Here is a 72,089-nt window from a genome sequence, read left to right on the forward strand (position 1 = left end):
TTGATGTTTGCAGTACAGGGAGTTATGATGACTGTGTAATGACACAAAATGGAGAAGACAGTACCATAATTAATTGATTAAAAGGAATACAACCCTCTTCTTAAAATGGGAAGAGAGTAATTAAAGCATTGCCTGAAGTGACAAGCACCATTTGGGCTACACTTCAGATAAGCTAAATGTCTTGACCTGGCACTGCACTCTGGGAAAAAAAACTTATTCAGAAGGTGAGATTGTGCTCACGATTGGGACATGCCATCATCTCTGGCACGGGAGTCTGAATCTTACAAAAATGTATGAGTTTATCCAATGGGGTTCTGTTTCCTCTCCTCTCCCTTTGCAAATCTGCTTTGGGGGGTTAGGGGGTCTTGTGGGGACAGGAGGAAAAGAGGAGGTTCTGTTCCATGCATGGAAGTCTCTTGTGCCAGTAGTGCTGCAGTGTTGGATACGTCCCTTTGCACAATTTCATGCCACACCATGTTTTCAGCAATTTGCCAATACAGTCATACCTTCTAAGTCAAACGCCTTGTGAGTCGGACGTTTTGGCTCCCGAACGCCGCAGACCGCAAAAGTGAGTGTTCTGGTTTGCAAACATTCTTTTGGAACCCAAACGTTCGATGCAGCTTCCGCGGCTTCCGATTGGCTGCAGGAGCTTCCTTGGTTTCTTAACGACTTCCGAGGTACAACTATACACAAAGGCTTTTTCAGGATTAGAGTTATACCTTTAGTTTCCATTTCCAAACAGCCTGCTGTTGGGTATTAATAAGCTATTAATCAGACGTCGGCATCATTTTATCTTTTCTTATTGCACATTAACCTCTTTTCCATGAAGAACCACTGACCATTTTATAACCATGGAGCAACTTGAGTGAGGTCCTTGACCTAGTAAATTGCTAATCATTGCTAAATTGGCCTCAATCAACTGGAGTATAATTGAAGTAGCATGCATCTGTGCATAGGCAAGCAGTTTATTTACTGCATCTTCCTTACATTTCAGTTTATTAAGTGCTGTAACCAATACATGTAAAGCTCCATAGTTGAACCCAGGAAGAGGAGAGGGGATCTTATAGCCATATACAAATATCTCAGGGGCTGTCACATGGAAGAGGAGACAAGCTTGTTTTCTCCTGCCCTGGGAGGGTAGGAACCAAACCAATGGCTTCAAGTTACAAGAAAGGAGATGCTGACTAAACATCAGGGAGAACTTTCTGACAGTAAAGAGCTGCATGACAGTGGAACGGACTCCCTTGAGAGGTTGTGGACTCTCCTTCCTTGGAGGTTTTTAAGCAGAGGTTGGATGGCCATCTGTCAGGGGTGCTTTCGTTGAGATACCTGCATTGCAAAGGGTTCGACTAAAATTCTATGATTCTGTGAATTAGTCCCAAGGAAAAACAGAAATGATCAGGCTTTGAAGTTACCATGATCCTATCAGGGCGCATTTACTTGGAAGTGAATACCACCATGGCAGAACCCAATCAGCTTTGCTCACTGAGTAAATGTGCTCATGCTGTACAGCTGAAGCAATGGAAATCCTAGCTATGTTCTTAACCTTGGGGCTAAAGTAGGAAATATAAAAACCTCAAGGAGATTGAAAGTTTTTTTGCATAGGCTTCTTTGCCACCTCTTCTCCAACCTGCAAAGGAAAAGGAAAAAAAAAAAGTTGTCTAAATGCTCCCGAAAGAAAGAATGAAAGCATTTCCCCTAAAGACATGGGGGGGGGAGGTAGAACAAAAATGTGTTCACAAATCCCATCCATGTTGGAAAGGAAGGGAGAAAAGGAAACTGTCATGGGGTAAGGAAGAGCATATCCCATCAGACTTTCTCAGCTGAACTCTGAAGTGCCACTTTCATTTCCTCAGTGAAGATAGAACAGCTGCTATGTGTCTACCTAGGAACCTCATATCAACTGCAGCCAATCGAGTGGCTATGTTACCCCAATGCAGCAGCGGAGCAAGCCGATTGGGCGCCTGAGGCAGTGCGCATTCTCTGCACCCGGGGGCGAGGCCAGCCACCTGTGGGGCAGGGCAAGCTGGGGCAGGATGCTCAGTGGGGCCTCCAAGGAGTCTGCCTGCCTCCTCCCACTCAGCCGCCCTACAGCTGAGGGGGAGGTGATGGGCAGACCGTCCGCGGGCACCCAAGCCACTGCATCACTCCCAGGAGAGACACATGGCTTGGGCATGCTGCAGGCCCCGCGGTGAGTGCCGCCCGGCCTTTTATCACCCCCCTCAATGGTGACACCCAGGGCGGCCCACCCCATGCCCCCTTCCTCCACCCCTGCCCCAATGCATCCAAACAGGCAGCTGCATTACCCTAGTGCATTCTCCATGCCTTTTGCTTCCATTTGAATTGCTGGGCTCTGCTGGTGCAGCAACAGCAGCACCTGTTTGCATATGCATTGTATTTGGTTGAGGCCCAGGAGGGGAGGGTGGCCAGTGGGACCCTCAGAAAACTTCAGCTGTGGGTCAGTGCCCAACACATCTTTCCCCCCTCCCAGAGTGGTCATTGTCCTTAGTAACAGCAGCATCTCCATATCTGCCTAATAAACTAAATAATATTACCTCCTCATTTTGCTTTCTAACTTTGTTTGTAGTGTCGGTTTGACTTACTTTTTTTTTTAAGTGAAAGCTAGGAGTCCAGGCCTCCTGCTGGAGAAGGATGGGCCAAATGAATGTGAAGATGATCTAGAAATTGTTCAGAGTTCCACACCAAAAAGAGCTTAATTTACCTTTAGTTCACTCAGCAATTTTGGGAATTACTTTTAAGAGATGGGTCAGATAAATTTTAATGAGTTCAGTGAACTTCATTCAGCTGAACTATGTGATTCCAAGCACTGGTTCTGCCATGTGCCCACAATGCAGTTGCTTTGGAAGCCTGTCCCATTCAGAAGACATCTGATGACAGCCTTATATAGGGAAGCTTTTTAATGTTAAATGTTTTATTATGTTTTTTATATATGTTGGAAGCCACCCAGAGTGGCTGGGGCAACCCAGTCTGATGGGCGGGGCACAAATAATTAAATAATAATTATTGTTTTTGTTGTTGCTGTTGAAAGTAGAATGCAAAAGAATCTGATTTCATATGCCGAGCTATAGGAGAACTTTAGTGCTAGTTGTAATGCGACAAAGTACTATAAACTCAAAAATTTATATTCTGAAACAGATAACTCTGAATTTCCGCAATATCATTACTTTTGTTTCTCCATTTTCCGTATACAGTATCTTATTTTTGGAATGTGCCAACTGTTACCACATACTTAGCAAATACTCAGACATTTGCACTCAGTGGAAACAGCTAAATTTCTTGATTCCCCCCCCCCCCTTCTGCACAAGACATTGCTTGTGCAAATACCTTGATTAGATTCACATTTCTAATGCTAAGCTCTGCAAATTTATTGTTGGGGGGGGGAGTAAATTTACATTTAAATGTACTTCAGCTAGAAGTTAAATCCAAATTTAACTCCTGTCAACAAAAATTAAGCTTATATATACAAAGACCCAGCTTGATAGATTGACAATCATGTATGATGCATATGACTTTGAATGTGACGCTGGCTAATGCTATCTGAATAGGCAGATAATTGTAAGTTATAGACCAAAGCCTTAAGAATTTGAATGCTGTTATTAAAAAAAAAAGTTACTAAATTGAGTTTCCCAGGTTTGAGATGAAAAAGCTGGATTTGATTAGTCAGTGAATAAGGTGATTGGAAGGAATAAACAAAAACAACCCTGAGACTTATATCTACCAGAGCACCAGAAGTAAGTATTTAGCATGGCAACTCTGAAAATCAAACTAACAAATGAGAAAGTACTGTAACTTGTGTCAAAAATATGTATTAGCATTTTAGATTTCATTTTGAGCATCAGGTGAGGCTTGATTATAGGTCACTGAATCAGCATACTAAGTATATCTGAGCAATGTTCTGGACAGTGCAAGCTTAAAAATATGTATCTAATTCTGAGCTTACAAAGAGCAGGAGATGACCCCAGGATTTTGGAAATATGTTGTGTTGTCCCCAGTTACCCTGTGCATGCACACACTTGATAATCAAAGCTTAGGCAGGGCTGGTGGGGGATATATGGGATATCAAGAAGCTATTTGCCCATGCGTCGAGATAAATTGAGGGAAATGGCTGTAGCTCAATGATACGGCATCTGCCTTGCACACAGAATGAACCCCTGGACGACAACTGCTAGTTACAGTGGTGACAATACTGGACTAGATGGACCAGTCATCTGAAGCTGAATAAGGCAGCTTCCTATGTGCTAAATTTACAATCATTCATTCCCGTATAAGCACCAGTGGTTACTATTTGTACCTGTTTACTTCTTAATTGTTGCAATAGTTTCTATTCTAACAAGGAACTGTAGCAAGAGTCTGCAGAAATGTGTAGGTGTGATATACATTCTAGAAATAAACATCACAGAATCACAGAATTGTAAGTTGGAAGGGACCCAGTGGGTCATCTAGTCGTAACCCCAGCAGTGCATGTATCCTGCCCACAACCATCCCTGTGGCTTGAACCACCAACCTTCTGGTTAACAACCAGATGCCCTGATACATTGCACCACCTATCAATTAATAGCATCTTGCAACCTGCTTAAAAGCTGGCATTGAAATGTTATACGCTGAGCGAGAAAAAATTATTTGGGAAAAATTAAAGTATTGGAGATTTAGACAATTTCAGCTTCACAATACTTAGGCTGCAGTCCTATACCTACATATCTGAGACTAATCTCCATTCAGTTCAATGGAACTTACTTCTGAATAGATATGTGTAGAATTGCACTGAGATAGATTAATATGCTCTGGTTATCTCCTGCTTGGACTACTGCAATGAGCTCTACGTGGGGCTACCTTTGAAGGTAACGCGGAAACCATGACTAATCCAGAATGCGGCCGCTAGACTTGTATGAGCTAATTTTTCCCATAATTTAATATTTATTTTGGGTTGGATCAAGAAGTTCATGCTGGATCCTCATGCAGTGGATCCCCTGACTATTCAAAACAGCTTCTGAGGGGCAAAATTTGCTACAGTGGAAAGGAGGAGTGAAAATCAAATCCTGTCCTCCAACCACAGGGGCTGATCATGAGCAGAACTCCACTCATGGTTAGTATGGATCCCATTGTTTACTACAGTAATAGGTACAGTTGTACCTTGGAAATCAAATGGAATCTGTTCCAGAAGACTTTCAACTTTCAAAACGTTCAGAAACCAAAGCACAGCTTCGGATTGGCTGCAGGAAACTCCTGCAGCCAATCGGAAGCCGTGGAAGCCCCATCAGACGTTCAGCTTCCAAAAATAGTTCACAAACCGGAACAGTCACTTCTGGGTTTGCAGCATTCAGGAGACAAAACGTTCGAGAACTAAGCTGTTTGAAAACCAAGGTACAACTGTATAGGTATACAACAGTAGGGGCACTAGTAATAAACTGGTGGAAGCCAACACTGCTGATGGGAAAGTGACACAGTCTGCAATGGTTGACGATTTGCTAGCAAGTCAAATCCAAGGTGCTACTATAGGATATAAAGCCCTTAACTGTTTGGGACCAGTTTATTTGTGGGATCACTTTACTCCCATATATGCCCACTCAACTGCTTCAATCTTTGCAAGTGGCATTGTTACAAGTGCCACATAATACCCATTTTGTACTCGTAAGAAATTAATTTTTAGTGTAGCGGCACCTGCTTCCTGTCTATTGACACCAGGTAAGCAACTTTATTGCGTTCTCTTTGGTGCCTGCTTAAAACATTTTTCTTTGGGTAAGCCTCTACAGACATATAGAAGTATATTTTTTTAGCCATTGCTGATTTCAAACATCTTTTGAATGTTTTTAAATAATTGTTTTAACTGTTTTTATTGATCATTTTTATTTTGTTTGAAAATGCTTAGAGGTTTTCTTACAACTAGGCAGTGCATAAATGTTGTTAAATAAGTTACATAAGATAAACACCTACGAAGAACAACATGTGCTGAAAATATCTGAAAACTATATATCTTGCCTATTAAGACTGCACACAATTTTCAGGAGAAAATATCTGAGGATTGTGCTGTCAGGAAGTATCGATGAACCAGATCTTGTAACAAGTTGTATCCAAACATGACACAAAAATGGGACTGTGCTTGGAGCTTTGCAATTTCCTTGTGGTGGAAGTGACAGAGAGATGCTCCAATAAAATTGTCCATGAGAATATCTTGGCAGTTGGAGGATGTAGTAAGGAAGAAGTACATGCAATTTTCTTACCATCACATTGATCAAACTGCATTGTCAGAGAGATGGTTAAAACATGGTGAAAAATGTTTGTACTTGCTTGCTTTATCTCTCTTGGCAAGCATCAATCTTACTACTGTCAAGTGTGTCTTCTGTTTCAAAAGTCCACTTAGATACATGGATAGCAACAGAACCATGGGAATTTTAAACAAGTATTTACAGTACCCACATGTACCTTTGCATTTTGTTCTTTGAACATTCAGTAGCATTTTTCCTTGATCAGCTTATTGACTTTCAAGATGGACACTAAACTGTCACTTATAAGGAGATTATATCCAAACAATAGATATAGTCAAATTATCGACATCTGAAAACTCACACTTTTTGATTCTAGGGTGAAATAATATAACTATTGGAAAGAGAGCAATATATACACAATAGTTTATTAACATGCACATATACAGGCAATATATATAATTTTAATAATAAAACAAATGTTTTTCATTGAGGGTTTTTCTAAGAGGCAGCCACAGTCTGCTCTAGAATATACACATTTTAAAAGTGTTTTATTTAAATAATCTTTAAAAAGTATTTACACTTTAAAGACTCCTATGAGAAATAACTCAAAGGATCACACATTTGAAGAGGTCCATAGTGAAAACTCCATACCCTCCAACATTTCTCCAATGAAAATAGGGATGTCTCATTCCATAATGATAATTTTGCTATTTATACCCCACACATCTGACTGGGCTACCTCAGCCACTCTGGGCAGCTTCCAACATATATAAAAACACAATAAAACATTAGCCTTTAAATAAAAACAAAAAAAGAGAGAAAACTTTACAGGATTGCTTTCAGACGGCTCGGGGGTTGGATAACTCCATACCCTCCAACATTTATCCAATGAAAATAGGAACATCCTAAGGAAAAGTGGGATGTTCTGAGATCAAATCAGAAACTGGGACGACTTCTATAAATCAGGGACATCCCTGGAAAATAGGGACACTTGGAGGGTCTGAAACTCTGTTGTGTCAGTCCGAAGTTTCATAGATGTACAGGTGTTTGTAGGGATCTGGGATATGGGTCACTGCTTCAGGCATTCCAAAAGAAATCTTGTGTGCATATTTTTATGCATGTTGATCTGCTCTCTTCACTGGATTTCATGGGAAAGATTACAGATCTCTAGAGATGCACCAGAGCTCCTATACCTGAGATTATTGACAAGCAAATATAGTGTGAGGATTTTGCCACATCACAAACATATGGAATTCAATCAGTAGTAGCAGAAATGGAAGCTCAGTTTGAATTAGCGTGAGGAGGTGGTCACTGGCAGTATGAGGGATACAAGTCTGTCAGGGAAGATACACCATGCATGCCAGAAGTAAATCCCATTGTGTTAAATGGATTGAAATTTTACATATTATACCATTCCCCACTGCAGACCTCTTGACCAATCAGAAAAGGAAGTAGAGGCATTGAAAAAAATAATCTATCCCTCCAAACCTGGTTGGTCTCTCCAACTCTTTCTCATGTTTGATAGTAGAAAGCCCAATGTTTGCTCTGTGCTAAACTCTGGTTGAAAGTATATAGCTGTAATATACAGATTAGAACTCAGGTATGAACATCATTTGGAACATTTGAACTGTGTATATAAATATATAGAAGAAGAAAAATGGAATATATTTTCTGCTAGTGTTTGATATGTATTTCCCTCTCTCTTCAACTCCACTCCCCTGTTTTTTATTTTCCTGTTAGCATATATAAACTCAAAAGCAGCTCAACTTCAAATATACCAGTCGGCAAGTTTGTCTGAAAGACAAGCTATAGCCCAAGGTTGATTTTCCCCCCGATGGATCACTGTGTCCCTAAGTATTGCGGAAATGGTAATATACACTGGCAAATAATGATGTTTTCCCATTTGAAGAAAATAAACTTCTCAGTAAAATGATTTAATTCCTAAAACACAAAAAGCTCTAAGGATGGTTTGATATCTTTCATTGCAATGAATGAGAAAATTATTCTATTGTAAATAATATTTGCATTTGCCTATTGTTTTCATGCAAATGAACAGAGGTCCCATGTTGAGATAGGAAAAATAGCTATTGTAGAGATAGAAGTGAATGTGTACTACACAAGCTGCCTGTTGGAGTCTGTTTCCCCCCTCCTTTTTCAAAACTCATATACACTCAGTGCAATATCATTTTCTTTATTTCAGAGAGGGGGAACCTGCAATCCTCTGCAATGTGACCTGCAATGTGACCGCATTCCAACTTCCACCAGCACCAGGTTCCAAGTCAGCAACATCTGGAGGACAATAGGTTTCCCATCCTTAATTTATCGGAATGTGTTTTTCCAAAGTGGGTACTGCTGGGGAACAAATTGGCAGCCTAAAAGATTCAGGGGGTTCAGTGGGGATTTAGCTTGTGCACCACAACCCAGCCCTAGACACAGACGAAACAAGTTGCAGCAAATAAGTTTTCTTCATTCCAATTAGCCAGAAGAAATCAGGTGATACTTCCAACTCCTATATAAAAAAGCCTTTTCTTCAGAGCCGCTCAGGAGTTTGAGTAGCTAGAAGACCCCATTGTGCTTGCCTTTCCTTACTAACTACGGTTTGCTTTTGCCCTGCCCTCTTCCAGAACTGTGACCTCACTAGTATTCCCTCTTACACTTCAAGGCACCCAGGCAGAGCCAGCCCAGCGATTCTATTGAGCAAATAATTTGGATCTTAACATTGAACAAAGAAGAGCCAGACCAAGTGGTTGCAGACACTGTCATCTTCAGTACCATCAATGTTTCTGAGGGGCTCACCCTCCAGATATTGTTGTTCTCTGATACTGTGCTGGGATCCATGAAAAGAGCTTGAGGAAATGAAGGTGGCAACTGCAGCCACCTGGCCTAGCACTTCTCTTCTCTGTGTTGGGTTGAGGGGATTCTGGGTGGCTGGACGTGATGTTCTTTCCAGTGCTGCTCATCACAACTGCTACTCATCCCTATACCATCACCCATACCACCTGTCCCTTCCACCCCATTCCTGATTCTGCTTTATGCTGCCTCAACAAGCTGCTGACACACTTGCCAATTGGTCATTTCATTTTGGGTGAACCACCATGGTTGTATTTAGAGGAATCCAGAGTGCCACCTGAAAACTGGTGCAGGTCCAGTAGCCAACTAAGCCATTCAAAACATTGAAGTGCACTGGTCTTCAACCCTATCTCTATGCTTTCTGGGATTTATGAAGGTGCAAAATGACATTCATACAACTGAAAAGCCTCATGGAATTTCCAAATACAGTGGTACCTCGGGTTACAGACGTGTCAGGTTACAGACGCTTCAGGTTACAGACTCTGCTAACCCAGAAATAGTACCTCAGGTTAAGAACTTTGCTTCAGGATGAAAACAGAAATCGTGCAGTGGTGGGGTGGTGGCAGCGGGAGGCCCCATTAGCTAAAGTGGTACCTCAGGTTAAGAACAGTTTCAGGTTAAGAGCGGACCTCCAGAATGAATTAAGTTCTTAACCCGAAGTACCACTGTAATAATTTCCAAGGAAATACTATTCACAGAGAATATAGGACTGAGTACATTCCCCTCTTTCTTCGAATATTTTTCTCTTTATCAAAGAGACACTAATTCCTAGTTCTTTTTGACTGCATTTGTTAACACCAAATTAAGATGAAGAAATTATTTGAACTCAAAAGGACCTGACAGTCTTTGCTTTGTAATGTTGAATTTTTCATCTGTTAATATCAAGGTTTCCTAAATTAAAAAAATAAAATAAAATCAATAGAGGGCTTTTATATACCCTCTCCCCACACCCTAAATTTCCTTTTCCTTCCCATTTTTAGTTGTTTCCTGAAACTGAACTGGCAAATGTTTCACTTCAGGACAAATGTTTTAGTATGATAATGGGACTTATCATAGAATCATAGAGTTGGAATACACCACAAGGGCCATCGAGTCCAACGCCCTGCCAAGCAGGAAACACCATCAGAGCACTCCTGACATATGGTTGTCAAGCCTCTGCTTAAAGACGTCCAAAGAAGGAGACTCCACCACACTCCTTGGCAGCAAATCCCACTGTCGAACAGCTCTTACTGTCAGGAAGTTCTTCCTAATGTTTAGGTGGAATCTTCTTTCTTGTAGTTTGGATCCATTGCTCTGTGTCCACTTCTCTGGAGCAGCAGAAAACAACCTTTCTCCCTCCTCTATATGACATCCTTTTATATATTTGAACATGGCTATCATATAACCCCTTAACGTCCTCTTCTCCAGGCTAAACATGCCCAGCTCCCTTAGCCGTTCCTCATAAGGCATCGTTTCCAGGCCTTTGACCATTTTGGTTGCCCTCCTCTGGACACGTTCCAGTTTGTCAGTGTCCCTCTTGAACTGTGGTGCCCAGAACTGGACACAGTACTCCAGGTGAGGTCTGACCAGAGCAGAATACAGTGGCACTATTACTTCCCTTGATCTAGGTGCTATACTCCTATTGATGCAGCCCAGAATTGCATTGGCTTTTTTTGCTGCCACGTCACACTGTTGGCTCATGTCAAGTTTTTGGTCAACCAAGACTCCTAGATCCTTTTCACATGTACTGCTCTCAAGCCAGGTGTCACCCATCTTGTATTTGTGCCTCTCATTTTTTTTTGCCCAAGTGCAATACTTTACATTTCTCCTCGTTAAAGTTCATCTTGTTTGTTTTGGCCCAGTTCTCTAATCTGTCAAGGTCGTTTTGAAGTGTGATCCTGTCCTCTGGGGTGTTAGCCACCCCTCCCAGTTTGGTGTTATCTGCAAATTTGATCAGGATGCTCTTGAGTCCATCATCCAAGTCGTTGATAAAGATGTTGAATAAGACCGGGCCCAAGACAGAACCCTGTGGCACCCCACTAGTCACTCTTCTCCAGGATGAAGAGGAACCATTGATGAGCACCCTTTGGGTTTGGTCAGTCAGTCGGGGAGACAGCACACCTCCCAAGACATCTTGTCAGGCCCACAGATCACTGCTTCTGTTCCCCTCAGTAGGGAATCCCCTATCACCACTTCACACCTCCTCTTAGGTTCGGTCGGGGTTCTTCCGTGAGCTGTCCATTCCAAGGTCGTCTGCACATTCCCTGAGGACTGACTTTGCTGCTCGTCTTCATATACTTGATCGACTGTAATGAGGGAGAGATCCTCAAATGGAGTCTGTTCTTCGACTTCCATGCTAGGGGAGAGGACTTGTGTATTTCTAACCAATCAGAGCGAACCCTGGGCCTCCTACTTCTTTGAGTCACGTTTCTCCATATATCTGGCACCTGTGTTGGTAAACTAGCCTCCTTCTCAGGGGTGTCCCCTGTCTCCTCTTTGGTGGAGACGGTGTTCTCTGTTGCTTCCAAGAAGAGCTCCAGCTCTCTAATTCTTTGGAGCGTAGCTACACGTTCCTCCAGTTGCTGGACTTTGTCTTCTAAGAGGGCAATCAACATACAATTCCTGCAGGTAAAGCTGCCTGCAACCTTTGGCAAGATGGCAAACATTGCGCAGGAACCGCAGGCGACTGCAGCTGTTCCCTCCCCCTCCATCTTGAAAACGTGTCGTTGGGGGTGGCTACAGTGGTCCTCCATCTTAAAATGAGTGAAGACAGGACAAATACCCCCCCCAAAAAAGCTAGCTCCCCTAAATCTAAAAGATGGATGAAACTGCGTGCGCCGCTGCCCTGCAAGCTCTGATAAGCTCCTCCCACAGCTAATCACCTGACTCAACAGAAACCCTGCCCCCTCTGACCTTTGCACAGGGAGAGCAGCTAATCAGCCACAAAGAAACACACACACAAGAAAACCCTTTTGCTCCTCCTTCAGCTGCTGCCCTGCAAGCTCAGTAGCATTTGTAACCCTCAACACAAAATTTTAGCAGTTTAGTTTTTATAGGTAAGGGAATATATAAGTATATTTCAACACGAGGAACTCCAACCTTAATAATTAATATGAATCTGCCTCATGGCTAGTGTTTCTAAAGCAGACATTATGATGTAGTTTTGCTTAGCATCTGTTTCTCTAGCAACCCTTTTTATGTATTTTGGGGAAATATGTGACAGTATTAAGGGATCATATAGTCAGGCAATACACAGCTTGGATGTAGTTTTAGTACAGATTTGAAACTAGGTCACTGTATGTGTGTGTTGAATGCTACTGCTCCAAACTAAAATCACTGCAGAGGCTCAGTGCTTTGTGGAAGAATTGTGATCTGAAAAAAAATGGAAATGAGGCTTAAATTGCAAAACGTTACTTAATTAACAAGGTGGTTTGTTGGGACCAAGAGACAGAGCACTGTAGACCACATGCTTTTTCTGTAGAAGGTCACAGTACCTCCTGAGATTTCCAGGTAGGCTAACAGAGACTCCTGTCTGAAACCTAGAAAGCTGCTGCTAGTCTTTGTAGGATCATAACACCATTCCCTGTCTTAAGTCATAAGCGGGGTGACCAAAGCCATTTTCATCCCAACCACAATCCTAGCAATCTCTGATTGCTCCAACCCTTCCTCTTCCCCATGTCATGGCTCCTGGTGGCACCAAACCTCATAAATTGCTGGCCTGGGTCAGTCTGTGGCTCCACCACCCACTCATCTGAACACTGCCTGTCTCTGACAGTTATTGAATTTGTATCCCACCTTTCCTTCATGGAGCTTTCATGGATTTCCTCTGTAAGTTAGGTTGGGTGGAGAATTGGTGACATGGCTGAATGGAGCTCCCAGACCTCAGTCTAACACTACAGTGGTACCTCGCAAGACGAATGCCTCGCAAGACAAAAAACTCGCTAGACGAAAGGTTTTTTCGTTCGCGATTTGCCTCGCAAGATGAATTTCCCTATGGGCTTGCTTCGCAAGACGAAAACGTCTTGCGACTTTGTTAAACCGTTAAAACCGTGCTTCGCAAGACGGAAAATTCGCTAGACGGCAAAAATTGCGGAACGAATTAATTTCATCTTGCGAGGCACCACTGTACATGATTCTGGCTAAAGATGGCTAAACAACATCTTCAAAAAAGAAAGAAAAGCATGCCTATGGGAGGAAATAATGTTGCACTCTTCTGTGTTTCCTGTTTTGCTGGTACTTGAAAATGAATGTGTCTGAATACTCTCACACGTAATTCACATTGTAAGTCATTTCCCCCTATATTAATTATATCTATGCAAATGGTTACTAGTTATTTAGACATTTCTGCTTGCCTAATTCCAAAAGGAGCTGATGCATGGATGACAAACAGGCAGTCCTATGGATTTATGTACTTGAGATATACATTATTTATAGAAGGAAAGGTTTGAAAAAAGAACATATATGATTTACTGCAGTAAGAATAGCAGCAACTTGCAAGCTGACAATTTATACAAGTTTTATACAGTTATTTACTATGCAGCTAGGGCAGTTATTTACAAAATAAGGATTTTTAGGCTGTAATGTAGCAACTGTCATATTACATGGTTCTCATGACATCTTTAGCTATGTGATTATGTAACATGAAAACTGAGCCAATTCTTTTTGCCCAAATGGAAAAGTCTGATAGCGCTAATCCTTTTGGCAGGCTACTAAACATCTAAAACAACTTATTTACAGAGTACTTTAAAGTTGCCCACAAATAAATTTGATCTCAGTGTAAACAAATTATTTCTATACAGCATATTGGGTTGTCAGGGTTAATACTTAATTTTTTTAATTGGCAGTTTTACTTCCCTGTTGCCTAGCACGCATACACACGCACACACACACACAGAGATGTTTCACATTTCCTGGGTGCTCACCAGCGCAAAAGACTGAGGGTGATAGCCAATGTCACAGTCGGAATAGCCCCATTGAAATAAATGTATGTGCCCCCAGCTTTGGGATAAGCCAAGTGCTCACTGAATTCACTGGGGAAATTTGGATACCTTGGGCAGTATCTGCTTGCACAATGAAACCTCACACCTTCCCTACATCTGCTTCAGAGGTTTGGGGACCCCTTAGAACAGATTCAGTGGGTGCATGGGGGAGCAGAGGGGGAAGTCCTGTTGCACAAATATATATCCTTGTGCTAATGGGACCATAACTTAGCAGTACTTTGGATACAAACCCCATCCCTAATCACAGTTCTCATGATGTTACATGGTTTGTCTTTGCACATATTGGACCATCTCCTCTTACCTGGTCCCTGGGTGATTTTAAAGGACTGACACAGATAGTATGGAATATTTGGTCCATCTCATGCATACATGCTGCAACCTACAAGAGATTTCTGTTTATGATATTTTAAATTAATTTTTCATTAATAATAATCCAATATGAGCCACATTGATACAATACCAAATCATAATACAATTAAAAAAGCCAATTATTCCATTCTGAATTAAACATTTTTGGGTGACTTCCCATGTTCTGATTTTGGGAGATGATGTTGTTATTCCTTTTCCTGATTCCATTCTTATTTAATCCAAATAATACAGTTCCGATATTAATCCTTAACTTTAGCAGCCACTGACAGAATGACTTTCGTTCATATTTAACTGTTCCATATCTGTTAATTTGCCAGAGGGGTTTATATCTTGTAACTTTCTGTGTGGAGTATATTTTAACGTCTGTCTCTCCTTTCCTGCTGCAATCCATTATTTCCGATACCCCTCTCCACTCCGAGAACTTAATTCTTATTGCACAATACTCTCCGCCATCTTTCCTTGGCATCTAGCCTCCGCTCTGGGCAGACTTCCAGCATTTCTCTTTAATCTCTTACTGTCCATTAATGAGCTGGTATCTCTCCTGAACCATAATAAATCAAAGTCAGGGTCCTCATTGGGGGGGTTATATAAAACACCCCATATTCCACACAGTTCCGCTCTTTCAATTAATCTGTAAAATTATGACGTTTTTGTTGATTCCCTCTCACATTCCATTAATAGTTGCATTCTGTTGATAATTATATTCTGTTAGAAATTATTTTTCTTTTTTTGGTGAAGGGTTGCCAAACCATAAGACAATGTAGTGTATATATAGAGAAGAAACAAAGGTTTCCCTCTACCCACCTTCCAATCCGGTTACGACGATAGTCCTCTCCAGATCGAAACCTTGGCACTCAGTGGCTGACTCATTTAGCAGGTTATCGTGTCTCCTTCTTCCAGAACATGTCTGTTTCTTAAGTCCAAATTCAGATCTATCTTAAAAAACAGAGGGACCACCACTCATAGTGACTACGTTGTAGAGTTACCAATAAGTGCAGTGCTATGCACTCAGCGTCCCCTGCCCTCACATTCCGTATTCCGTGGAAGCAAGAAGCAGGTATTAGATGATCTGTGAGTGAGAGCTCACCCCCCCCCGGACCCGGGGGTGGGCTTGCAAGGATAATTACTCTCAGATTATCCTTAATTAGTTGCACTCTCAGCCTCCACTGTCGTGGGAGCTGCTGTGTATGGATACTGGCTAAGATCACTGCCATAGTTGGCAAGTAGGAACATCTTGAGAAGCCTGTTACAAGTAGAAACTGAATATGCCAGCAGTTGGGGCTGGGAAAGGGCTGATGGAGCATCTGCTTTGCCTGCATGCTGAAGGCCTCAGAATCAACCCCTGACATCTCTTTTTTGAAACCCTGGAGAGCTTCCAGCCAGTAAAGACAATACTGAGCTAGTTGGATCAATGGTCTGACTTGGTATAAAAGGCAGTTTCCTATGTAACCATGAATAGAATGTCCTTCTGATCAGAGTGAAAATGCAGGATCTTGGAAAATAGAGGGAATAGTTTCTTAATTTGTCCAGAGTAGAGCCAGAGCCTACAGCTGGGATAAGAGATTAGCTTTCCTGTTTCTGCGGCTTATCCATTTGTGCATAAAACATTGTGTGTTCATGTGGTGTGAATATTGTCAAGTGAAAATTAGGGAAACTAACTTTTTCTCAGTCTCTGTTTCACTGTGTAACACATTCTTTAAACACTGAACATTGTTTTTCTGTACTCTGTTTCTCTATTTTTATTTGACTATGGTGACTAATTATTTTGTTAAGATGGCATCATTTTTTGTGAAGTCTCAAAACATTTCACAGAGGGAAGGCGCTGCAGCGAACAAGTTTCCCCAGAGGCCAAATTAGCTATTCAACACTCAGTGTGGGCAGCACCACAGTTTTCAAAGTGAAACTGTACTTAGATCTATTCTACATCTCCCAAATCAATGCAAAAATAGTGGTGAATCAGTTTTTATGTTAACATAGTTCATGTAATGATTAATGAGTGAAATACATATTTCCCAAATCTCAAAGAGCAGAACTTTCCCCATCCACAATTATATTACAGTCACACACACATCTCTGCTTTTCTTATTTGCAAGAATGCAGGGAATTCATTGCAGCAGAAAATCTTTACTTCTGACCTTGAAACCTAGAGTTGATAGCGAAATTCCACCTTAAAACAGGACCAGGTTTCTGCCTAGGAAAAGCATTAGAGGAATTCTGAAGAAAACCAAAGGACACAGGAAGCTGCATTATACCGAACCAGATCATTGGTTCATCTAGCTTAGTGTCATCTACATTGACTGGCTTCAGGAAGGAGACTTTTCAAGTCCCATGGACAAATGCGAGGGATTGATTATGCTGTGCTCCTGAGCTTTGGCTCTTCCCCAGTTTTCAAAATGCATTTTTAAATTTTTATTAAATTTCTATGCTGCCCTTCATCTGGGGATCACAGGGTAGTTTACAATATAAAAACCCAACTGCACAGCTTCCAGGGAGCTCTGTGCTTAATAGGATGGTTGTTTCATGGGCCAGAGAATGCTTTATATAACATATAGGGGCAACTGTTAATCAATAGGTTCTTGGTATTGCTAGGAAGTATTTTAGGAAGTGAATTCCAAGATCATATTGGAGTGTGTGTGTTGCCTTATTTTTAAAAGCCCCCCTTTTAAGCTCTTGTAGGGAGGTCAGAATTGGGGATGGGGGGGGGAAATGTGTTCGCAAATGTCCATGTTAGGTCAGGCAACAGAAATATGAGGTAGATGCCCCTTGACTGAAAACGGGGGCACACAAAGTGGGGTAAGTGGGTTGTCTGGTCAAAATGCTAATGAAATTTCTTTGGGAGATTCCACATACATTGGATTTCACCTAATGGCAAATTCAAAGTCATTTGAAGAAGAATCTTAGGCTTGCTGCGTTCTACTGCTTTCTCCTGCCTTCCTCCAGCCCACTTCGCTATCAAACAAAAAATATATTTCATAGATCATAATTAGAACACCTTACATATTTGTAGCACTGAAAATCTACAGGCATATCTCACTTTATTGCTCCTTACAAGTATGTGAGTGAAGCTGCAGGCAGCCTAGCTGCTTCCAGGGCAACAGAGACCCCTGCCTGCCACCCCTTTTCTGGCCATGGGAGTGGAGCAAGCTTCCTTGCCAAGCCCCCACAGCCAGGGAGCCTGGCTACATAGACTACCCAAGGCATAGGGAAACTCCGGCCCCCCAGATGTTTTGAGACTACAATTCCCATCATCCCTGACCACTGGTCCTGTTAGCTAAGGATGATGGGAATTGTAGTCCCAAACATCTGGAGGGCCGGAGTTTGCCTATGCCTGGACTACACCATAGCGTAAACATAACTTTTATATATGCACTGGGAGACCAAAAAAGTCTGTGTGATTCGCTTTACATCAATATTCATTTTATTGCAGTGGTCTGGAACCGAACCTGCAACACCTCTGAGTTTGAGAGAAAGGGTCATTGTTTTGCCACTTGGAGGTGGAAGATGTGGAATTGTAAATCCTAAAACCATTTACAAAACTCACCGACAACCTATTAAGCCTGGATTGGGTTATTACTACCTTGATTGCATGTGACTAATCCGAGACTACATTAGGGTGCTGATGTACATAAAGCAAGCAGTTCGTGGGTAAAAGATTCATTTTAAAACCAAATTTTACTAATAGAAACCAATTTGCTCATGTGCTGGAAAGAAAGGAGATTGAGCCTGGGCTTGGTTATTGTAAAACTGCTTCCTCTTCCAGAACTGAATTTGAGAAGTTAATATTTTGTGGCAAATGGTATAAAGCTATATTAGATATATGCTTTTACAAAGGCAAGAAATAAAACTTCCTTATAAAGCAGGACCCCCTGTGAAGCAAGAGTTCATTATTCCCAAATTGCCTGTCTCCACACTGAATACGCAGATGTACTGCGTCAGAATTACAGAATTAAAAGAAGTGCAGATGTATTAAAAGAAATGGAATCGTGTTCTTACTGAAGAGTTAAACAAAGGGGCCATTGCAATTGAAAAAAAGAAAGCTGGTGATCATATTCTAATGTCCTCTTCGGGAGGTCTTAAATACGGAAAGCTTAAATCTGTAACACTTGCTATCTTTGTTATATTATCAGTTTCTTTGTGTATGCTTTTGATACATTCACCACAGGCAGTAGTACCTGGATAACATATGCTCCCAAAATCTGTTTTTTTTTAAAGCAAAAACCCTATTTAGGCTGCAATCCTTTTCGCACATACCTCAACATAATTTCTATTAAAACAAGTAAAGTTTTTATTTATTTTTAATAAATCTGCATAGGATATTGTGCTTCCTGTGTTACAGTACATTACCTTTCTGGGCATGTATATGAAATTTCCAGGGCTGGCACTGAGATTCTTCTCATAGCTGCAGCAATAGTGGCTAGAGACCACTGCAGGCTGAAAATGTCATCAGTACAGTTGGTCTAGGCTGAAAACAGTAGACACTATAGCTATTGCTTAACAGCACAATCCTAGTAATGTCTACTCACATCTCAGTCCTGTTGAATTTAACAGGACTTATTCCTAGGTAAACAGGGTTTGGATTGAAGCCTAAGGGTAGTATTCAGTTAAGTTTTAGTCAGAGTAGGCCAGCTGAAATTAATGGACCAAACGGATTATGACTACAATACCTCAAGGACTGCCTCTTTCCATGTGAACCTACCCAGACCCTGAGATCATCTTCTGAGGCCTTTCTTCATGTGCCTCCTCCATGAGAGGTCTGGAGGGTTGCAACAAGAGAATGGGCCTTTTCTGCAGTGACTCCTTGTCTGTGGTATGCTCTCCCCAGGAAGGTTCGCCTGACGCCTTCATTATACACCTTTAGGAGCCAAGCAAAAACGTTCCTCTTTAACCAGGCCTTTGGTTGATTTGATTGACCTCCTATGCCCTTTTAAAATGTGTTGGGGGTATTATTGATTAGTTGTTTTTATTTTTATTATTTACTTTGTGATTTTATATTCTGATTTTGACCTGTGAACTGCCCTGAGACCTGCGGGTATAGGGCAGTATAATAATAACAGCAATAATAACAATAATCGTGCTCATTAATTTCAGTAGGTTGAGTCTTAGTTGAATAGCATTCTAAGAAATTATCAGCACAATGATTGTGGCATTGTTCATCACATTAAGGGCTTATACGGACCTGATTCCCCTTTATGAAATGATTTACTACAGCTGTCTATAGGATAAAAGTAGATTATGGGAGAACTCCTGCCAGTTCTTAGACACTTACTTGCTCCTATGGAGAAGACCCAGGACCATATCCTGCTCACATTTGTCATTTTAAAATTGGATGTAACTCATTAGGGTTTCCGTGATATTAATGAAGCAAGTTACCTTGGTGGAATGACATGGTTGGCAGGAGCAGATTAGGGATGCTTGAGGAATTTTATCTTTGTGAATTTCATTATGAAGGAATCTGATCTTTGCCTCCTAGACTAACCTGTGGATCAGAACTTAGTCATCTACTGGCTTTTGCACTTCCAATTCTTGGCACACACCAAAAGTATTGAAATATATCATAAAATATTTATTTTAGGGATAGCATGTGTTTATAAATGCACATTTAAAGATGTATTTAGTGCAAATTTTCATGCACCTTTTAAAGCATCGCAGATTAATGCAGAAGTGGAACAGAGCAGACTTATGGGTTAATTAATGTGAAAATGGCATGGAAATTGCCCCAAGTATTTCTAGGCCAGTTAAGAAGCAATAAATGCCTTCTAAAAGAAATAATACAACACAAGATATTTCTTCTTTTACAGTACACAGTAGTTTTAGTACTAGGGCTTGCTTCCACAAATGCTTGCATTTTACAATGTCGTGTACAGTGGTACCTCAGGTTAAGAACTTAATTCGTTCTGGAGGTCTGTTCTTAACCTGAAACTGTTCTTAACCTGAGGTACCACTTTAGCTAATGGGGCCTCCTGCTGCCACCGCACTGCTGGAGCACGATTTCTGTTCTCATCCTGAAGCAAAGTTCTTAACCTGAGGTACTATTTCTGGGTTAGCAGTGTCTGTAACCTGACGCATCTGTAACATGAAGCGTCTGTAACTCAAGGTACCACTGGGCGAGAGTTCCAGCCCAATGGAAACTGTGGAAAACAGGATGTCCCTTGGAGATGCAAGGATTTTTGAAAAGGGCTTTCCGGGTTAATGGTCAACTGGCCACCTTATTAGCATTATAAAGGCCATTTGGGATTTTCTTTTTTTTTAAATAATTTTTATTAACAGGCCAATCACATCACATTATCACATTGATTCCAAATTATACAGCCAAATTTTAAATTTTGTTGGGGGTACCCATACATCAAGCTCAGCACAAGTCCAAAACAGCATCACTTATCTTACTGCATTAATTAGACAGTTCTGTCCAGTTTGATCCGGATAGTCCTTTATTACTTCTTTTCTCTTCTTGTTGTTATCATAAATTCCTTTCTTTGCAATCTCTGATGATTTCCACAAGCAGGTTAAAAGCTGGCATTCTATGTGGATTTTGTACTCTTCCAAAAATCATATCGATCGGGACAGCCGCTGTGCAACGCTTCCATAAACAAAATTAATCTCCGATCTGTCCTTTATTTTTCTCAGGCTTACCAAATAAATCAAATGAGTCTGGGGGTTCTGTCAGGTCAAACTTACATTCCAGCATTCCTTCTCATCAAACAATCCTGATTCTCCTCCCTCAGTCCTTCTTCCTCCGGCAAACCTGTCATGGCGAGACGCCATTTTTTAACTGCGTAATAATTTTTTTCCTCTTTTCTCACCGTTCTCCAGTCTTCTTTCCTGTTATACTCCGTCCCACATAGTTCTTAAAATCCTGCCTGTGATTCATAGAAACACGACGATCTTGTTTCTATCTGGGGTGAAGGGTTATTAATGTCACATCATACAGAGAAAAAAAGAGTTTTTTCCTCCACCCCCCCCCCTTCGTTCCAAACATACAGTCTCCTTATGGTGATTCATCAGAAGATTTACTTATCCGTCCGTCACTCCTGGTCGCAGAGATCCATTAATCAGCAGCCTTATCAGTCGAGTTTTACTTGATGTATGTGCTTTCAGCTTCATTTCCAAACGTATGTTTCCAATTATAATTCCAAGCTGCAGCAACCAGCACACGCTAATTGGAATCGGCGTCAGGAAGATCTGACTTCACCGAGGGCCTGTGCCAAGTGTTCAGCACCCCCATCACTCGTTTCAGGGGGTGCATTGTGAACACCGCTGGCAGGACAGTTCTCCCCCACATCCTGGGGGAGTTTAGGAAGGCCGCATACTTCCCATAGCAGCCCCTTAGTACCTCGTATGGGTCAGAGAGATGTTATTGTCGGCCATCTTCCAACGCACCACCTGGTGGCCCCCCGGCCATTTGGGATTTTCAATCTGTATTTTACAAACTAGGTTCAAACACATTCATTTGATTCCATGGCACATTGAAAGATGAGGAAAATCGTGACCTACACCTGGCTGTCATCTACTGCAAGGCACCCTGTTGATGCTACTACAGGTGGTGGCAAGAAGTTGAAGAATGAACAAAATATTAAAAAGTTAAGCACTGCCACCACCCCACAAAAAAAAAAGGTTACTACCTTTCAGTTTTCAGTTACCCCTTTTGGTGACCTAAGCATTCAGGTCAACGTTGCAATTACACCGTCAAATGTCTTTTGCTCAGGCTATATAGTCATCAGTGAGCAGTTTATCAGATTATAAGTATCAAAAAGTATTGAGTAGGGAGAAGCAAGCCAAAGCAAACACACACACACACACACACACACACACACACACACACACACACACTGCTTTTGCTTACTTCTCCCTACTCAATACTTTTTGATACTTATAATCTGATAAACTGCTCACTGATGACAATGTGAAAGGACTATTGTTTAGCAAAGAATGGAGGAGCTAGACTTCTACTACAGAAATCAACTTTTGATTTTCAAAAGCTATCAATCATCTACTTAGAAATCAATGGGAACACTTCCCTAAATAGCAGTGTGCTTCAGAACCTAGGATTACATTCACTTTCTTTTCATCAACTGAACTTTTTATGCATCTGAAACTGCTTTATTCCTCCAGTGGAGAAAAATGTATACTGCGCTGAACTCTGCCAGCACCTGCTCCCAGAGAGTGGCTATTCTGGCAATATGGGAACCTCCTTTATACTAATATCAAATCCGCAGCATTTAGCCTAGCTTGACTGTAATCGCAGTCGAGTGTGTAAGCGGCTGTCATTTTAGTATTTATTCAGCACACATCATTGGAGATGCTGACAATTCTTCCTGACTGCAAAGCCAGTCTGAGCACTGTGAATGGAGAACAACTGACATTTCAAAGGTGAACATTGAGACGTTTCATCTAGATTCTGTTCTGGCCACTGGCTATTGGCTACAGCAGATTCAGATGTCACTTCTTCCAGTGACAGAGACTGGCACATTTCTTGACAGCCTGGGTGATGGGTAAAAACAGAAAACATGAAATCTGCAGGATTTAGCCTTAACTCCTGTGACAAGTTATTATTTAACTGAAAAGAATCAGCAGACTGAAACAAACAAACAGCTAAAACACAAGGAGGGCTAAAGCTTGCTTGTAGGTGTCTTTGGGCACTCATTCACATGTTTATAAACTACATACCAGATGAGCTTTTTTAAAAATATATATGGTGAACAGTGAACTTGTTTACTGGGGAAAAGACCAAGGGGACTACTATCCTACATGGTGAGCTGCATAACCGCAGCTTCTCAGGGAAGGGCCATTGAGATCTGGTCTGGCTTCACTTATCAAGGTTGGCCCTTGGCTCCTTCTGGAGTATATTTTCCTTTCGCAGTTGTGCTTTGCTTGAGCAACAAGGTCTACCTTAGCTCTAGTATATCTTCCATTTCAGGTCTTGCTCCTGGATTCATGAGTGTGGTACAATGGTTGAGAGTTTTGGATCTGGAAGATCAGGATTCCAATCCCCACTTGGCCATGAACCAAGTGATAAAGCCATGGACTGGGAGGTCTTGGGCCAGCACTGCCTCTCAGCCTATCCTATCTCACAAGGTTGTTGTTGGGGATTAAATGAGGAGGAATCAAACCATGCATCCATTTTTCTTCCAAAGCTGGTCACTGCCACTGTAGTCTGCTACTTGCTAGTACTTCAACGCCATTTTACTCTGATTAGGTTTCTTTTTCTAACTTAGAGTAATGCCAGCCCATCAGGTTGATGCACAGTGAAGGTGATAATGTCACAACGCTACTTTGCCCATCTGATTTGGTGGCTTCCATCTAGACATTACTGAGAACACAACAATGTTCATGCAGAGTGAGGGAAATGCATCCTGAATAAACAGCATAAGATTGTCTTTTAAAGTTTGCCAAAAAGGAGAGTGTACTCCAATATGATGAATACAGTGTTTATGAAAACTGTCCAGTTCATGTCCATCTGAATACTAACCTTTATTCAGAGTAACTCATGGTGGAACTCATGATCTTGGCTAACTTAGCCTCATGGCCATAAATGGTCTCTTCTGAGTAAAAGTTAGTTGACTACAGCCCTTTGTATTTAATGCTAGTCTGGGTGATATAAAAGCACTGCCTGTGTCATTTGGACTGCAATGATTGATGAACATGCATGTGTAAACTCACAGTGAGGAATGGTAAGTGCTGGTGACTTGAGAATGTGTCTTTGAATATATGTGCAAAATACAACATGCAGGGAAGCAGTTTTGTGACTGTTCCAGTACATGCACAATGTATTCTAGGAAGGGTAATTATGCAGTGAGATTTCTTGCATGAACAGCATGGTACATCAAATTGCTGTTGTTGTGTGTAGCCACTTGTGTCTTTTGCCTACCCCCTCAGGTGTCTTCTCAACTCTCTGATCTACAAGGATATTTTCTCCCTAGTTTAATTCTATTTCCACCTCATTCATGCTCGCCTCCCCCCCCCCGCCGCCCTGCTTCATTGCCCAATCACATTGTTTAAGCATGGCAGGAACGTATAATAGCACAACGCTGCAAGTTTTTAAAGAAATCAGTAGGGGTGGTAGACTGAGGGCGAACGTCTTGCAAGAAAAGCAAACTCAGCCTCACCAAATGAAGCCAGGCTCTCCTACGGTGCTTCAGAGTCGTCTGCGGAAAGCGGCGATGGCTGATGATATGGCATTGCAGAAGAGCGAGCAATCTGAAACGCTGCAGCGCTGTCCTGGCTAATCAAGTGGCAGACTGAACAGTTGGAAAGCAATTGTGCAAAAGGCTTTAACGCAAAAGAGCTTTAAATCAAAGAAATGGCAGTATTAGAACTTCTGAACTCTCTGGCTTTGAATCTTCAACATGCTTATGTGAACCATGAAGTTCATGAACTAATAAATCCATTTTAATCACATCTTTTCTGGCTTTCCTGAAAATTCCTGTTAAGACTTTTCCTTTTTTTCAATCAGCTTTACAAAGAAGTACAGAAGTTGCTATTTCCCCTCCATGTCTTAACCACTCATTGTGTCTTTGAAGTGTGACAAATAGAGATGAAAATGGGAGTTTCTAAGAAAAGCAGGGTTTTCCCCCCTTGGTCTCTTTTATTTCCAGAGGCTTATAAGGTCCTTGGTTCAAGCCTATTCTCCTTTTTCCTAGCAGTGAATGCTTAGGTCTGTACCCAGGAGCTTCTATCTTATTCCCATACTTTCATGAATCTTTAAGTATGTCACGAGGAAGATTTCTAGAAGTTGAGCATCAGCTAAATGATTAAAAGTTTGTAATATGTAGCATTGCTGTAGCAAATAATAATAATAAATCTCCCTTTTAGCTATAGCAAAAAACAACAACCTTTTATGAAGAAACTTGCCCAGATCCATATTTTACAGTTTAAGCTAGAATAAATTGTGCAAAGGAAGCAGCAGAGTGTGGAAATAATCTTGGCATGTGCAAGTTCATTTACAGGGCACAAATGTAGGTTTGGGGGTGATCAGTGGGCATGATGCCTTGAGTCCCTTCCAATTATTGGCATCCAGTACCCAGTCAGGGTTAAAAAATGAGAGAGGATTCTGTTACTGAGCCAGGCATACGTATGCAGATGGTAAAAGGTTAGACTGCGCTGGTGTCATGTCGTCGTTTGGAAAGCTTACAGAGTACTTCAGCCTAAGGAAGTTGAGGAATGAATTTTGATCAGATCGGTGCAGTAACAGGAAGTGTGGCAGCTATTGCTGTAGTATCACCAAATGCAGGTCATTAGACAGAAAGCTACAGAAACCTGTACAGTCGTACCTTGGTTTTCGAACAGCTTAGTTCTTGAACGTTTCGGCTCTTGAACACTGCAAACCCAGAAGTGACTTTTCTGGTTTGCGAACTATTTTTGGAAGCCGAACATCCGACATGGCTTCCGCAGCTTCTGATTGGCTACAGGAGCTTCCTGCAGCCAATCAGAAGCTGCTCTTTGGTTTCCAAATGTTTTGGAAGTCGAACGGACTTCCAGAATGGATTCCGTTCGACTTCCGAGATTCAACTGTATTAGGAAAGTCAATGACTCTGCCCAGCATTCCTCAGTCCCCAACCATAAGCCAGGTTCCTCTTCTAGATTCAAAATTGTGCAAGAAAGATATGCCAGAACAGAAGCATTGCAGAAATGACTCTGCCCCTGACTGTCAAAAAGGGTGTACAGTGCCCTCTACGAGAGAAGCATGGCAGCTGGAAGATGATTGTGCTGAATCTGTGAGGGATCCTGTCCTTCAGGCTGTGCACTGCCTTTCAGATCCTTGAGATCTCTGTCCTACAGGAGGAAGAGCCTTTCAGTGGATAACCACTTAAGTGCCCTCAGCTATTCTATCTACCCCACAAGAACCAAGATGGAGTGGGTGAGCGGATCAAAACTAAACTTTGAAGGCTGTTTAGCCTTGGACCAGCATATATAAGGACTTGTAGGCATCAAAGAAGGTCTGAGGGGGGAAACAGCTGGAGGAGGAGGAGAGGGTGAAGAAAGAGCTGTGGGTGGAGGGAGGACTCTCTTTCCACCCTTTGGACACCCTGGGAAGCTCAACAAACCTGCTGTAACTGAAACTGGGTGTGGAGAGTGCAGCTGAATGGGACACAGCTGTGGGTAGCCAGAGAAGGTACCATCCACCTTGTGCCGACAGAAAGCAAGTCTAGAGTGAGAGACTAGAGTGATATCTGCTATTTCCAGGAACACTGTGAGACTTTTGTGGGTGAGCTGAGAGTTTCTTGACCCTTGGGTGAGAACCCAGAAGCTGAGAGGGTATGTCAGAATAAAAATGAATTGATATTGATTTATATATATATTAGTAACTTTGTGTTAATGCAACATTTTTATATGCAACTGTGTATTTTTTGTAATATTTTGTTTGTCTGTTTCAGTTTTTTGTACACCGCTTAGGTATAATTTTTAGTATATTAAGTGGTATAGAAATTATAACTTTTTAAAAAAATCCACATTCTTAACTCTAATTAATGCATGAAGAGGTTAAAGGTAAAGGGACCCCTGACCATTAGGTCCAGTCGTGGCCAATTCTGGGGTTGCGGTGCTCATCTCACTTTATTGGCTTAGGTATAATTTTTAGTATATTAAGTGGTATAGAAATTATAACTTTTTTTAAAAACCCACATTCTTAACTCTAATTAATGCATGAAGGGATTAAAGGTAAAGGGACCCCTGACCATTAGGTCCAGTCGTGCCTGACTCTGGGGTTGCAGTGCTCATCTCGCTTTACTGGCCAAGGGAGCCGGCGTACAGCTTCCGGGTCATGTGGCCAGCATGACTAAGCCGCTACTGGCGAGCCAGAGCAGAACACGGAAACGCCGTTTACCTTCCCACTGGAGTGGTATGCATTTATCTACATGCACTTTGACATGCTTTTGAGCTGCTAGGTTGGCAGGAGCAGGGACCAAGCAACAGGAGCTCACCCTATCGCGGGAATTCGAACTGCCAACCTTCTGATCGGCAAGTCCTAGGCTCTGTGGTTTAACCCACAGCGCCACCCGTGTCCCTTATGAAGAGGTTAAGGCTATAGAATAAGCTGTCCTGCCAGGCTTAGCTAGTTCACTTCTCCTCCCCTTGGGAGAAGGGTTACCAAACTCTCTTTCCATCATGCGAATTCTCCCAGGAAGGAGGTCTGGGATGGTTACTTTAGCAAGCCTCTTTCTGTTTCTATACAAATAATTTAGAAACATCTTCCCTCTTTATGACCCTATGTTTAGCTGTCTTTTCTTGCTGCTGGCTGGGAAATCACATGAATCTGACCTCTGAAGAGCTTAGAAGTAAACCATTTTTAACTTACCAAATATGTGATAAGGGAAGAGGGAACTTTGGAAGAAACTTAAAAGGGGATGTTTTAAAGGTCTAACAGCCTATATTTCCACGCTTTACTTTGCTGCATGTTTTGTGATTTTAAATCTCTGCTGGAGCTCTGTCACCAAAGAGTACTTGGACCAAACTTGGAATCTAGGTATTCAGGAAATTCTCCTTTCATCTTACCTATAGCATTTCCCCTTTCGAATCAAAATACAAGAATTCCTAAAAACCAACAATTGGCGCCATGTAGTTTTACATTCAGTTGATTAAAGCACAGTACACAGATACCCTCAGTGTTATAATTATTGTGATAGCTAAAATTCATTTAGATTATTTGGTTAGTATTTACTTAGTAGTAATCATCAGTTTATTTCACAGATCTACATTTAATTATGTTACCACTTATGTTACCTATTCACACATCAAAGCCAGATTTTAGAACATACAGCGAGGCTATTCGGGAAAGTGGCAGTTGAACAATATTTCATTTTTATGTGACTGAGTGTTGCCACTCAAGTGTGGTATTTTCTTTGGAATATAATAATCCTCAAACAGCTTGAGGAAATCATTGATTTTTCCATTTCCACTAGTTCCAATGTGAACGTGCAGTAAATCTTGTTGACCTGCCCCTGTGTGCTCTAATGCAAAATATGATTGCTTTTCATATCAAGAGTCTCAAGTTCATGAACATTTTTAATTTTTCAGGTTTTTGTATAGTGCTTACCCAATTTCCATTCCATTGCAACAGAGTATAGGCATTTTACTACTGAATGGCGGAGCAGAAACATGTCAGACTCTAGTAAGTGCCATATCTCTATCACCAGCACCATTCCAGGGTTCAAGATTATGAAGATTCCCACTTCTCTAAAACAAAATATGGCTTCACATGATCAATGATGCTTGCATGTGTTCAGTATAGTTCTACAAAAGGCTATCAAAATGAATTCTTGGGCTGAGTCCTGTTATAAATGAAATCATACTTCTATGGCTATAACTGGAGTTTGCTATCCCACCTGAGGACTTCACCCATCCATACTTACATCTAAAGCACAATATTGTAACAAAGGTTGTGCGCTACCCCAATCTCTGCCAAGAGGTAACAAGATTCCAGGGGGTTCCAGGCACTCACCCAGAGTCATGTTTCTCTTGGGAATCAAGATGTGACAGAGACTGCTGTGTCTTCAAGAAACATGGTTTATTAACCCATATTTACAACCTGGGTGCAGATAGAGGGAGTGCAGAGTTTATAGCATCTACATCTCGGTAGGGGCTTGTCCTTTACAGCAGCTCAGCATTGCATTCAGAAGCTTTATAAGTACCCTGTCCCTCTGCCCCAGCTTGTCTCCAACTTAAACCCATGTCATCTGCCCTTCAGCACCCCACATGGAGTTATTTGCATTTCCAAATATATATAAAAAATCATGTGCATACACTGAAACAGAAGTCACCAGACCCTTATATACAGTATAGTGGGAGGGTGGGGTGGGGTTTTTCTCAGGAGGGTGGTAGGAGATGGGTGATTGACTCAATGGGTGAGGTAAAACTGTTGACCACTGTTAATGACTGCAATTAGTCCTACAGGAAAAAGCAAGGGATAGTATGCAGATGATTAGCATATGTAATGAGACAGGAATCCAATATCTCTATTAAGACCAGGTCTCTCAATAGTTTTCAGTTTAGTGACAAGTTGTAATTTAGCAACTTCTCTTTCAAGTCTGTTTCTGAAATTCTTTTGTATTAAGGCAGCTGCTTTGAGATCCTGTATTGACTGTCCTGGGAGATTGAAGTGTTCTCCTACTGGCTTCTCTGTCTTGTGATTCCTGATGTCAGATTTATGTCCATTTATCCTTTGGCGTTGGGTTTTGGCCTGTTTGTCCAATATAGAGAGCTGAAGGGCACTGCTGGCGTTTGATGGCATCTCTCTCCATTTCCAGCTTCTCTTTCCCAGAAAAGCAATTGCCAAGCAACTCCTCCCCTTCTGTCTGCTAGTTCCTGGTTTTAAAGGTGAAAGTTTTTTTCTGTAATCTACAACATTGATCAGCATAACCTTGGCCACTTCTATTGACTCAAGTTTACATCAGTCCCAGCTAGCATGGCCAATGGCGAGGGATAATGGGAGTTTTGTAGCTCAACAAGGTCTGCAGGGGCACAGATTAGCCACAAGTTAACAAAATCAGAACATGACCAACTACTGCCCAACTATTTTACGCATAATCTGTTATGTGGAGTTTGGTTTTTGTTTCAGAACTTTCTATAAAATAACTAATTTTCAAATTATTATTGCACTTTAACAGATGCATAGTAGAAGAGGAAATTTCAGCAGGTGGACCTTAAGCCTGCTTACCTTCTCCACAGTCTGGCAAGTGTAAGCTAACTTCCTCCCCCTCCTCCTCTTCTTCCACAAGCAGAAAACCTCAAGACCTCAACCATCTCAGGATAAAGTAACTTCCACTGACTAATCTGAGTCTGTAGAACCTGTGTAAATACAAGGAAATTATTTCCTTACAAAAAAAGTACTTCTTCTAACTTTAGGTTGTACCCCTCCTCCTGTCACAAACACACAGAGTCCTGCAAAAGTTTATGTCTGCTATGTATGCCCCTTATTTTTTAAAGTTGTCCCTATTTCCAGAACTTGACAGCTCCATTAAATATAACAGATGCTGCCCCTTATTTCAGATGACATGAAATAATGAAAGTATGGAATGGCTGCTTCATAGAATGCCCTAGAGCAGGCACCAGATCTCTGCACTGCCCCTTGGATTTTTAAAAAAATCTTGATCTGCTTTGTCCCTTCATTTTGAAATCTTGATCTGTTAAACCTAATACTTTATACGAGTCAATGGAGTGCAGTTTTTGGAGGAAGGAGCTTCTCCTCATTACATGCTAGCAGAATTAATTGGTGGCAATGGCTGCATTAAAATCACAATGAGTCATTAGTTAACCATTCATCCAGAAAATGTATAATAAAAATAATGAAATAAACACTTTCTCCCTCATTATCAAAGGCAGGAGGTTATCACACCCAGTTGCTTCTATTAAGAGTGGCCTCTAAATTACAGTCATTTTGTTTTCAAGTTTTCAAAATAATAATAAAAAAGTTTCTTTTGGCTGGATTACACACAACTGCTTATCTCATACCACCCAAAGAAATATCAGAAGAACTTCCTATCTGGTTAGGTAACACAGTAGCAGCCTTTGAATAAAGACAGAACTTGATGCTACAAAGGATACTTGTTGGTTGCTGAAAACTGCAAGCCCATCTTGAGGCCCATCTGATCCCATAACATTGATGGCTATACTCACCTGCTATGGTTGGAGGCAGTAACACCAGTTCCTGGAAACTCCTGGAGGGGAGAGTGCTCTTGTGCTCGGGTCCTGCTCAGACATCTTGGTGGCCACTGTGAGAAAAGGATGCTGGACTAGATGAGCCATTGGCCTGATCCAGCAGGCTCTTATGTTCCCATGCACTTATTTAGTTCAACATTCCTACCCCTACCTCCTGATACCATTAAGAGGAATATCCTTGTAATATGAGATCCAGAGGAACTTTCTTCGACAGAACTTCCTCAGGATTCATGGATCTGGAGCAGAGGAGGGCACACCAGGATGTGTGCTAAATGGAACTAGACATTGCAAAGAAGGAATGAGGAAGAAGATGGATTGTTTTCATTTTGGCAGTGGCCCCATCTTTTTTGTAATGTGTAGTTCTGCCCTAATACTGAGTGTTTTTGATTCTGCAAAATGCTTACTCCGGTAAGAGAGAGACAGACAGACACAGAAAGAAAGAAAGACAGAGACAGAGACAGAGACAGAGAGAGAGAGAGGGGGGGGGGGGACTGCAACAGCATAGACAAACACTTTATTTCATTCCCTAGGCATTTCAAACACCAGTCTTTGCCAAGGGAAGAGTTATTCCACAAAAAATAGTAAGGCACTTGCTATTTTTTCATCAGTGTACAGTTTTTTTTTTGTATTGCATATATTTATTATATTCTTTTCAAGATAAGGCAATATAACTGTACAAACTAGTAATTAAGACCGGCAGCCTGTTATTCTATCCTCCCACAGTATTTCCCTGTTCCTTTATAACCCCACCACCACCACCATTTGATCCCTTTTATGGATTCCAGGAGAGAGCAGGACCTGGACATATATATTCTTTGGCTGACTCTATATGATCGGTTTTGATGATATTGCTAGACCTGTGACTAGATAAGCTTGTGGCATGATATATCAGATAAAGATGTCAAACAGAAAAAACCTGATGTAGTGAGAACCCAAATAAATTATGATGTGTAAAGTGGTATAGAAATGATCTAAATGAAAAACAAAAAAACCAAAACCCATAGTTTGCATGTAATTAAAAGAGGATTTACAGACTGCAGTGAGTTAGGCTGATTCTGTCAGCATAACACAATACACACGCAAGATCTATGACAGAAATCGATGAGGATTCTTTCAGTCACTAGCAACCTTTGATTATCACATGGATCATTCACAGTTTTTTGTTCTCTCTACCACCCTGAATGACAGTATATAATGCCTTTAAAAGCCCACTTTAAAAAAGGGAATCTTTTTGAAAGACTATTCATAAGCACAAAGATGACAACAGTAATGACTACGAATCTTCTAGCCTCCGAAGCCCATTTTTATAGATGAATGTGAAAGGCATGTAATACAGGTCTTGGCCCCAACAATGTGCTTGGGAACTGGGAAGATTCAAGCACAATATAATGGGACAGGGCTAATAAGCAGCGTGAAACTGGAAGCATGCACCTAGCAGTGGCGGACTTGGGGTTTTTAAATTTCAGTGGTGCCCTGTACGACACCCTCTCGGCTCAGTGCCCGGTGTGGGCAAGCCGGTCACGCTCCCTTAAATCCACCTCTGCACCCAGTTACATACCCATAAGCAACAAGCTGAAATAAAATATTTAGAAATGGGTGCTAGATTTCAGTTTGAGAATATTTCACATCGGTAGTGATATAGTTTTGGTATATGTGAAACTGAAACTAATAGTCATTCCTTAGCTGCACAGTGCAATGTAAATAATCTACAAGCAGGTGGCTGCAAGGTCAGAAGCATGAGATAATGTTCATGCACCGTGTCTCTTTGGGCCTCACTGAGAGAAAGAGCAGAGTTTGTTCATTTTCTCTCTGCTCTTCTCCCTACTGGGAGGGGGAGAATCATCTCCAGATGTGGGACCATCCTAGCAGTATGCTAGTGACTGATTTATGGGCTAAGGATGTACAGAACTATGAAGTTGTAAACCAGCAATAGCCCTTATTTCCTGAACCATGGGTGTGAAGTGAGTTTATTGCATTGGTGATTGTCTCCACAAAAGGCTTGGAAACACTGTGCAGAGTGGAGCATGCAGAGAAGGGTCATGGCCTTTGGCTAGAAGAATAAACTTCTGAACTGAACTGAGACCCTTGAAAATAGCTGCTGGCCTGCTCCCTAATAAGGTGTCCTAAACAAATAAAATCTCTACATGTGTTCCCTCCAGCAAACTGTCTCTCCAGCTGATCTTCTCAAGTTAGGCGCATATAATTGTGCTCTAGTATAAGAGAATTGCTTGCATGTAAAATGGCGCCTGTCTACTTTCATTCTGCAAGTAAAAACAGTCAGGGCTGGGGTTAAAAATCAGGGAAGGGGCATAATAGAAAAGATTAAAACCCGTCTTTCACAGAATCACATCCCTTCCCACCTGTGAAACGTCTAAACAAAGAAATAAAACACTGGGAACTTCTCCATTAGGTCTAATTTGGCCTTGAGGTGTAACATGTATTACAGACACTCATCTGAGTTGGCATAAATTTGCCAACACATTAAGTGTATGGTTGCAAAATAGCCAAACTGGGGAAAGCTGGACTGTGCATATTTGACAAGTCCTTTACATAGCTCTTTTCCCCTCAGAAGGGCTCTGTGACTTAAAAGCTGCATCATAAATAACAATAAAATTCCACAAGTAGGTCTTTCCCAAAATTCAATGCAGTTTGGGATATGGGAAAGTCATTATAATTTAGCTGTGATTCCTGCATTGAAGGGGGTTGGACTCTGGGTACCTGCTAACTACAACTCCATGATTCTAGTACCATTCTGTGAGAGAAACCAAAGGGGGGAGCAGTTTCTAAGAATATTTAAATCCTAGTCAAATTGTGCCCTCCATGCAGTGAGATAGCTTTGTTCCTTTAAGATCTGCAGCATGGGTAGGCAATCTTTCTCAGATCTGCTATGTCAGGAAAAGCCTTACCTGATAAATTTTCATCTGCTATGGACCTGCTGAAGCAGCAGGGCCACTTCACTGGGTTGAGAGACTCTTCAAAAATGATCCCAATTTCTATGACCCACACACAAGTTTTGATGGAAAGAATGAAGCTGTTCTGCTCGTCAGCTGAATCCCAGGGGAGCAGAAGACAGTGGTTCTGCACATACCTAAAAATAAATAAAGTTTAATTAAAATGTGTTCAATAACTCACATGTGGAAGACTTATGATTTCCCATATATTTCCTCCAATCTTGAGGAAATATAACGCCAATCTGTAGTGGAAGTGAATTTCTTTTCACTCAGAAAGTATGACGACGATGATGATGACGTTGATGATGATTGAATCCATTCCAGAGGCTTTCCCTAACCATGGCATTTTCACTGATGACCATTTATTTTGTGGTATTAATTACCATTTAGTTTAATTTGCTTGCATACTGTATACAAGATGGCTAGACCTGGCTTTCAGGAAAATTGAAAGAGCAGTAGGCTGACACAGTATTAGGTATTTTAAAATAATAATAATAATAATAATAATAATAATAATAATAATAATAATATGACTACATGTAAATAGATACAGAGGACCACTCTAATTTCACTTATATCTACACCAGGGCTTGACCAGTGACCTAAATCCTAGCTCATGTTTTGGTATAACCCCCCCAATCTGGTACTGACTGTCATTGCATATCTTTTGTTCTATTGCTCTCATCTGCTTTTCTAAATACATTTTCTGGAAATGAATTAAAACGACAATAGTCAAGGCAAACTTGCACAGATGGACTTTGCATCAGCTCAGAATGCCAGGCAAACACGCACACAGAACATCCGTTCGTTTGGCTGTAATTGAACTTGTATCTCTGTGAAAATGAGGAATGATGAATTGCACCCCCAACTGTACTATAATGCTTACAATCTTGAACATATTGCCTATGTCCAGTAGTTCTAGAAAATCAATTAAGTTTTAGAGCTGATGAATGCTACAGTGGAAAAGGGTCTCAGGAGCAGAATTCAAATGAGATGTGCCACAGCGAGTGAAGGGGGTTGTTGGTTTTTTTTGGGGGGGGGGGGCTGCCAAGGTGTTTGGCCCTGGCTGTTCATATATATTCCAAGACAATCATTGAATAAAAATAATAACCAATTCAAGGAAGGAAGGCTTCTGGAATGGTGTGGGTTGTGGCATGGAAGCAGGTTGATGGGAGGGGAAAACCAGAGCAGATACTATGAGAAAAAGCCCCTCCCAGTTTCTTCTGGTTTTCAGCTGTCCAGGAGACTGTATTGGGGAAGTAGCCTTCTGACTGTGCTGCTCTAATTCAAGACACTGATTAAAAAGTAACAATGAAAACCCAAAACATAGGCAAAAAAGCCCAATAAATGAAAATACAGTCCTACCTCGGGTTGAAGTAGCTTCGGGATAAGTATTTTGGGGATGCGTGCTGTAGCGACCCGGAAGTAACGGAGCACGTTACTTCTGGGTTTTGCTGCTTATGCATGCGCAGACGGTCAAAATGATGTCACACGCATGCGCGGAAGCGGCGAATTGCGGCATGCAGACACGCGACGCGGGTTGCGTTCGCTTCTGGATGTGAATGGGGCTCCAGAACGGATCCCGTTCGCATCCAGAGGTACCACTGTAATACAAAATTCCTGCAGCATCAGAAAGCGCCCCCCATGCCTCTGTATTGGAATTGCTATTATATTACATGTTTGTAGATGTTTTAATTGTTTCATTGTTTATGTGTTTCCCATCCAAGGTATCTTTGGGTGGAAGGGTAGAATATGCATTAATTTAAATTTAACCAATTAATTAATGATAAGCTTTAATTATAATAAGTCTACATACGTACATTCTGCTCTAAAGCCTTGCCAAGCAGGTGGGATTTCCTTTACATGGTATATACCATTTCTGCTCCCTCTAATATCTCAGTGATAAAAATAGCAACACTATCAGAAGGACTAAACAAAACATGACTTTAAATAGGTTTTTGCACATTTTTTTTAAAAGCAAATTCCTACTGCTGTGATTCCCAAACTGGATTGGGACAATCACTGCTGGGATCTGTCTTGATTGCTGAGGTTTCCCGATTGGTCACTTTTGGTTGTCTAACATGCCCCTAAGCTTTGACTCACCCTTACCAGGAGCTGAACCTTTAGTGTGCCAGGCTGTGCCCTGTGGAACTCCTCGTCAACAGAGACTTAGCAAGGGTCACCCCTCTTCATTTCATCAGTACGTTTTGTAACAGCATATAGATTTGCTTGAGAACAAAATGGTAGAAATTTTAAAATGCAGTTCACAGTTGGGCTTCTAGCCTAAGCAAAGTAGCTTTAATTTTGAAAAGCTATGCTGGGTACGCAAGCCCTGTGCAGATGGTCTTCTAGTAGAGAAACACATTTATGGAGGGAAGCCTGGGATTGCACACACTGCCCTGATCTCCATGGATGGAATCCGACTAACTCATTCCATCAGTGCAAAGATGTCTGATTGCGCAATGGTAATTCCCCCATCTCGTCCTCCCTGTGCCCCTCAAATCTGTTCTGGGGGTCCTGAAAAAATGTGGGGAGGCTGCAGGCTATATGAATGGGAAAGAGTGGGCATCCTGTTGTGCAAGCAGAAATCCTTGCACTGACGTAACAAGTTAGGTAGGTACCACCCTATGTGTTCAAGATTTTATTCATACACATATGTGTATATTTTGTACCCTGAGCAAAATGGATGGTATGGATGTCCAATACGCATCTGAATGAATGTGCACCAGCCTTCCCTTCCATGAGTTCATTTCTACGCTGCCGGCACAGGGCTTGAATGATTTTCAAATTATGTTATGATCTACAGCCATGAAAATGTAGGAGCAGCATGAGCGATTCCTCCTTTGTAACATAACAACACCAACAACACCAAGAAAATAAAACCAGGTACCATTATTCAAAAAAACATTATGTTAGAGAAAACACATTTTATTGTGAATAAAATACTTTGTTTAAAAAATTCTATAGCAGAGACATTAATGGTGACAAGAATGCTTTATTGGTCTCAAGTGTCCAAATGAACTATGGAGAAAATCTATTTGGCTAAACAAAGAACAGATGGTAAATAATGGGAAAGCATTAAAATGAGTTCTCTAGTAGTCCCCACATAAAAACAAGCCAAGTTGCATTTTCTTCAGACTTGATGTGTAAAGGGGGGGGGGCGGGGAATCTTTCAAGGATGAGAATAAGTCCCAGACCATTTCTTTTCATTACCTGTACAGTCATATTGTAAACAGATGAGTAAAAGACTGCCTGCTTTCAGACCGTTTCTGAATTTCATCCCTTCCTTGCCACCCCCTGATCTGATCCCTTGATGGTTCTTGAAATCCAAGTATGTTCATTAAAAACCTTAAATGGAAATGTTATTGAGTTATATGAATGCCTTTATTGTTCAAAGGCTTAACCCAGGAGCGGCCAGCATTTTTCATGGCCATGACTTATAATCATAGAATTCTAGAGTTGGAAGGGACTCCAAAAGTCACCCAGTCCAACCCCCTGAAATACAGGAATCAGAACTAAAGAATCCTTGACAGATGACTATCCAACATCTACTTAAAAATATCAAAGGACAGCCCACCACCTTCCAAGGGAGTCCATTTCACACCAAACAGCATTTACTGTCAGAAAGTTTTTCCTGATATTGTCAGAATCTCCCTTATTGTAATTTTAATCAATTGGTTGGTGTTCTACCTGTAGCAGCAGAAACCTATGACCTTCAGGTTAGCCATCCCTGATCTAATGAGACAAGTGTGTAGAAACCATCTACAGTATTTTATATTGTGCTTGCAGTAGTGAAGCCTTTGAGAATGGTTGGCTGAACTGCTCCAGGGACACAGAATTGCATGTTTTGGGGAGCTAAAGAGTCGTGGCTCAGCTTCTATAAAATAAAAAAAAGAATATTGTCAGTTTGACTGAGAGTAAAACAAAGAAACAAAAACACCAGGTGACTGAAGACCAGGAAGCAGATGGAAAGGTATCCCCAAGGGGCAATGCAAGACAAAAAAAAAGGCTGGTAGTTGAAAATAACATAAAGAATAGATAAGGCACAGAGATGGAAGATCGGAGATTAGTTCAGTGCTTAATAGGGATCTTCATGAATGAAGGGAAGTAAAGTTAAAGGAGGCAGTTAGCATTAACACACTGTTGTGTGCTACTTCCTCATGGCTGGATTCCACACCATTCCAATAATTCCAAATTATTTCTTTCAGCCACCTAAAAAAATGTGAATATATGGTGGTATAGAAATACGTTAAGTAAATAAACAATGTGTTTGGATGACTCGGTCGTACTGGATCAGTAGGATTGAATCAGTATTACTAGGATTAACAGAATAGTCTAATTAAAACTGGCTCCTTTTAAGATCTTTCCAAGGGCTTCTTGGAGGGTGGGGAGGGTGGGGAATCCTACTTCAAATTGGCCATCTAGAAAGTAATGATTTTAGAAAATATAGTGGACATCAAGTGCTACAGGACATAGTGAGTGATTGCTAAAATCATCCTGAATATGGATATGATTAGTTCATTCCCTTTAGCCTCATTCAAATATAAGCATAGACTTTTGTGGGAAATATCATTTTAATTGCTATTTTACTTGAAATTCATTTTAATGCTGCTGATGGGAGGCAGTGCACTGTGAAAAAAACAGGTTATATCAGTCATCTTCCATTAGATTTGCTCCATTACCTATATCTATTCTTTTACCTTGCCTATGGTCAAAGAGTGCTCAAATATTTGCAAATGGAAATCTTAATCACTGGGTGTAAGTAAAGCATGTGAGATCACAATCTCCTGTAAATAATACCTTAGTTTAAGCAAAGTATATGTAGGTTATGAAATAAGTGAACACATGATTGGAAAAGAAAATGTAAAGTCCACTTCCTTCAGTGTGCAAAACAGAAACTTGTGTTTCAAACAGCTACTGAATGTAGCAAAGACTCCTTTGTTTTCTGTCTTGGAAACCGGGGCAGAGTCAGACCCCATTGCATGTACTTATTAATTTACAGCCCCAATGGAACATAAGAAGTGCTGAAAGGCCATTCTAGGCTATCATTATGTTTTGCAAATTGAATCTGAAGGCAATTGCCTCCTCTCAGTGCTGTTCCCCAACAAGTGGACAAAATGCAACAGATTAAGAGTCAGAAACTAAAACATTACAACTGCATTCATGGTGCAAAAGCCTCCTGAAAGGTTTATTGGTGAATTGGCATATGACATTTATATACCCTTGTAACTCTCGCATTCTTATTCTTGTGAACAAATAAAACAATTTCACTAACCTCCCACCCACCCAGAGTAAAGCACTAAAACTGAAACGATCCAATAAAAACTTCTTATTTTATAGAAACAGCATGGATCACACCTTTGTCCCACCTTTAGTTGAAAGCAGACCAACACAAATTATGAGCAACCATATATTTGCAATTTATAAATATGTAAGTATGCAATCAACTCTCCCCTCAATGGAAATGGCACAGTTCTCTTGTGATCCTAGGGGAATAAACAGGGCAAGGCCCCAAAGTCAACAGGGAAGTTTGGCTTGCAGTTCAGGGCTGGTGAGGTCAAGTAATTGGTCATGAAAGTATGGTGGGGATGGGTTTGAAGTGTACAGGCCTGGTGGGGTGCATTTGATGGATGCCAGCAATGACATCATCCTACTGACCTGCAAGAGCATCTCTTGGTGTGGGGGAAGGGGACTAAATAGAGATTTGTCCCCTTACAGTGGCAGTTTAGGTGCAGGAAAAGGAATAGCTTGGTTTAACCTGGTGACGTCCTTTTGGCACCTTTCAGGTGATGGGTCGGCCCTGAGGCTCACATCTCAGACTCAGCAGTTCAGAGGGTAAGATAGGGGCCTCCACTGAGGCCAAACCCCCTCATCCACATGGGGTTCTGTGGTCCCAGGGGTGGTGATCAGGTAAGGCATCCCTTCTCACCTTCAGGATGTGACCCAGAAATTGGAGCAGGCTAGGAAGCCATGCCGTAATTCCTTAGGCAAGGACAAATCTCCCAATAGCTATAGTTATACAGTGAAGTTTGTTCCCACTCTATAGTCATCCCCCTCTGCTGATTTTAATTTGAGGTTTAAATAAAAGCGGTCCAGGTCAACCTCAGCTTATGTGTCTGCCTCTTTATTTGCCTATCGGGATGCAAACAGTGAAACGCTAGAGCCATGTGTGCATGTAAACAGTGGCAAGTTTGGGGGGCACCTGTAAAGGCCTGTAGTTCCATGCATAATTATTCTAGATAGGTATAAATCAAGAAAAAACAATAGATACACCTAAATAAACGGAAGGTTCCCTTTTGAACTTAAAACTTGTGATTTACTTCAGTGCTGGAACAAGTATTTCCCTCAAAGTTCACATTTGATGAATGCTATTGATTTGTACCTTTATATAGCAGAAAATGAGCGTTGCTTGTTGCATGTGAAGTTTGACCTTGAAGTTCTCACAAAGATTGTGAAGAAAATTAAACCAGGAAGGGGATGGGGAGAAAATATTATATGAAAGAAAACCTTTGAAGAACTACATAGGAACAGAGCAGCATCCATGCATTTAAGAAAGCACAATATTCATTTACAGAATAGCTTACTCTGTGGTCTTAACCCCTTCATGCATTATATAAATTTCAGCATGTTGGTTATATGAGATTGGATATATCCAACATTTACTCAAAACTATGTTTTACTGGGTTCAATGGCCAAGTCTGGGTTCATTGGCCAGTGTGGTATAGTGGTTAAGAGCGGTAGATTCGTAATCTGGGGAACCGGGTTCTCGTTTCCACTCCTCCACATGCAGCTGCTGGGTGACCTTGGGAAGTCTCTCAGCCCCACTCACATCATCTAGCCATCCATCCATTGTTAATTTTGTTCTTATTGTTTAGTCGTTTAGATGTGTCTGACTCTTCATGACCCCATGGACCAGAGCACGCCAGGCTCTCCTGCCTCCCGCAGTTTAGTCAAACTCATGTTGGTAGCTTTGAAAACACTGTCCAACCATCTCATCCTCTGTCACCCCCTTCTCCTTGTGCCCTCAATCTTTCCCAGCATCAGGGTCTTTTCCTGGGAGTCTTCTCTTCTCATGAGGTGGCCAAAATATTGGAGCCTCAGCTTCAGGATCTGTCCTTCCAGTGAGTGCCCAGGGCTGATTTCCTTCAGAATGGATAGGTTTGATCTTCTTGCAGTCCATGGGACTCTCAAGAGTCTCCTCCAGCACCATAATTCAAAAGCACCAATTCCTCGACGATCAACCTTCTTTATGGTCCAGCTCTCACTTCCATACATCACTACTGGGAAAACCATAGCTTTAACAATACAGACCTTTGTTGGCAAGGTGATGTCTCTGCTTTTTAAGATGCTCCATTGTTAATAGTTCCCTTCAGTTTACTGTCTTAAATGCTAGCATTGTTCAGCATTGCACTGAATCATAGACCTTATTGCTGTATTGCTGTATATGCAATGCTTCATTTTCAGCTGCAACGTTTAATGAGAATAAAGAGAATTTGTTAAGAATGTAAGATTTCAGATGTTTTTATACATAATGTTGAAATATTATGAGTCTATATAATGACGTATGTAGAAGCATGAATAAGGAGACTTGTTGAAAGCATATGAAATGATAAGAAGCCGGGCTTAGTCTTTCTAAATTCCAGTTAAAGTTTTTTTTTCTAGAAAAATAGGTGCCTGTACTCACCATGAAGTTGTTACAGTAAGTGCCACACTTTTAAAAAGACAGAAAAGAAGTGCCGGTACTGCGTGCCCTTGAGTACGCCCTGAAGGGGGAAAAAGCACTGCTACAGAGTATAATATTATTTGAGCTCTAGCAAAATCACTAGCTCTTATAGATTTCTAGTGCTTGAAGGAATTTAGTTTGAACATCTGGGTGGCCTTCATTTTCTTCCAGTTCTATCTATCCATCTATCTGTCTATGTGCACCACAGTTTTACAGAGATGTAAAATAAAATCCAGGGAGGAATAAAAGTTAAAAGAATAGATTTTTATTTTTTTAAAAAATCTAACACGCCTAGAATAAACCGCAGATGGAAAACAGTGGACAGAGAGAGAGAGAGAGAGAGATAGAGATTTCATCATTGTGTGCAGTGCTGTTCAACTCATGAGCAGTTCTAGCTCCTATGGGAGCAGAAATCCAGGGTTCCGCTCACCGGAATGATCAGGATGCCTCCAAACATGGCACAGTTGGCTCACCACACCTTGAAGTAAGTAACATGATATACATCAAACAATGATGGGGCATAAGTCAATTATGCCCAGAGTCTAAAATTATCTGACCACACCATTGTGATTTGACAAAGCAGTACAAAATGAGCAAAGCTTTGGGGCTTTCCGTGCAAGCTTTCGTACTTTATCCAATGCACATCCACAGCTGTCTCTCCATATGCAAATCCATCTCAGGTTACTGGAACACTTGAATATCTCTATATCTGATGAGCATCTTGGCCAAATTCATTTTGGCACTGTATCAGATCTGGTCATTAAATGTTTACCAGATCCCTACCAATGTGGGCATCAAGTACCTGTAAGGTCCAATAGCAGAAAGGAAAGTGCAGATTAGCATGTCTGTTAAAAATCTGACCTGATACATCTGTGAGCAATCTTTTTTGTCCCCTGACATGTCTGTTATAGACTGTAAAAAGGATGCTGGAAGATTGAGACCAGATTGCAGCTACTCTCTAGGAGTTGGGAGGGATGGTTGTATTTGCCTCAATGGTGGAACTGCTCTCAACTGCAGGATATTATCCAGAATGGGATCTAATAATTCTTGTTGAGCAGCAGTATGATGAATTATCCCCATTTTATCTCAGTATGGAGAACAGCTTTTGAAGGAAGAAAAAGAATAGTGCCATATTATGTCCTAAATCATCTAAAATGATGGACTTGTTCAATACACAATAGGAAATAGACACAACCCACTCATCTTATTCAGATAACTGTCAGAGTATACTACCAGGGCAAAGTCCCATTCATGTCAATGGACCCCTATAACTAAGTGTTTTGAGGACTGGGAAAATGGTTCTTTTCCCAAAATGAAAAATAAAATACTGCAATGGAATATGTTCTTTACTATACGCTTGGGAGCAGCAGTTTTTATAGATCACATTTCTGAAGTCTGGAGGCATTCACTATATAGTCATTTTGATGGGGCAGCATCAAAAGCTAAATCAGCAAAATATCATTACTCCCCAAACAATATTTTTCTTTGCACATTTTCTCTCTCTTCTTCCAACACTCTCTGGCTCCAACTGAAGTAAGGCAATAAAAGCATAATAGAGACAGGAGTGAGCAAGTTTAATTAGTTGTGTAGAAGGCTATGGGAAGCTTTGTTATGTTACACTAACCAGTTTTTCCCATGGCCATAACGTGAACATTTCATACACACATTTGATCACATTACATGAAATTTGGCGTCACACTTATGAATAAAGTCTTCTTATTTCATTTAGGTAAGTAGGACAACTGTTAGATTTTTCATGGAGCTACATTATCTGCTTTCTGAAACCCCTCTGACGTTTCACTTGAGGAGCTTCCCCAGCTTATTAGGACAAATATCCTGAGTAGACTTGGTGATCCAATTATTTTGGACTCTTTTGTTGCCGAGTAATACAATCCTTTTTATATGATGGTGCTAAACACTTTGTGATTGAGGCACAGAGATTCAGCCCCACTTAAGGATTAACCTGTTAGGCTCTTCTTCAGCTTCATGGAAAGTTCCAACCGTGCTTCACGGTACAATACAGACACATTATATATTTCCATTTCAATGTACTTGAAACAATTATACTTAACACCCCCAGGACACCAAGATCTCCAGAGCAGTTCCCTGAATCCCTAGTGCTGCTCCTTTTGCAGTAACCATTAGATTATCCATTTACATCCTTCTCTGTAACTATCATAGGAAGAAGTATAAGCTGTTGATTCAGGCAATGTGTGTTGGGGAGCCTTTGGGGAGCCTCTTGCCATTCTGTAAAAATTGTATTTGTTGCCTTGAGCTGCAAAGCCATGTTACTGATAATCATTTTCCCTGTGTACATAAGTAAACCATTTTATTCAAACCCAAGTTGGGGCTCAGTGGTTTATAATAATAATTTTATTATTTATACCCGGCCCATCTGGCTGGGTTTCCCCAGCCACTCTGGGCAGCTTACAACACATAAGAAATTGTAAAACATAAGAAATTGTAAAAGATAGTTGTTTATTTCATTGACTTCTGATGGGAGGGCGTTCCACAGGGCAGGCGCCACTGCCGAGAAGGCCCTTTGCCTAGTTCCCTGTAACCTCACTTCTCACAGTGAGGGAACCACCAGAAGGCCCTCGGAGCTGGACCTCAGTGTCCGGGCTGAACGATGGGGGTGGAGACGCTCCTTCAGGTATACTGGGCTGAGGCCGTTTAGGGCTTTAGAGGTCAGCACCAACACTTTGAATTGTGCCCGGAAATGTACTGGGAGCCAATGTAGGTTTTTCAGGATCGGTGTTATATGGCCTTGGCGGCCGCTCCCAGTCACCAGTCTGGTTTCCACATTCTGGATTAGTTGTAGTTTCCAGGTTTTTACTAAATCCCACAGGTGATTAACTACTGAAGGTGCAGTGTCATATCACCTGTGATTTATAGTGAGCTCTAGATTAAGGATCCCAAATAACATGTTTCCATGGTTGTATGTTTATGATAGCATGTACCTTGAAAACAGTGTGTGTTTAAGTATGAGCATCCTTCATGAGAAAAAGGAACACAGTTATATTGATCAACTACAAGTTTATCCAACAATAGAATTGTCTAGCTGACTTATTACCAGCTTGCTTACAAGAATATCACAGGGACAAGGTATATTATCCCCCTCAGCAGTTAAAAATCAATCAATCATTGTTTTCATTAAGCATCAAAGGAAATTATAAAAGTTGTTCCAAAGCATTTGCTTCCACACTAATTTAATTTTCCCTGTGGGCTTGCCAATTATTAGGTTTTGATTGGACCATTCAGAAATAACATACTGTTGTTCAGAAAATATTTAAACTCCCCCTGGACATCTATTGCCCAGGACTTCATACATCATTCCCCAACCCAATATATGTTAAGGGAAATGTAAGATAAGTGGGGCTACAAAGTGCTACAAAAAGATGATTATTGGCATATGCATGTAATGTGTACTTACAAAATATCAAGCTGCCATCCAAAAAAATTTACTTTGGAGAACTCTGTAAGTAATGGTTTGAATTTGCAACTTAAGTACTATTAAGCTATAATGCCTCTTTGCCATTAAATAAATATATATCTTATTCTGTAAGGTAATAAAACAATCCTTCCATCTGTTAAAATCCTTTAAGTTGGTTTTTTGGGTGGTAGTTTGTGCGTAGCACCTGTTGTTATTAACCTTATACAGGTTATAAAGGACATCTTATAGCCATATTCCTGCTGTGTATTGCAAAATGTTGAACAATCATGATTGATGCTGCAATTATAAAGTTAATGGTTCTGTAAGTCATTGCAAAGTCATCTTTCAGTTAAACATTAAGATTAAGGTTTTAAAAGTGAAGAAAGCTGTTTTGACCTTTAACTTGCCATGTAGTTCTTATTTGAAATATAAACTAGTATTAATAAGGCTACAGGGAAGTGGGATCACACTGTCTTTTGAATACAAATTCATTATATTCATCCATTGAACATTTACCTATATATGCCATAGATGCTCCGGTTCACTGAATTTGAAGAATTCAAAAGGCCACTGTTCCTTTAAAAGTTAAATCCAAATGAAGCTCATGATCCCAGTGCCTAGAAATGGCATGCAAGCTACTATCTGGACAAAGGTCCAGGAAAGGGCAACCAGAATGATCAAGGGGATGGAGCAACTCCCTTACGAGGAAAGGTTACAGCATCTGGGACTTTTTAATGTAGAGAAAAGGTGAGCAAGAGGTGACACGATAGAAGTTTATAAAATTATGCATGGCATGAAGAAAGCAGGTAGAGAAAAGTTCCCCCCGCTCTCAAAATGCTAGAAGTTGTGGACATCCAATGAAGTTGAATGTTGGAAGATTCAGGAGAGACATAATGAAGGACGTTTTTATGCAGAGCACAGTTGAACTATGGTATTTGCTGCCATAGGAGTCAGTGATGGCCCCCAACCTGGCCTTAAAAGACACGTTCATGACTATCAATGGTTACCAACCACAATGGCATGTTCTACCTCAACTGTGAGAAGCAGTATGCTTCTAAACAGCAGTTGCTGGGAATCACAAGTGGAGAGAATGCTCTTGAGCTCATGTCTCCCGCTTGCGGGCTTCGCACAGGAATTTGGTTGGCCACTGTGAGAATAGGATGCTGGGCCATGAGTCTGATTTAGCAAACTTTTCAGCAAACTCACCCACCACCTTTGCTGAGTTCCAATTATGCAATTGTAAAGGAAGTGTTGGAGGTCTGTTGCCTGGCTCTGGTGCTGTGACAGAGGAGGTAGAGGGGAAGGGGAAATTTTCTTCCCCACCAGCGGAGCTTGAGATATAGCAGCATGAAAGTAAATGGATGGATGGCAGATGAGTGAATTTGAGGCAACCAAATGTATAGTAGAAGTTGGATGCAGCCTTTCAGAATGTGTTGAGTAAAGGCGTGTGAGGTGTGATAGAGCTCTCACACCATCTAATCTGCTTCAACAAATAACAATCTTCATTAAAATAATTTTGATGGGATACTAAAGGGCATGCTTAATTATTATTTTGCTAAGGCTCATTAGTAAGTGTTCATCATGAAACACTTTGGAAAATTTGCCATTCAAACTGCTAGAGCGGTACAACGTTGGTGCTATGAAGAGAAGAGTGCTACTTTCATATCTGATGGCATTTGAGCAAAATAATATCTGTTTACTGGACTGCTATATACAGCCAGATAACCAATAACAGGCAGTTTGAAATTCAGAGAAAGAACAGAAATTAGGAACATATACCGTATTTTTCGCCCTATAGGACACACTTTTCCCCCTCCAAAAATGGAGGGGAAATCTGGGTGCGTCCTATGGGGCGAATGCAGGCTTTTGCTGAAGCTTGGAGAGCAAGAGGGGTCGTGCGCACCGACCCCTCTCGCTCTCCAGGCTTCAGGAACACATCCGCAGCCTAGGCAGCCCTACAGGAGGTCCGGCAGGGATGTCTAGGCTGCGGATAGCAGCCTGCTGCCCAGCGCGAGGGGCGCCCTGAAGCAGAGTGCCCCCCGCGCCAGGCAGACATCCGCAGCATGGGGAGCCTTGCAGGAGTTCCCCTCAAGGCTCCCCATGCTGCGGATAGCAGCCTGCCGCCCTGTGCAATACCCTCCCATCAGAGGTCAAACAGGTAAACAAGCACACAACTTTCTGAAAACATCTGAAGGCAGAAATGTATTGATATGTTTTTAATGTTTGATCTCTCACTGTGTTTTTATATTAGGTTGGAAGCTGCCTAGAGTGGCTGGGGCAACCCAGTTGGTTGGGCGGGGTATAAGAAAGAAATTATTGTTAAAATTATTATAATTGCTCTCCAATTTGAGGTGCAGGGATCAATGATTTTGAGACACCACCTCATTAGAAAATGACAGAGCTGTTGATTTAAATGTACACAATTTCAGGAATGAATTGAATATGTGTCATTGCTGTTCAGAATACCTATTACAACCAAAGTTCCTCATTATATTTATATGTGACATTAGCTTATGTTTTCCTGCTATGTCTATTAGGAACTTAAGCGGCTTAAGATCCTGCTTGGCTAGTTCATAACTTAAAACCCTTTTAAGTTGACTGCGGGTGGAAGCATCTAGTTATGAGGCATGGAAATGCTATTTGCATATGTATAGTATACATAATTTTTTACCTGGAAATGGGGACCTGCTATATCTTGTCAAATCCATGCTCAGATTCCGCATATTAGTGATCTGGGAGGTGGTTTCTTGTCAGCTATAAATTAGACTCTGATAGATCAGTCTAGGCTAGATGGGTCCTGCAGCCAGAAATACAGTATAATTGAACTCAGCAATGGATTATCATCTATATGGCATTGTAGTAAAACAATCCAGCATGCCCTATCCTAAGCATCTGTTTTATTTCAGTTTATAGCACAGAATGGTAAGTTTGAATTACTACAGTTTTGTGGTCTTGCAGCACTTTCTCCTAAGCCTCCAGCATTTTGAGCCTCTCAGGACATGCAAGATATAGCACCTTATTTTTATTTTTCCTTTAAAAATTGGCCACATTATATGGCAAAGGCAATGTACAGAAGCAAGCCAAAAAATCAAGATTAGCAAATGGAACCACATCATTTCAGTATAGAAACAGTATACAAATAATGAAAAGAATGAAATCCGAAACCCTTAGTTTTCCTATTTATCATTGGCTTCTAAAAGTAAATCTTATCACACACACACACACACACACACACACACACACACGTGCATTGTAATATAGCAAAGCCCAGTCTTAAAGAGGTTTCTATGCAGAGGTATTCAGACAATTGAATATCTACTACTGAAAATGCTTCCTTGTGAACACTGATGCTCTCATTTAGCACACAGATTTTGCCTTCAGGAAACCATTTTCCACGCAGTGATGGTACACATGAGAGGATGCAGTAGCTTCAGAAATATGTGGCCTGAGACATTTTGAGCTTTACAAAAGCTTTTACTTTTTTTATGAACAATGTATTACAGCCATCTTTCTTCATGGGCTTTGCAATGTGGCTAAGCTGTACCAGAAAAAAAAAATATAGGCAAAAACAAAATAGATCCCTAATTAGAAATTTGTTTTACTGGGGAACCATTTTAAGGATAAAACAGAGGATAAATGAACCAGGATGGGCCATGACGACTCCCTGAAGTGCTTTGTTGCCGCCATTCCATCTAGAACTGTACAACTTTTAAAATGTTTGATGTTTTATTATGTTTTTATATGTTCTGGAAGTTGCCCATAGTGGCTGGGGAAACCCAGCCAGATGGACAGGGTACAAATAATAATATTACTATTATATACTTGAGTTATTTATTTATTTATTTAATAAAATTAAATACGTAAATTTTACAACCACTTGCTTGTAAAACAACACCACCACAAAGTGGTTTACAAAAAGGGAAAACAATAAAATCAAGACAAGTTCAGGAATCTTGCCTTGGCGTTGTCAACTAAGTAGCAAGATGGTACCCCACAAAGGGCAGAATTGGCCTGGGGGTTGTAGTGGCTAATTCCTACTAATATGCTTTTTGTGTCAAGCCAATTAATTTTTCTGCAACATGGTATCCATCCTGCTTTTCTGGCTTCACATTTTCTGTGCATGTGTATTTAGTTAATCTTTCTCTCCTTTGTTTAAAAAGAAGGCTTTTGCTGAGCGTGTTGCCAACAAAAGTTCCAAATCTAACCAATGAGACAGATGGCCAGATAATGTTCAGTTAACAGAGACTGAACCTCTAATCTCATGACACATTGCTGGTGGGTTCTGAAAAGAGCCTATAAAATTATCCGTCACTGAATTAAAAATAGAAGAAAAGCAGCAAAGAAAATTTACAAAATTGTGCAAGTTTTTGCATGTGTGCGTGTGAACACACACATAATGGCAGAATACAAATTTGCATGAAAACCTCATCCAGAGTGCTGCAGCCAGGTTGTTGAGTAGACCACCTGGCTGCATACATATTGAACCTGTGTTGAGTGAACTACACCACCTGCTGATGTGGGCCATGTTCACAGTTATTAACTGTGAGCTCAGCTCTGCTGTCACTCTATAGCCTTCCAAACTGAAATTCTCAATTTCCAGCTCAAGAATATCATGGCAACTAAACATCCACTGTTCTTCATGTTAGTTGTTTCTCTGATGGAATTACCTGAAGTACCTACACCATCCCCACTGCTTAAAGACAAACATTTAAACTCGGAACTGTCATTGTAGCTTCCTGAATTCTTTAGACCCAGTTACTCAAGAGTATATATTTCTTTTCAAGGGTGGAAATACCTACCTATATACAGTGGTACCTCAGGTTAAGTACTTAATTCGTTCCGGAGGTCTGTTCTTAACCTGAAGCACCACTTTAGCTAAGGGGGCCTCCCGCTGCTGCCACACCGCCAGAGCATGATTTCTGTTCTTATCCTGAAGCAAAGTTCTTAACCTGAAGCACTATTTCTGGGTTAGTGGAGTCTGTAACCTGAAGTGTATGTAACCTGAAGCATATGTAACCTGAGGTACCACTGTACACACATCATTAATTTGTATGCTGCCTTACCCTAATTTAAACCAGGTTCCAGGCAAGTTACAACATGAAAAAATGCATAATTACAAGCATAAAAGTATGACCACAATAAATAAAATATTGAAAAGTACACAACCAAACTGAACAATTTCCACCTAAATCATAAGAGCTAAAATAAATTTACTAAAAGTTAATATCAATGGTGGCAGCAACTCCCCCACCCCATACAACAAAATCCCATACAATACCCTAGCCCAAGAGTCCGGCAACAGAGACCTTTACTTCCCCATAAACATTTATTAGCTTACTTATTCATTATTTCAAATTTATAATCTGCCCTTCCTCTCCAAAGGGGGCACAGGATGACCCACAATATGAAATAAATATCTAAGAGCAACTTGAAACAACACTATGACATCTTGCAGGCAGCAGTTAAAACAAGCTATGTGGAAATGTCATAAAACTATTGGCCGCAAGCCTTAGTTTTTAAAAAGTCTATACATGTTTCTTGAATGCAGGTAAATATTTATTTATTCCCCTCTTTTCTGCTTTTGACAATGTGTCTTGCCTACCTCTGACAAGAGTGGGGAGAATCTTCATATTCTTATTTTTTAAAGGTGTTCTCTAGGTTTGTTGTGTGATGCCAACATCGGACACACAAGACAGTTGCAATAAATTAAGGATTGACAGGGAGCTAGCAGTTATGAGCTCACTTAGAGATTAAGAACAGTGATGAGAAATTTGGAGTGAAAAGGTTATCAAGAGATTGGTATCAAACGCTGTTATCAAGCACCTGTATGTAAGGCAGGAGACTGGTTTTTGCATGAGCACGTGAGCTTGCTCCTTCGTCACCATCCCTATCAGGAACTAATCTGTCAGGGACAAAAGAACCATTAACAGCTTCTGTGATCCTGGACTCCCTTTTTCTCACCCGCTAGAAAACACGGAAGCAAGATCAACTGCTGAATTAGTAGGCACTACTATAGGTTGCAACAGCTCCATAGAGTTAATGAGCTTTTCCTGAAGGGCTGAACTGGGGTCTGAAGTGAAACAAGTATATTTATTTAAAACATTTATAAACTGTTTTAAAGAACCTCCAAGCTCTGTCCAGTTTAAAACAACAACAACATATCATTAAAAGAAGAACAAAAACAACAACCAAAAACACAATAAGACAGCAATATTTAAAAAAGCAGATAAAAGTGACTAAAACAAAAAATGTAGGACATATAAAACAGGCCAAGGTAAGTCTTCAAGAGGCACCTGAAGCAACTGATGGGTCTTGTTTTACATGTGGCCAAGGGAAGTGCATTCCACAGTCCAGGTGTAGCTGCCTCAGATGTCCATTTTCAGGTCAACACCCTATGGTATTCTGTAAGGTGTGAAGGCAAAAGTACAGTTTCTCCAAATGATCCAAGTGGTTTTACAAGTCTATATGGGGCTCTGTACAAGGGCCGGATTGTTTAGGGCTTTATATGTTAACATCATGGAGTCAAAGAGAGTATAAAAGGAAATGCTTCATTTGCCTAAATAGTTTGAAATCAAACTGCATGAGGAAAGGAGCATATTCTCCCCGCTTTTATTTTTCATAAAAAAACTAAATTCTGGGGAGAGGAAATAAACAAAGGAACAAATGGCATTGTCTTTCAGTGGGTGAGTACGCTTTAGACTAAATCATTAAAAAAGACTTTAACAGCAGTCATTATAAATCACACACTGGCAGAGATTTGCTCACCATTGGTTTCAGTTATGCAGATAAATGGCCACTGGCTCCAAAATTGAAAAGCTTGATGGCATAATGGCCTTCGTTATAATGACATAAAAAGCTGTTATCATACTGATGTTAGAATAACTGTTGTTTGATCTAAATAATTTTGATGGATCATTGCGTTTGCCACTCTTTCAGTACAGAATACATGAAACAGGGGGAGGGGGGATATACAATACATTACTAATTATGCCCTTTGTGTTCTCCATAGGTTCCAAAGACTTTCCTACCATCAGACTATATAATTGGTATCACAAGTTCATACAGGCATATATAAAAAGTGTATTACTTATGAACACAGACTATTATGCATGTGAATAAAAGAGATATGACGTTTTAGAAATACATAGTGCAGTGTGGGGGGAATCTTCCTCTATAAACTCCATTGAAGAAGAATACACCATGCAGGGCATCAGTAGGTGGAAAATTGTGGCTCATTTGTATGCTTGAGCAGAGGATGAAATGGTTAGTAATGAACTGGGATGCAAAATTCCATTGTGAAAGTAGTGAAATATGTATTCTCCAGTCCAGAAAATATTCCAAGCCCATGATGTGAATTAATAGGACTTTTGTGAATATTTCAACCAACCTCACAATGTCAATACACATCCTATCTAAGGGAATTGGACAAAATAACTGTACATATTATGGTGGCTTGGACCCTAAATTCAAAGAGGGTTCCTGGAAATATTATTCCAATTTCTAGGACATGTTGACTCTGAAAGGGGGACATATGCCTTCTATACTCAATCCTATATTGCCATGATACTAACAAAATGGTAAGCTTTGTGTAAAGCAAGTTTCAAATTGGTTGGGTGAGGTTATACAAATCTGCAATACGTTGAGTGCTATATTTACTGTGAATTTGGACTCTGGTAACTTATGTGCGATGCTGGTTAATATACTGCTGTTTTGAAAAATCTTCAAAATAAAGTAGTTTTCAAGATAGATTCCAAGTGAAAACTCATATTTGCATTCACCGGAATTCCTTTGTGGCTCATGTTCTCCTTTTGACCTATCACTTATCTCAGATAACACAAATAATAAATTTCAACCAAAATTAAAAGAAGTTTCTAAGATATGAAAGATAGCGAAATGATATCTGCTTGCAAGTCTTGATTTGACTCACCATGCTTCAGAAGCCTTGAAACATTTATCTAGATTCTCCCCTGTAGTTAAGGAAACCAAAGTTGTTACAGAATGAACCAAAGAAATTGTATCTATGTGAAGAGCATGAGAAAAGCCCTGCTGGACCAGACCAAAAGCTTGTCTGGTCTAGCACACTGTTTTCACAGTGTCAACCAGATGCCTGAGGGAAATCCTCAAGCAGAACATGGCTGCAAACAGTGCTTTCCCCACCTAAGATTCCTAACCCTGGGAGGCAGTAAATAGCCATCATGGTTATAAGCCATTGCTAACTTTACCTTTATTAATTAACTTAATATTTTGAAGCCATCTGTATTTATGACCAGCACTGCATCATGTGGGAATGAGAAAGTGCAAACTTTTATTGTGGTGAGCACTTGCATAGTAATATCGTTTTTCTGAACCTTTGCATCCTAACCAGGATCTATAATATACTTGGTTGGCTGACACCCTATCAACTTCATTATGACGATTTGAGATTCTTACCCTTTCTCCATTTTGCTGTTTCTCTGCTTCTGCTTTTTCTTTCAGCATCTTGGCCTCCTTTCCAGGTCTCGTTCACTTTCCAAGTTCTTACTTTTTAGCCAGGACATTTGGGTTTTAGTTTTCCATTGTTTCGTCCCCAGAAACAATTTCACTGCATATACTGAGAACTTGGAATTTACTGTGCCCTTAGCATTTTCTAACTGTTAATTTTCTTCCTTTTAATTCTATCATTTACTAAGCAATGTTCTGACTCATTTCCTCTTTTTGAGGCATTAAGTGCTCTGTTACAGTCCTTAGTGCTTCACATGCCTCATCGGTCTGAGTTCACAATGAAGCAGAAAATACATACTTGGAATTAATTTAATTCTTTGCAGTTCATCTCAGGATATTGCCATTATAGACATTTCATAAAAGAAGCATTCTACAATTTTGTGGGATTGTATGCTCTATCTGACAAGCCAGTTTACTGTGGGACAGGAGTCCCAGTTTGCATGCAGGGCTCTTTCACCATAAGACTGGCCACATTTACTTTGAAGGGACAATTATGATCTGTGCTGCCCTTCACTAAAGTAAAGTGGGTAGCATATGAATCCTGAGGCTCCCTGGCTGCCTAGAATAGCTCCTGGTCACAAAGAGCTCTACATAGGCTTCTGTTAAGTATCCAAAAGCATGTGCAAGTTTTTACTCAATATCAACAGTGAAATCCCAATATACTGTATGTGCTTTATTCCTGAGGGTTGTGCAAAAATAAAAATGTTGAGCATGGTATTTTAAGCATAAGCAGTATTTTGCTTTTAAGTAATATCTGAAGGAGCGTCTCCACCCCCATCGTTCTACCCGGACACTGAGGTCCAGCACCGAGGGCCTTCTGGCGGTTCCCTCACTGCGAGAAGCCACGTTACAGGGAACCAGGCAGAGGGTCTTCTCGGTAGTGGCGCCCGCCCTGTGGAACACCCTCCCACCAGATGTCAAAGAGAACAACAACTACCAGGCTTTTAGAAGACATCTGAAGGCAGCCCTGTTTCGGGAAGCTTTTAATGTTTGATGTATTATAGTATTTTAATATTCTTTTGGAAGCTGCCCAGAGTGGCTGGGGAAGCCCAGCCAGATGGGCGGGGTATAAATAATAAATTATTATTATTATTATTATTAGTTGCTTTGAGACTTTTTTGTATAAAGTGAATTGCGAATAATGACAATCCCCCCCCATCAATAGCGATGGTACAATTGATGTATTGGCAGCTCCTTCTTTCCCCCAAATTTATTTAGCAAAAACTATTGGGCAGAAACTGTGGCCAGGTCTCTTTCTAGAGGCCTCAGCCCACCACCTACACTTTTTCTTCCTTCTTCAGCACCTTACTTTCCATAGTAGCAGAATACCAGATTTCTGGAGCCTGGGCAACATTGAATCCAAGCCACATGCGACTTTAAAGGTCACCCAAGAGTACCTTGAATTTTTTCTAGAACACAGTGGGATAGATAGAAGAGAGATTATAAAAGACTAGTTCTTTGTCTAGCCCATTGTCATGCACTTCTGTTTGTATACTTGACTTATTCACTGTATCCAGATAATTAAGCAATAAGACATGACAGGACATGAATTCTACTGTGTTAATTTACACCTCCTGGGATCCTCACAGCATGTATCTGGTTTCTAACTGTTGACAACAGAGCTAAAAGTGAATAAATGCATCATGGCCAAGTATAATTTATTGCAATGAAATATTTTGTATCTTGATTTAACTTGTGTACTTCCATGACTCTAATCGCTACAAACAGATGCAAAAGTATAACGTGTCATCATTGTTCCAGTGTGTAAGATCATTGGGCAAAGGCCTCATTGACTGACTGATTGATAATTTAATTTCAAGTGTTGCACAGTAGCAAGGCTGAAGTTACATCATACTGTTAAAGCACATCCAAACCCTTCAGTATGCTTAGGTTGTGGGGAAATGTTACTCTGTGAAGGGTAAACTGCAGTTCTCATGATTCTTTGGAGATTAGATGCTTTGGTGTAGTCATGAACTGGATGGATGCTGAGGAGTGTGGGATACACCAGCTAAGGAACCCCCAGGGGAAGCCCCAGGGGAAGAAGGCTCAGAGCCAGGGTTGTGGGCAATGAGTGGTCAGAAGGAGAAGAGGGAGTAGGCTGGGAGGAGTTGTTGTCGGAAGCTGAAGAGGTAACAGGGTTTAGTGAGCAGGAAGAGGCTGTGACAGAGAGCAGTCCAGAATCAGAAGCAGAAGTGTAGACTGGTGAGGATTGGGGCCAGAGTGGAGGCAGACTGCTGAAGAAGCCAGGGAGTCTTCCCCTCCTGCTGTGACAAGCTCTCTTCCTCCTGGTCTCCCCGAACATGCAGATAAATGAAGACAGCTTCATATGATATTTTATGGATGGCTCAAGTCATATCTCTGTATGCAGGCACTGGGTGAACAAGAGTAGGATTGGATAACAATGTCTCCTGCTGATTTGCTTTTGAGAGGGGGGTTTGTTGCTATGGGTTTACCCTGTTTTATTGTATCTATGATGTGTTTTGCTTTGCTGTTGTGCACTGCCCTCAGCTCCTATGAGATGAAGGACAGTTTGGCCTTCATATATAGTAGGTGCAAGAAACAACTATTTATTATTCTGTGCACCTTGATCAGTAACAGAGGTTGATGCCATAGGCTTCTAGTCAATGAGACATTTAAAATGTTGAATTAGTGATGTTTTCAGATTTCCATTGGCAACATCTTTGTGTGCACCTTTTAGTGTGTATCTGCATGGGTGCACATTTAAAATCAACCACATGGTATGGCATAACTGAATTGTAGAATTGCTCTACAAAGTAGTATGACTTTATGTGCAGTTGCTTTCCTGCAGTTATAGCATAGAATCATGATTACCTTTATCATCTTATCCTACTGTATCCCTAGGTTTAAAAACTGAATGAGCCACTCAGCACTTCCTTCCACTTCTTGGGGCTGCAGCAACAGAGAATGCAGATGCAGCCTTCAAAAAAGTTCCAACCCAAAAATATCAGCCAGCAATCACTGAGCTAGATTCCTGTCACCTCTTTTGCAGCAAGATATATTTGGATGGCCTCCACTGCGGCTGACAGTTTTGTGATGATTTTAACCATAATAAAGCAAACCTTTCCAGTCCACCTAATTCAGGATTTGTGAACCAGATGAAAGTCTGCCTGGAATATGACTGAACATATCCTTCATCTAAAAGCTAAGTTGCGGAATATAGTGACACCAAGGAGGCCATTGTTCTTCATGCTGTCCAATGGACAATAAACTCCTAGTTTATGCTATTCATCAAAGTTGTTGGTGCCATTGCAGCCAGGGAGTCATTTTCAATCATAAAACCAACTCTTGGTGAAACTTTTATTATTTTCTTGGTGCCTCCCATAATGCACCCCCATAATCTGCACACTTCCATTCTGACATTGTAGAGCAGCCTTGACTGTGTTGGCTGGGGCTGGTGGGAGTAGTAATCCTGAACATCTGGAACACTGTTGCAGGTTATTATGCCTTTGATACAATTTTGCTCTTTGGCTGCAAACATCATATATGGCTTGTCTCATATATCCATTGTATACACAATATAGAATATCCTTTGCATACTGTGTGGATGAAACCGTCAATTTAGCTTTTCTCCAATTTTTCATTTATTTTGACTAAAATTCACTTCTCCATATTTCCACAGCAATTTGTGGGTTTTAATTTTTTTAAATCATATTTTACAATTTGATCTAACATCTGAAGGTAAAATTCTTTCAATCATTTTAAAACACAAGAGCAAAATAAAGAATCTGTCCTGACGTCGCACATTACCCGTTATCCACTATGAGCATTGCCATTGCTTAGAGCTGGTTGAGCCTAATGACTACTGTTCCTTTTACCTTCGCTGCCCCACTGGTATTAGCTGCCATGCTTTTAAACGTAACTATTAATAATAACTGGTGGCAGTTGCACAATGTCTGTTGTAGGGAAACACATGCTAATGAAGAATGGGAGCAGCAAAACATCGGCCTTTTCCAGTGAGATCCATATGTGGAGAAATGCTGTTGAGATGGGAGCTAGTACCAGAAGGTGGCAAAGTCAGGTCCTCCAGCCCCAGTGAGCACTGTTGAGAAGTTGCCCTTGGCCAACCTCAAATGTCAGTTACATCTAGATAGTCCTGGTGCTACTCTCAGCACTAAAGCCCAAATGGCCATGACTAAGACCCAACATTTTAAGTCCCCCACATTCCCTCTGGGTGCAAAAGTTGCACTGTGGGGGAATTAAAATGGCAGGTGCCAGCTGAAGAACTTTCAAGCAGGACTAAGTTTTTGGGTGCGTTGCTGATTTGCCCATCCACCACTACCAAGGCAAGGCGAGGGGAGGGGAGGGCCTACCCAGGATACCATGCTAAGGGGCACAACTGGAGGGATCAGAAGCCTAGCCATGCCTGTCCTGCACTGCCCTAACAACACCTCTATTCTCACTTCAGAAGACCTAGGAAGATTAGATCCAGTAAAGGAGAATTCTCAGTTTTTATGTCCTGCAGGGAAGTGGCCTCAGTGAAGGTTCTTCTTCCAAGAATCCCACAAATTCTGGAGCCTTCTGTGTATATTTCTCTCTGAGTATAAAATCTACAGCAAAAAGGATACAGTTCACTCTTCTTCAGTGTTATGCAATACTTTATGTATTGTTCTATAATTAAGTCTCTCTGCTTTAATTTAAGCATCTTCCCATCAGCCTAGGATGTGATTCACGTCAATAATAAGCAAAACTTATGAAAGGTGGATTTCTTTGGACAACTCTTGTGATGTGAGTTACTTAGTTCTTTTATGTATAGCTGTGTACTTAACACTTCCTTTTTTGTGTGTGGGAAAAAACCCTTCTGATTTACATTACTGCTCAAGGGAATCCCGTTTGGCAGGTTGTAGAAGAATCTGTTTGTATTTATGACAATCCTCTACAATTTGTCAGTTAGCCAGTCAATCTAGTTCACCAATCTGCTGCCAGCTTTTTTCTCCACCTTAATCACTAGCTTTCAATATAATAATTAGCAAGTGCTTCTCAGAGTAATTAAGATAGATTATGCCTCCAGATTTCCCTTTCCTCTGCTAACTTGGTTCTATCAAAAAATCATATGGTGAAGGGGAACACTTGCTTATGGAAAAGGGTAGCAGCCAAGCAAAGAAAGTTTCAACTGTGGACGTGAAGGACAAAACGGTGTGAGTTTGGAAGGGAGGGAAAGACAACAATCTTGGCGTCCTTCAAATTCTCATTTGTTTTAAGTATGTAAGGGGGGGGGGACCTCCCACCATAAGTATGTTTGATTTTCTGATAGGGCTGGGCTTCAATTTATATTTGTATGCATATTTCTAATATTTGTATGTGGATTCATATTTCAAATGTCAATGCACTGTGGCTCTACACTACATCCTGGCATGACTGCACTGACTGCCCATTAGTTCCTGGGCCCAATTCAAAGTACTGGTTTTTACCTATAAAGCCTTAAATGGCTCAGGACTACAATACCTCAAGGACCCCATCTCCCCATATGAACCAACCCAGACTCTGTGATCATAGGCTGAAGCCCTTCTTAAGGTGCCTTCTCCATGGGAGGTCCAGAGGGTGGCAACACGAGAATAGGCCTTTTCTGTGGTGGCTGCCTGCTTGTGGAATGCTGTCCCTAGGAAGGCTCGCCTGGTGCCTTCATTACATATCTTTAGGTGCCAGGAAAAAGCATTCCTCTTTTCCCAGGCCTTTGGCTGGTTAAACAATCTATGACCTTATCAGCTGGGTGGGGAGTGACTATTGTTTTTGTTTGCTACAATGTTATACATTCTTGTGTTTTTATATTCTAAATTGCCCTGTGATCCTTGGCTGAAGGACGGTATAGAAACTGCAGGTATCTCAAATATGCACCAGACTTGAGGACTTTTGCAGCCTGGAGTTGTGAGCATATTTATTCACTGCTCATGGCTCCATGCCTCCCACATGGATATTATTGGCACTAGAGAGACAGCTACATACCCTTGTTACATGGCATGCTGCACCCCCACCCCAATTAGGAGCTGCTTTTATTTGTGTGCCCAGCAGGGGTAGAGAACAGTGGGTGCTTTTATCTGCTCCCTTGAAAGACTGGTAGGTCATGCAAGTTATTCATACTCTTCTTATAAGTTGTATTCTCCTGCTTCTATACAGACATAAGAAATGAAATCACTGGGGGTGGTGTGTGTGTGTGTGTGTGTGTGTGTGTGTGTGTGTGTGTGTGTCCTCACCATTCTTTATATCTGAATCATCTTCAAAGCAGCTTGCTTTGACTTTTAAGAACTCATGGACTTCCTTATATGAGACCATGGCAATGATCTAGGGTATCTTTCTTTCTTTCTTTCTTTCTTTCTTTCTTTCTTTCTTTCTTTCTTTCTTTCTTTCCTTCCTTCCTTCCTTCCTTCCTTCCTTCCTTCTTTCTTTCTTTCTTTCTTTCTTTCTTTCTTTCTTTCTTTCTTTCTTTCTTTTGCTTTTTTCCTCTAACAGTTTGCACAAAATTGTAGGTAATCTTCCATTTTAAGTCCTTTTCTGTCCCCCAACAGATGCTGACAACCTTGGGCAGGGAAGGAACTAATACCTTTAAAATAGGGATGAGCAGAATGGGGTAGTTCCGTTCTGTAATTGTTCCACTATTCCAATACTTGGTACACAGCTACATTGGCAAAGAAAAAGCGCTTTATATACATTGTACAGTGGTGCCTCGGGTTAAGTACTTAATTCGTTCCAGAGGTCTGTTCTTAACCTGAAACTGTTCTTAACCAGAAGACCACTTTAGCTAATGGGGCCTCCTGCTGCCGCCGCACCACTGGAGCACGATTTCTGTTCTCATCCTGAAGCAAAGTTCTTAACCTGAAGCACTATTTCTGGGTTAGTGGAGTCTGTAACCTGAAGCGTATGTAACCTGAAGCGTATGTAACCTGAGGTACCACTGTATATGCACTATAACACTGTGACACCAGATAGCGCTGTGGAGTTCTGTTTTGGCAAATCCAATTTCTCATCCAAAGTTTACAATGCATTTAACTGAAATGCTTCTTTGATGTGTTTAGATCCAGCCTTGGTGAGATTCTGGAATATGCTCATTCCTACACTTGTAAATTAGAAGAAATAAAACTGGATTATAGCAATATCCGAATGCCACACAATTCATTTATAACTGTTGATAACAAGTAGATATTACCATTGAAAAATGCTTTGAGAAAAGACCCACAATAGCTTTAGATCATCTCATCTCCCATTCCCCACCCCATTTGTCAAATAAGGCCCACCCAAAGTGATTAATATGAGAAATGCACATTTTTCTCTTGCCTAGTCCTGAACATCCTTGTTTAAAGGTGCTCAAGTTGGAGAGCATCATTGCCTTCTGTGGGACCAAGTTCCATGAAGAAGTACCGTATTTTTCGCTCTATAACACGCACCCGACCATAACACGCATGTAGTTTTTAGAGGAGGAAAACAAGAAAAAAAATATTCTAAACGAAATAGTGGATATATGATTTTTGTGGTTTATGCTGTAGCCACAGACATGTGATCTGACAGTGAGTTTGGAGTAGCCCAATGCAAAAATCCTGAGGATCCATGTGGATCCATGCTTTGTAACCACGGAGGAGGAAAGGAAGGGGAACCATGGATCCTCTGCTCACGACAGCAGGTCCCCCCCGCCACCCGCTGGCATTCGCTCCATAACACGCACAGACATTTCCCCTTACTTTCTAGGAGGAAAAAAGTGAGTGTTATGGTGCAAAAAATACGGTACCTACTTTCATCTTCCCCAAATCTTCCAACATTCAGATTCAGCGGATTTCCACAAGTTCCAGCATTTTGAGAGAATTTTTTTACTTACAGAACTAAAAAGCCCTCTGTGTTGTAACCTTTCCACCGACTACTTGATTATTTTGATTGCCCTTTTCTGAAACTTTTCCAGCTCTACAAAACCCTTCTTGAAACGAGGCGACCAGAATTCTCCATTGTATTCCCACTGCAGTTGCGCCATAAATTTATATTACAGAATAATAGGTGCTGGCTCCTAGGGGGCTGAAGCAGTTTTGCCCCCCTCCCCAATGTGGCATCAGGTATGTGTCCTCAGAATTTGTCTAATGGGGTTTTGTAAGTGTGGATAGCAATTTAGCATTAACCGCACCCACCCAACACACACATGCCTTTATTCGTTTTAAAAAATCCACATTTAAAATTCAGGTTTTATAAAAAGGACATTGAGAGGCACCTTTTATTTAATAATATATTCTGTGTGACTCATTTACGTACCCACATTAAAAGAATATTAAATTAAGGAACCTGATTTTTTGAATTGAGCATTATGTTCCCAAATTTGATATAATCAATTAGTAAAACTGTGGTGCAAATTTTAAAATTGGTCATTTTTTTATATATAATGGCTATACTCTGCATTCATTGAGTGAATAAATAAAGATTAATGAGGCATAGTAATTAAGGTAATTATGATCATAGGATAGAATTGCCTTTTGATGAAGCCTCCATAAAACTTGTTTATGAAACATGCTCTGATCAATGGTGTGATGAATTTTATTTCTGCGACCTGTAGCATATGCTTTGCAATAAATTAACATGACAGAACTATTTTGATGGATTTTACATTGTTTTCATGTAAACACACAAAAAACTGGGTTCATGTTTCATGTAATCCTCAGTTACAGCCTTGTATGTAACTTAACATTCATTTCATAAATCTGAATTTACAGCCATTCAGAATATTCTTGATATACATTGTGAATTATTAAATCATCTTACTCAAACACATTTATAACTAAGACTGAAATTTGCATATGTTTATTCTGGAGGGTGGTACCTTATTTTGTAAGTGATGAAGAACCACAATATCATCTTCAAATTATGATGCATTTGAATGTGCAAATGAAGGATCAACATGCAAAAGACGGTCTACACAATGTAGTAGGTATGGGGAACAAACTAAATCAGTTCATATTGCAATGTGAACTTACCTAAACCACACTTCCAGAATCAATATGCAAACCTAAATGCAACTGTTCTTCAAAATTCGCACCTCCCTGAATTTTGCAATACAAGTTTCCAACCACAAAATCCATGCAAAATGCATATATTACATGAAAGACTGCATAAGGTATATATTTGTGAAAATAATATATTAAATGCATTATATTGGAGGGAAATGCATGCAACAATGCACATATTAGCCAAAAGTGTGTACAAAAAAGTGTATATTAGGAGAAAGATGCATGGAAAACATATTTTTCCATGCATTTTTAAAAATGCCTCCGATAAAGAAGGAGGCAAGTTGGAGACTGGAAAAATGAGAAATGGAGGGGGGGGGTGATGACACAATTCATGGTCTTCATGTTAGTTTTTAAAGCCCTAAATGACATAGGCCCAAGATGTCAGAGGTGTCAGAGGAGGCCTTCTTGGTAGTTCCACCACCCAAAGAGCTTTGGGGTGGGGAGGGAAGCCCAGGAGAGGCAGCACCTAAGTTGTGGAATTCCCTCCCCACAGAGGTGCATCTGGCACTTTTATTATGTAGTGTTAATTATATGCTGAAGATACATATGCTGAGGAAACTACAACTAATCCAGAATGCGGCAGTTAGACTGATGACTGGGGGCAGCCGCCGAGACCACATAACACCGGTCTTGAAAGACCTACATTGGCTCCCAGTACGTTTCCGAGCACAATTCAAAGTGTTGGTGCTGACCTTTAAAGCCCTAAACAGCCTCAGCCCAGTATACCTGAAGGAGCGTCTCCATCCCCATCGTTCTGCCTTGACGCTGAGGTCCAACGCCGAGGGCCTTCTGGTGGTTCCCTCACTGTGAGAAGCCAAGTTACAGGGAACCAGGCAGAGGGCCTTCTCTGTAGTGGCGCCCGCCCTGTGGAACGCCCTCCCATCAGATGTCAAAGAGATAAACGACTACCTGACATTTAGAAGACATCTGAAGGGCAGCCCTGTTCAGAGAAGCTTTTAATGTGTGCCATTTTAATGTATTCTTAATCTTTGTTGGAAGCCACCCAGAATGGCTGGGGAAATCCAGCCAGATGGGCGGGGTACAAATAAATTATTATTATTATTATTATTATTATTATTATTATTATTATTATTATTCACCTCTTTACTTTGGCCTTTAATCTTACACACACACACACCACACTCTCAACTGTTTTAATCTGTATTTTAATAATTTATTTTTTAATTGTAACACATTGTGGGACCTCATGGTGAAGATCAGGTAAGAAATCTATACTACTGCTGCTGCTGCTGCTGCTGCTGCTGCTAGTATTAATAGTAGAGATCTTATTCTTTCAGAGATCAATAGGACATCCTCAAGACCTGTCAGAATATTGGCCAATATTGAACCTGTTAGTAAAAATGTAACTATCATGACGAACTCTACCATCCCTGTCCATTAGCCATGTTGAAGGGGGCTAATGGGCGCTGGGAGTCTGAGAACATCCGAAGGGCACTGTGTTGACTACCCCTGTTCAGGGCATTAAACAGGTTGCCATTTAAGTCTCGGTTGATCACAATTTCACCTAAAAGTTATCTAAGGGACAACAAAGGTTTGTTGAGTGTGGCGTTCTTTTTCATGTGCCCAAGGGACTTGAGCTGGAAGAACAATATGAAAATACCTATTTTCTAAAGCAACGGTGTTACAAACAAGTCGTTCATCACATGAAGAAGAATGTTAGGAAGAGAAATTTCGAATGAAGCAACAATGCAGAAAAGGGTGTCGCTAACAGCTGTAGCAGTGCTCTTGAATGACTAGTGATATTACCAACATTAAAGGGAGACTGTTGAATGGCAATCTGGAAATGACTCAGCTGTCACTTTCTCAATCAACTGCACGTTGCTGGAGGCAATAGTAAATAAGCTGGGGTTTTAACTTTTTATGCTTACTTGTTTTTTAAATGGATTTTTTTAAAGTGTTGCACTCGTACACAGCATAATGCAGCCTTCTGTTTTATTGGCATAAGACTTCTCTGTGGAAGTGTTAATTGTTCTTGTTGTGTAGCTCTTTTGCTGAATAATAATAAATAGTTGCTTCAAAATAGCTGTCACTCATTCCAAGAGCTGTTAATGAAATAATGGTAGCATGCTGTGTGGATCTTTGTAATTAACCTACATGTTAGAGTGAACTGGGAATACTGCAATATATTGCTGAAAAGTACGTTGTTAGGTCTATTTTCCAACACCCTGCCATGATTCAAGAAGCAAGGAAATTGGATATAATGCTTTTCATGATGGGAGTTGCTCGTAATTAATTTGTGTTAGCATATGAAGAACACCACCCTGCCACCCTTAGAATAAAATTATCCCATTCGTGTCTTGTTTTCCATGGTCTCCATCAAAAAGCACCCACAGAGAGAAAAAAACTGGGGAAGAATGGTCAGCAGGTTATTCTTGATGAAATTGCCTATTCCTTGTGGAAATTGCTTTCATTCTGAGACCACCCACCCATCTGCCTCTTGTTCAGTTTTGTTTTTTGTTTTTTGCATCTGAGTAGGCTTGCACTGGGACGCAGGTAGCGCTGTGGTCTAAACCACTGAGCCTAGGGCTTGCTGATTGGAAGGTCGTGGTTTGAATCCCTGTGACGGGGTGAGTTCCCGTTGCTCAGTCCCTGCTCCTGCCAACCTAGCAGTTCAAAAGCACGCCAGTGCAAGTAGATAAATAGGTACCACTCCGGCGGGAAGGTAAGCGGTGTTTCCGTGCGCTGCTCTGGTTTCACCAAAAGTGGCTTAATCATGCTGGCCACATGACCCGGAAAAACTGACTGTGGGCAAATGCCAGCTCCCTTGGCCAGTAAAGCGAGATGAGCACCACAACCCCAGAGTCGTTCGCGACTGGACTTAACTGCCAGGGGTCCTTTGCCTTTTTATGCTTGCATTGCATCCTGCACGATATATCCCTGTTTCATCCTGCCTTGGTTCCAGCCTAAATCAATGCCAATCTCTTTTGTGCTGTTGATTTGATCCTGTCTCATCAACTGGTTGCCAACCTCATTCACTGATTCTTCTTAGTTTTTTCCACTTTTTATTTTTACTTTTCCTCTCTGTTGTTATAAGTTATTTTGAACACATGTTAGAAGAGTGTCATGCATGTTTGTGAAATAAATGAAGCCTTTGTGAGCCTTGTGCTCTCCATATGGCTGTGCTTGCTGACAATAGGATTGAGAGTTGATTCCTACTGGTGCGTTAAACTCAAGAGTACAGTGGTGCCCCACAAGACGAATGCCTTGCAAGACGGAAAACACGCTAGACGAAAGGGTTTTCCGTTTTGGAGGTGCTTCGCAAAACAAATTTCCTATGGGCTTGCTTCGCAAGATGAAAATGTCTTGCGAGTTCCTGTGGGTTTTTTCCCCTCCCCCCCCTTTTCCCAAGCCACTAAGCCGCTTATCAGCTGATCCTAAGCCGCTAAGCCGCTTAACAGCTGATCCGCTAAGCCGCTTAACAGCTGATCCGCTAAGCCGCTAAGCCGCTTATCAGCTGATCTGCTAAGTCGCTAAACTGCTTATCAGCTGATCCGCTAAGCCCGCTAAGCCCGCTAAGCCGCTAATAGCGCTAATTCGCTAAGCCGCTAATGGGCTTGCTTCGCAAGACGAAAAACCGCAAGACAAAGAGACTCACGGAACGGATTCTTTTCGTCTTGCGAGGCACCACTGTACAGTGGCGTAGCGTGGGGGTGCAGGGGGGCTGGCCGCACTGGGTGCAACATCTGGGGGTTAGGGTTAGGGGGTGCAAATCCACAGGTTAGGGGGCGCAAATCCATGGGTTAGGGGGCACAAATTACTTGCCTTGCCCCGGGTGCTGACAACCCACGCTACACCACTGCCACTGTAAGTAGAATATTATCATCAGTTTAATCTTTTGCCCACCTAAGGTCCCATGGCAGCTTGCAACAATTAAAACGCAATGTTAAAAACAGTTTGAAAACAATGTACAATCACAAAAATAAAGGGGAGTCTAAATATATAGATCTCAAAAGGCAAGGTTAAAAGGTGTGAAGTGGGAATCTCCTTCATTCTGGATTTTACATCATGAGAGTAGGCTACATCAAGAGAAAAGGCTTCCTGCTGCATCCTGCCATGCTCCAGTTTGTGGAAGATAACTGGGACAGCAGCAGTGCATTCAATTCTTCCTGTGGAGCTCATGCATTCACCCTTGATCTCCCAATCATGTTACTCATGAGTACAATGTCTGAATAGGCAGGCATAGGCAAACCGTCCAGATGTTTGGCTTCCCACCATCCCTGACCACTGGTCCTGTTAGCTAGGGATGATGGGAATTGTAGTCCCAAACATCTGGAGGGCTGGAGTTTGCCTATGCCTGGATAGGGCATGGGAATCTTAAGGGCCCTCAAGCCCATAAAATTCAAGAAAGTCATAATTAAAATGTGTAGGTACTTAATGAAATGATCTTCACTTTGGCAAGTGTTGAGTTACTGCTACCATTGAGGTTGGAAGTAGGAGCTCTTTTGTAGTGTACAGAAACCCTGTAGGACTATAAACAAGTAATGTTTTGATGTGTTGAGAAATTGGGTAGGCATCATCCAAGCTGTATCATTTATGTTGTACTTTATGTAATTCACTCTGCGATGAAGAGTGGGCAATAAATATTTTGAATAAACAAAGCTGTGCAGGGCCAGAGATTAATTTTCTTCTCATAATAAAATCAGTACAAGCTCTTCTTTTAAAAACCACCACCACCTGTATTTATTTTATCTGAAAGATGGCTTGCTTCACCTAAACAAGCGTAACATTTCATTATTAGTTATGAAATTTGTTTCCAGTTATCTTTCATTGTCACAAAGGGGTTTTGTGACACATCTTTAACTGATCTTTTCAAGAGATTTATTCCTGGCAACCCATAATAAATGACTTCATAGTTGCTTTTTTAATAGTCCTAGAAAGTTACAGGAGTGCCGTGCTTTTTGTCATGCTTTTTCCAAACCACAGTCCAGTTGTATTAAAATTGGTGAACGTAAGCTGATTTAGTGCCTTTGACGCAACTGAAATAAATAATCTACTTTACTAGTGTCTCAGCTGGATTGTGGGTTGGGCTGCAAGGAACTGTTGTTTATCAACAGTTGATTTGCCCTAATCATTTCCCCCCGTGAGACAATATTTTAGTGGAACATTAACAAATGCCTTTCCCCACTTTTTGGCCTGCATATAATATTGTACTAATTGCTGCTATCATTTATCTTCATGTTGTTTTTGAATTCTTAATTATGGTTTAAAGTTTTATGTATCATGTAGCTTTCTATAAGAACCTTATCAAAATATTTATAGAAAATACATTAGTAGAAAACAATAATCTTTCTCTAGGGGTACTTAGCAGGATTAAATATACAAATTATGCCAAAGTAATAAAAATCAATGAGACAGTTTTGTCAGCTTTGTTAAGTTGACAGTTGGGAAACTGAAGAAATAATGGCTTAAATTGTCTTATTTAGATGAGACAATTCTATTTAATTAATACACTTCTTAGAATATCACTAAGTGTCAGTAAGATCACCGTTCTTCCTTCATTCTCAGCCATTTCCCCACCCTGTTGTAACTAGAAATGGCCACTAGATCTTTACGAAATACTAAACAGGTGAAATAATTGGTTATAATTGGTTATTTTTTCTCCTCCTAACACAAGTTCATCAACTATTGCTCTGTGACTTTTGGTTATTAGCCGTGACCCCCGCTAATTGATTTACGTACCTCGATTAGCGATATATGGCTGCCCGGCACACTTCCGCAGCGCCTCTCCGTCACGGCTCAGCAGAGTTTCGCACAGCGGTGTAGAACTGTCACCAGCTTGTTTCAGCTTCCAGACAAACACACAGAGTCCAGTTTGTCTATTTACAGCTTTTATTCCAACATTTCTCAGGAATTTCCAGGACTATTTGCAGCCATGCCAAACTGCGTCTTTTCCCCACGGAACACAGAGTGGGACTGACTAACTCCTCCCAAACTCCTCCCAGCTTCGAAAGCTGACGTCAGAATGGTGTGGCATCATGGGAAGAACTTAACTCGTTAAGTTCCAACTCCAACACCCCCCCTTGCCGCACCTTCTGACAAGACCCTTTTTGAGTTCAACACCTTTCCCTTTGCCTTGTGCTCCTTCCCAGCATCTTTCCCAGGCACCTGTTGAACCCCTTCAACACTCCCAGAATCACACTGTGCGAACCAGGCCCACGCACTTGTTGCTTGGTACCTTTCCGGCGGAATGCCCTTTGTTGAGCGACTAGACCTTCTGGGCACAAACTCAGATGTTACCTCTGACTCACTGCCACCAGGACCTGTGTCCTCAGCCTCACGGGATTCCCCCTCTGACTTAAAACGTTTTCGAACCCTCTCCATTACACTCACCGGAGAACTGGGCTCGCTTTTGGGTGTTCTCTTAACCTGTGGAGAAATTACAGATACCTCCTCCTGTTCCTGACTTTGGTCAGTTACCTGATCGTCATCATCAGACTCAGTTTCTTCTTCCTCCCCCTCAGAATCTTCCTGTTCTGAATCAGAAAGACATTCTGAAAGAACATCATGCTTGGAAGCAGGTTTTGACTTTTCATCCTGCTCATAGAACTCAGCGTGCTTGCTGATCAGTAACTTACTCTGATCACCTGATGGAAATGCAAACCTCCATGCACTCGCTGTTGGCTCATACCCACAGAAGATCATTTTCCGGAACTTGGATCCATCTGGCCCCTGCAAAGCAGCAGGTACTGACACAGACGCATGTGACCCGAACATACGCAAAAAATGAATCTGGGGTTTCCTGCCATGCAACAGCCCAAACGGTGTGTCCCCTACCATGGAATTGTAGGTGCGATTCCAGGTGAAGCTCACATACTTGATTGCCTCCAGCCAAAACCTCGGAGGTAACCCAGAATCTTTCAGCAACACCTGTGCAGTTTTAACCAGAGCCTGACACTTGAGCTCTGCCTCCCCCCTCTGATTGGGTGAAGTCACTGTGTGACGTATCCCTTTCTTGCGAAAGTACTTCTGCAAAGCAGAACCTGTAAACTCAGCTCCCCTGTCACTTGTGACAGCTTGCACTTTGGTGGAAAACTTTACTTCCACCTCCTCAATCCAACGTTTGATCAGCTGTGCTGCATCACCCTTGGATTTGAGACCGTGTGTCCAGGAATTCTGTGTAAAATTATCCTGTATCGAGAGCAGAAACCTTGACCCTCCCAGACTTGGTTCTTTTACAGGACCCCACAAATCTACGTGAATTTGTTCAAAAGGCCTAGTGGTTGTCCTCTCAACTTTTGGATAACTGCATCCTTTTACCTTTGCCAGCTTGCAAGTTTCACAACTTACAGCATGTCCACATTCTAAAATCTTACACCCCTTAGAAACTTCCGGCAGCACCTGTAGTTCTTCTACTGAACTATGAGCCGTCCTAGCATGCCAAATATGAACACATTCATCATGATTGGGAACTGTAGCACGCAGTGCTTGTGCTTTCTCAACCTTCCCATCACCCTCCAGAGACGTTTTAAGAATGAAGAGATCATTCTGCCCCTTTTTAACCTTGGCAAGCATCCTCCCTCCTTTGGAGATTGTGCACACATCATTCTGAAAACAAACCGTAAATCCCATTTTCAGTAAATAAGGCACAGATAAAAGACAGTGGTGCATCCCAGGAACGGTACAACACTCCAGCGTTTCCTGTAAAATACGAAAATGCAGATTTACAACGTTAGTCAAATTTCCTTTCTGTCCATTTGCAAACAGTACAGATTTCCCGGCAGGAATTGCCGTGCAGTTCCACCTCTCGACAGCAGGTGTCTCTGGAATCAAATTGCGATTAGCTGCAGAGTCAATAACGAAACGAAACTCAGTGCTTGGGTCACAGCTGTCTTCAGACAAAGCCAGACTAGCTGCTATCTGATACGTCTCCCCACGTTGTTTTCCGCGTTCTCCTCTTGCGTTCCCAGGCTGGCCTGCTCTCCCAGACTGGTTCCCATGGAAACCCGACTGATTTCCATGATAGGTGTCCTTGAAGCCTTCCTGTCCAGCTGCCCTCCCTTTCTGTGGGCAGTCTCTTTTGAGATGACTGTGGGATCCACACACGTAGCACCGACGAGCGGAAAAAGCCTGAACAAAACTCTCATCTTGCTTCGCCCCCCCCTTTTTCCCGGTGGAGCTACCTGCACCAGACTTGCTCTCCCTGATGCGCCTTTCCTGTTCGTCGGCCAAGCGTCCTGTGACGTACGCCAAAGTCAGATCCTGCAGACTCATAGACTCCAGAGTTAGACATAAATTGTCATAACTTTTGTCCAGAGAGCTTAGCAAAATATAAACCTTCAATTCATCTGTAAAGTTCACCTGCAACAGCCGCAGTTCATTAAACACAGAGAGCATCTCTGTAACATGTTGTCTTATGTCCCCACCTGGACGCAGCTTCATTTCAAACAAACGCCTGGTGGTGTGGATTTTAGCACCAGCCGTGGTCCTGTGGTGCACTCTTTCAAGAGCAGCATAAGCTTCATGCGCAGTTTCCAAACCCTCCACATGGGGCAGCTCTGAACCCTCCAAACTGAGCACTATAGCTCCCAGGGCCTTCTGGTTTTTTCTCTGCGAAGCATGCGCATCTGCAATTACTGCTGCTGCAGCTCCGGCGGCTGGTTGAGGCAGTGGAGGCCTTAAGACCGCGTCCCACAGACCCTTGGCTACCAGCCAGGCCTTCAGCTTTCTGCTCCATTCTCCCCAATTTTGGCCGTTTAACTTTTCGAAAGGTACGGAGAATGAATCATGGCCGTCCGCCATCTTCTTCCGTTCTCCCAAGGGGGCCCCAAGCTGTACTTACAATAACGTCAGCTCCTCTGGCTTCTCTCCCTGGAGAAACGATACCCTGCTGTTCTCAGCCCCTGGCTCCACAGCAAACCTCTGCGTTTTTCAGCTAGCTGCTTTCAAACTCCGCAGCTGCTCCTTTGCCTCCTGCTCGACACCGCAGACTTCAAACGCATTCCGGCAGTATCTTCCGTGACAGTTTTACAAGCGATGATTTAGGATCCATAACCTGTGACTTTTGGTTATTAGCCGTGACCCCCGCTAATTGATTTACGTACCTCGATTAGCGATATATGGCTGCCCGGCACACTTCCGCAGCGCCTCTCCGTCACGGCTCAGCAGAGTTTCGCACAGCGGTGTAGAACCGTCACCAGCTTGTTTCAGCTTCCAGACAAACACACAGAGTCCAGTTTGTCTATTTACAGCTTTTATTCCAACATTTCTCAGGAATTTCCAGGACTATTTGCAGCCATGCCAAACTGCGTCTTTTCCCCACGGAACACAGAGTGGGACTGACTAACTCCTCCCAAACTCCTCCCAGCTTCGAAAGCTGACGTCAGAATGGTGTGGCATCATGGGAAGAACTTAACTCGTTAAGTTCCAACTCCAACATGCTCCCCTATTCCTGTGAGCCCTTTGTCAATACCCCTGT

At 41.3% G+C, this 72,089-nt stretch overlaps 1 long non-coding RNA gene across 1 annotated transcript; it reads left to right on the forward strand.

Annotated features, from left to right (window-relative positions):
• The first annotated feature begins 26,571 nt into the window (after positions 1 to 26,571).
• On the forward strand, positions 26,572 to 30,188 carry LOC310705763. Its single transcript, XR_014525473.1, has 3 exons — positions 26,572 to 26,674; positions 28,433 to 28,526; positions 30,022 to 30,188. It is a non-coding gene; the product is annotated as an uncharacterized lncRNA (long non-coding RNA).
• Positions 30,189 to 72,089: the final 41,901 nt, after the last annotated feature.

This window comes from Podarcis liolepis (assembly GCF_965112155.1).
Source record: "Podarcis liolepis genome assembly, chromosome: 4".
NCBI classification, from domain to species: Eukaryota; Metazoa; Chordata; class Lepidosauria; order Squamata; family Lacertidae; genus Podarcis; species Podarcis liolepis.